The sequence below is a fragment of the Dipodomys spectabilis genome, unplaced genomic scaffold (assembly GCF_019054845.1).
Source record: "Dipodomys spectabilis isolate Male_0828 unplaced genomic scaffold, ASM1905484v1 ptg000285l, whole genome shotgun sequence".
Taxonomy (NCBI): Eukaryota; Metazoa; Chordata; class Mammalia; order Rodentia; family Heteromyidae; genus Dipodomys; species Dipodomys spectabilis.
The window spans coordinates 995,346-1,067,434 of record NW_024870962.1 but is presented as its reverse complement, the minus strand read 5'-3'; positions in this window follow the sequence as shown (position 1 = coordinate 1,067,434).

The following is a 72,089-nucleotide window of genomic DNA, read 5'->3' as shown; positions in this document are numbered from 1 at the left end:
AAGGAGTACATAGAAATCATATTAGTGACAAAACCTGAGAAAATCTTGATCATTCATCTTATCTAATGGGAGGGAGTAGAGAGGTAAGAAGAAATCTAAGGTCCTTCCACAGGTCTGGCTAGCAACTGTATTAGTGATATTCTTAGTAATAAGGACCACAGGTGGAAATGATGGATTTAGGGGATAAAACTCTCTGATAGTTCTAAAGTTCATATTAAACAGATGCAAAGATAGGTCTGTTTAGACATCATCAAAATATCCACGACCATGGATATAAAAAAGGATAATAAAATTGGGGGTATTATTGAAAGGGAAGAGGAAAAGAAAAGTTCTCACACAAATGTTAGCAATGTGAGCACCAGTGTGGACAAGACTGGAACAAAGAGAAAAACAAGGAACCAAAAAAGTAATAAACACAGATTTTCCGAAGTAAAGGAAGGAAAGAATTTTCAGGAAGATATTGAAGGAAATATGCTATTTGGATTTGAATAGTAAAAGGATATACACAAGTTTAAAAATAATAGTGTTTTGTTGAAAGTCATATTGATAAAATTCTGAGCCATAAAATTCTGGATCCATGAATTCAACAGATCCTGTTGATATTAAATGCTGGGAACAAATGCTTTTATCCTGACCTTAGCAAAATTATACAGATATAACTCTCATGAACTTTACTTAGAGGTATTCTGTGAACATTTTTGAAGACTTTGTTCAGCCAGCAGATTAGAGATTGAACTACAGCACAGACAAGCCTAATTTGTCCTACAGTTCCAATTAGTGACCCATGTATCCACAACAGTTTGAGATTTTATTGAAATATCTTTAGATATATTTGGATATTTTATCATCCTATTCGTTATAAATGTAGGAAAAGTAAAACCAAGTATTCGGTTGAACATACAGCTTTGCTGATGTGATTGAAGACTCCTGGAATTGATTCCTCTTTAGAATATAAAATGCCTCAAAATCCGTTGACACATCATAACTGCCATATACTCTGAACCTGCCACAAATTCTTGTATGTAGGAATTACTCTTATAAACTTCAAGCTTTTATTGAATGGAAGAGTTCAGACATTACCCTCACCACTAAGATTAAATACCTATAGAGATAAGACATTTTGCTTTAATGCCTTTCTTTCATTTTCTTATACCCATTTGCAAGTAGGGAAGGATTCTGATGTAACAACAATACAATGGTGACTTGTTTTAACACAACGTCTAAGATCTAGTGTTAATTTGGATACTTACTAATTAGCTCCAGATTTTATGGATATTTATATTTCTCCTGGGTAAACTAATGAGCTCCAAGAAAATGTCCCTAAGAAGCCTTTCAATTCTAATTCACTCTTTGTCTCAAAATGCTTTAAATTCTACATCCTCTAATGTGGGCTTAGGGTTATATTGTGGAACTTTTCTCCTCAGAGAGTGAGTACTACCCTATTACTTAACATGGACAAAGTACCAAACAAAAAGTGGTAGTTGAACAATGTTCTTAGCAGCTTTTACAGATGAAATGGAAATAGAGCAACTATGAACTCAAGAGGAATGTGCAAAAAGACAGAGGCACAAATTAGAATGTGCCACGGAAATGCTGAAGTGTAATTTGAAATTATGTGTTCAAGTGTGAGGGTGTGTTCAAAGTGTAGCTTCAGACAATGTAATTGGATATCTTCGGGGGAAGCTGCTTTAAACTATTCTGGGATAATTGTACAAGTAGAAGCCCCTTAGTCTGACTCTAATCAGCTACAACATAATCAACTTAGGGATTATCTTCCAAGTGCAAAGTGAGAAAAACAGGGCTCATCAGAGTTAGTGTTCAGGTTGAAGTACGTTTTCATTTATTTTGGAGCATTAAACTAGGAAAAAGCCAAGTAAACATTTTGCAAGTACCTTAATTAAGTGGGACTGGGGCTTGGGGTTTATCCCAGCAGAAGGGTGCCCTTCTGGCATGCGCAAGGCCCTGGGTTCAGTCCTCAGCCCTGGAAAAAAAAAAACCTAAATTAAGTGGGATGTATTATATTGGTCTTTTTTTAACTTGGAAGTTATACATTATGTCCTTTTATACTTGGGACAATGATCTGTGGTCAGTTGTTTCTTCTCTTCCGCTTCTTTTGCCCTTCCACTTGCATAATTTTTTATTTAAAGAGACATACTTGCGCTTGCATTTCTAATTCCTTCAAAATTATCTGAACTGCTTCATACTTCTGGCAACCTCCTGTATCTTTCTCAAGGGAATATTTTGTCACTACCATTCTTATCCTATATGATATTGGATACCTTCCTGCGTAATTCAGTGCAAGTTATACATTAGGCTGATCCACACATCTCAACAATTGTACCACCATGAAATCCTATCTTATATAGAAATCATGATTTTAGAATGTCTGGGGAAGTGGCATCTGTCATTTTTGAATGGCCCTACGTGATACTTACATGCAGTCATGCTTCAAACCAATGTGCCACTCAGTAGATGAACGAATTGACAAAATGTGGTATATATATATATATATATATATATATATATATATATATATATGTATACCCAGTGGAATTATATGCTGCCAATTCATAAGGAATGGAAAGACTTGGGAAAATCCTACTAAGTAAAATACACAAGACACAAAGAAATAGATTCCATGGTTTCCCTCATTTGTAATAAGTAGGAATATCTAGGATTGTCCTAGCAGATGAGCACAATGGTTCAATAGCTATGTGTAAGATGATGCTGAGCAAAATGAACTCCTACATATGGAAACAGAGGTTTTTCTTTGTGGTTGTTGTTTTTAATGTACTATGTGATTTCTTTTTTCTTTTGTGTTTTCTCCTACGGCTTGTTCCCTGCTGTATTTGTTTTCAGTATCATGTGTCATTGTATATATATATATATATCTTAATTTGGCAAGGGAAGAGGAACAATAAAATGGCGAGACAAAGGTCAAAGGGCAAACCAATGCAATAGCAATACTCACAAAACAAAATGTTGGAAATTTACATTACAACTTGTGAGGGTGAAGGAAAACAGTAAGGAAAATGAGGGACTGGGTAAAAAGTTCATGTTATATATTCACTACCTTACAATTACTTCAATCCCTTCTATATATCCCCTTGAAAATAAAATTTAATTAAAATATAAGCTACATAAAATATAATTTTACTGTATAGGTATAGTCAATATTATTCAATTACCCCTTTCTTTATCAGAGGTTCATTAACTTGAATGTTATCAAACTATACAATATTTTCAGAATATATTTCCCATTATTTTGAAAAAACATTATCTTAGTAATGTCTCATACTAAAACAGAAAACGGTTCTCTTCTATGGAAAGTACTAACTTTTAAAACTGAATAATTGCTAAGAGGACAAAATATATGTGTTCTTCAAAATTCCTATGACTACTAAATACTCATTTTCAAATTCTGAACATGCCATACCAGAGACATTTAAAATAGTGTCTGTTTGCCTTTTATTTAATTCTGCAATAGATGCAGTTTCCAATGGGATGTTACATATTTAAAAGTCAACAAAAAATGGCCACATTCTGTTAGAAGATAAACCTATGAACTATCTATAATAATTAATTCCTGAAGAGTATACATTTGTTCATCAGACTAAGCTATTATTTCTATGACAATCAATCCCAAGTTTTTATGCCATAAAGTCATCCTAGCACAACAGTTTCCAATTTGTAAAGTGCACCTTAAAATTTCCTAAATTCACATCATGACTTGCTTATCACTATTGTGAAACAATACTACACTTCTGCTGTGATGCCCTCCCAATTGTGCGAAGAACACTACAATAAACTTTGCTGCATCATTTTGCCCCAAGTTTCATTCTTGAGATCAGAACACTTTCAAATATTATTTATTGTTATATTTATTTTATTATATATTATTATTATTATTTTATCTATCATAGATATTCAGGAGATCCAAATATCTGAATATTAAGATCTGAAGATTATGGTTCAAAGCCCACCGAGGCAGGAAGTTTCCTTAGCTTCTTATCTCCAATAAACTGTTCAGGAAAAGCCAGACATCACTAATGAAGTACAGTGTTAAGACCTGCAGGATTCATAGGGCTGTTACATGTGACATTATTATGTAAAGCACCACTAACAGTCATCTCTGACATCCATAACATTCTGCTTCCACTTACAAGTAAATCAGAGTGGCTCGAAGAAGAATAAAAATATGATTTTTCCCTGTCTGGCTTCCACCATAATGTGGGACCATGACTCTAAATATCTAATAAACCATTTGCCTTGGCTAATTTCTTAAAATAGTTTTTTAAATAAATAGTAATTTTTAAAAAAATTTAAAAATAATTTTTAAATAAATAGTAATTTGTTGTTTGCTTTTGGCAGGCATGAAATAAGACTGCATTAACATTTTGTGAGTTGAGAGGCTAAATTTTATCAGAATCTAAACATAATGAAAAATAAATGATTTTAAGATAAATAGCTGTTAGGTACATTTTTTTATTTTTTAATTTTAATTTTAATTTTTTGTGAACATACAGTACAGGGGGGTTACAATTACATGAGCAAGATAATGAGTACATTTCTTATCAAGCATTGCAGCCTCCTTCTTTGTTTACCCTTCACATCCCTTCCCTGCCTCCCCCCGCCCACCAACCCAATCTCTCCTCGCCCCCTTAGGTACATTTTTAACGTGACATACACACAGAGACATCTTTTTTCTAAGCAGTTCATGTAATTCAAATAACTATGTTTCAGAAATAGATGACACAAAAAGTTAGAAAAAGAGAACCAGTATTGTGTAGTATAGTCTTTAAAAATAGCTGACAAATAAATATTAACCATAATTCCGAAATAATACCAGTCAAATGCTCTTGAAAATAGAAGATTTTAAACAGAATGTATAAAAAGTGCCAGTGCCAGCCCTGCTTCAGGAGCTGCTCTCTGGGATTGAGGGCTTCTAGTACATGAGGATGTTTTAACCAAGATTAATTGCTTTCAGGAACTAAATATTTTTTAGTTATAATTCATAGAAGAAATCTGTTGTTCAAATTTAATGAAAGGATAACAGTTTATATTAGAAAGAATGCTACACACTTATTGTGGTAGGCAGTGAAATACCTTCCCAAAATATCATCCCCAAATACCTAATTCCTCAAATGTAGATTTGCATTTTATACATATCTATCTATCTATCTATCTATCTATCTATCTATCTATCTATCTATCTATCTATCTATCTATCTATCTATCTATCTATCTATCTAAGTTTGTACAATAATCACCTTTCATTACCCAAGGAGCCCAAATTTGAATAATTATCAGATGGGGGAAGTATATTCAAATGGGTACTTAAAAGTCCCAGCTGTAGTGGGAAAGGGGCATGATTAGGGTAAGAACCTTCAGAAAGATGAAAAGTTGCTACATTAGAAGATAAAGGAAAAGACAACAACCCAGATTCTTAACTTTCTGGAAAGCATAACAGGAAGTAAATGCCATTTCCACTAGAATCATCTGAAAAGTATTTCAGCTCTGTCGGTGGCTCGATTTTAATCTAGTGAGACTTCTTTTAGATTTCTGTCCTTTAGAACTAAAATGATAAATACGGATTATACAAGCCACTTAACTTGTCGAAATTTGACAGATTTGATAGAGTAAACCAAGTCAACTACAGCCTTTTACTCATGCAACTACAGAGACAACACATGTCCTAGTTTCTGAGAATAAGATAAAGTTGCCAATGGCTTTGTATACATGTATGATGTACATACTACTAAAGGCCTTGCATTAATGAAGTCTTGAAATTCTAAATAATATCTAAATAAGGAGCTCCCTATCTTTATTTTCACATTTGAGGATCAATAAGTACTACAGTTATGTAGAAAGCTAAGGTAAGAATATGGAAATGAAATCTGTCTCCTAATATTATAAAGATAATTTATGTCATTTTGAGTTATAGTTTCTAAAGTAATAAAAAATGAAGTAAAACAGAAACAGAAACTCAGTTTTCTATCCTTCCTAACTTTCCAACAGAAATTAGAGAATCCATTAAAGATACAACAATTCCAGAATGGTATAGGATGTTATAAGATCACTAGATGGTGAAAAAGAAGATAACAAAAATGGGTCCCTTGGAACAATGGGAAACAAAATCTACACCTACAGATTGTGTTATAGCTAGAAAAGTTTCCACTATTCTGTCTTTGATATTTTAGGTTTGTTTACACAGCAACTTTCCTCTCATAGGAAATGACTCTTTATTAATACTTAAGGGTTGGCAGCTTATAACCCAGCAACAAATAATGCTTCTAAATGTAAAAAAGAATGATACTAAGAGTAACGAAGACTACTTGTGTTGCTATAGCTAATAAATAAGAATGATCTTTGGGAATAGTCAAACAATCTTGATCTTTTTCATACCTTTCCTCTTCTTCAACAAGAGAAATCCTAGTCAAGATATGTAAAACATTAATAAAGGTTTTTTATATTTTTTATTGTTCACACTAAAGCAAATACACTTTTCCTCCTTGCAAGCCTGATTTTGAAAGAGTCAGAACTTCATAATTATTTTATAGGCAAAAGTTTATTGCTTTGGCTTAGTTTTTTTCCTGCATTTGGGCATTGCTCTCTATTATTTTGGCAACTACACAAAAAAAACAAGATAAATCCATTATGCTTATGTTGAATTGTTCAAACTCAAGCTTTCTTCAAACAAAATTTTCTGTTCCCTTCTACACTGCTAATTGAAGTTTAAATGATAACAAAAACGTGATACTTTAATGTACATTTTCATTGAAACCAGTGAAAACAAGAGTGTCTGTTATTGCTTTTTAAAATGTTTTCAAGTATTTTCCTTGGCTATTTTCATTATTGCCTTTGTTCCATCCTCTAATTAGGAGCACAGAGTTTCACAAAAGGATTTTCCTAAGGAATAAGATGTTAGTCAAAAAATAGGTGTATAACAAAGATTTTCATCACTTACGAGATTGAATAGGTCAGAAGACATTTTGCCATTACTGGCATGGTTCTTAAACTAAGTGAAGTGCATGTAAATGTGACAGTTATTCCAAACAATGACTATGGCTTATACTTTTCTGCTTCAATAAAATGAGTAACTTTACTGTAAATGAAACCTCTGGCAAGGTTGGAGGGCATATAGATTTAGGGTAGAAGGGTTAATGTTAGAAAGCCAAGAGAGATTCCATAAACAGCACTGGCTATCACTTATCAGTTAATTATACTTATGACATATGAGTATATAAACATAAATATGAATTGAGTGAGAAATATGTGATTTACACAATTGATTCAATGACGACTAAGACCAGAAAACACTTCCCTACATTTATGTAAACTATTATATCTGGTGAAGATTTAAAGAGTTTTAGAATATATATTTTAACATTTATGTCAAAATATTTTTTTTTACCTGTTTATTTTTACTTTTGGCGGCTGTGGGGTTTGAGATCTGGGCCTGGACGTTTTCTCTCAACTGTTCAGCTCAAAGCTAGTGCTCTACCACTTGAGCCACTGCCAGTTTTTTGTTGGCTCATTGGAGATAAGAGTCTCAGGGACTTTCCTGCCTAGGCTGGTTTTGAACCATGATTCTCAGCTCTCCGAATACTTAGTAGCTAGGATTACAAGTATGAACCACTGGCACCTACTACATAATTATTTTTACACATTTATGAAGTATGGAGTGGAAATCCCATTCATTTATATCTTGTGTTTTCCTGCCCGCATCCAGTTTCTCTGTTTCTTGATCGCATTTAGTATGGACGTTATTGTATTATGTGAAGTAATTCTCATATATGTTTTATGATGTCATGTTAGTTCTAATGTTCATTCATTTGATGACTGATGATAATTTTCTTGTGCTTATTTTTCACAAGAGGTATTTTGATGTTTTCTAATTGATTTTTTTAACATTAAGTTTTGAGAGTTCTATGTACACTCTAGGTTTGAGGCATGCTTCAGATACAGGAATTGTAACTATTTTATCCCTGACTATGGGTACCTTTCATCATCATCATCATCATCATCACCATCATCATCATCATCACTATTAGTATTACTACTATTACTTTTTTACATGTATGTATGGTCCTGGGGTTTGAACTCAGGGTCCCTGAGATTTGTTGCATTTTGTTAACAATTTACCATTTGAGTCATGCCTCAGTTCTGGCTTTCTTGCTGATTAAGCAGAGATAAGATTCTCAGGAACTTTATTTTGTGGGCTGCCTTCAAACAGCAATACTCAAATCACAGCCTCCCAAGTAGCTAGGATGTGATACATGAGCCACCTGCTCCCAACTTCTATTCACTACTTGTATATGAGCTTTTACAGACTAAATTATTTTACACTTTTATTGAGTTCTACTATATCAAGTTTTCCTTTACTATAATTTTAATGCCATATTTAAGTATGCTTCATCTCCAAATTGTCAAGACATCTTCCTTTGCTTTATATTTACATCACTCTTTTTGTTTTATATGCCACCTTCAAAACCTGCTTTAAGAGAATATTTGAAGAAATTATTATATTTAAGTCAACATTCACTTTTTAATTCTCCCCAATACTGTCTAATCTATCACCACTATTAAAGAAAATGTCATTCTACAAGTGTTTGGTTTTACACTTTTATTAAATATTCCTTGATAATATGTATGTGGCTCTAATATGGTGCCCTACAGACCCATTGAGCTATATAATATTTCCTCTACAAATATGACAATTTTACACTAATAGTTTTAATATTGGACAGAGAAATATATTCCAGTTTATATTCCTTTGTCAATGAATCAAAGTGTGTTGGTCAGGTGTTTTAAGAAATTGTCAAAAACTTATAAATAAAATTGTGAAGCTGGGTGCTGATAGCTCTTGCTTATAATCCTTGCTGCATAGGAGGCTGATATCTGAGGATTGTGGTTCAAATGCAGCTGGAATGGGAATGTCTGTGAGACTCTTATCTCCAATTAACCATGAGAAATCTAGAAGTGGCAAAGTTGCTCAAGGAGTAGAGCACTCACTTTGAGGTGAAGAGCTGAGGGACAGTACCCAGGCCCAGATTTTAAGCCCCAAGAATGGCCAAAAAAAAGGGGGGAGGAAGGAGGAGACAATATGCATCCTCCAATCCATAAAAATTATATGTCTCTACTTATTTAGATTTTTGTCTTTATATTCAGCATGGTATAATTTTCAATGATGGTGGGTGAACAACACTGAAATAGGTTTTGACGATGTGTGGAGATAGCACAAAGACATTCACAGAAAACCATTGAAAAATAAAGGGATATGGGAATAGAGAAAGACAGAAACAAGTTAATCAGGCCTTTGATCAATATGTGAGTGTGCAAAATATTTCAATACGATTTCTTCATAAAATTAATATACACCAAGTAATTAATATCTTCCAAATGCATTGGTATTCAAGCATGACAGAAAGGATAAATACAGATTCTGTGGTGAAATGAAACAATAATAGATGAGAAAATACATGATTATAGTAATTGTGTAAACAAACTAAGAAATGTGGTCAACAGTCGGGGCTCATGGCTCATTAGAAGAAAAGGCCATTCGTGTCTAAAATAATACTAAAATGTTAGACTTGAACCTATATTTAAGACTGCTTATTGCTAAAGTCAATAAAGGACATGTTTGGCAAATAAAGTAAAATGATAGCTTACGGACAAATGAAAATAATAATATACATATATGTCTATATACATCTGCATATTCATTTATGTGTATACATATATATATATACATATATATAGTTATTTGTATATATACACATGTAAGTATGAATATATGCATACGTACACATATACACTTATTTAAAGAGACTTGAATCAGAAATATATTAAGAGCATACTAATGCCAATGAAAAACTTAACCATCCTGACTAAGTTATCTAAAAGTCCAAATACATATCTCTGTAATAATATATCATCAACCAAATAACATATGGAAAGATCATAACCTACCTAGACATTGCATACATATAGAGATTAGTGGAAATAGAAACAAGATAGCACTGCACAACCACTATGTAGAAATTGGAATCCTTATACATTGGTGTTTAGCACTTAAAATGATATAGTCAGTTTGTTAAACATACTGACAATCTTTAAGATATTACACATATAGTTGTTCTATTATCCAGCATTTTGAATCATAATTTTATATACAAAATAGATTTCAACACATGCCCAATGAGACACATGTACAAGAATATACATAGCAAAACCTTTTACAATAATATATAATAAAATATTGAAATGCCAATTGAGGATATTATACAATTATACACATGAGTACAAAACAATATGCTCTATAATTGAGAAAAATTTACATGAACTTACTTGGGAAACACTAATATTACATGGGAGAAATGGATAAAATAAACTTCATTTTCTAATTAAATTAGCTTTTTAAAATTGGCACATCTGCAGTGGTAGACTATGAAGTAATGGTTGGTCAATGGATGGTAGGTTGAAATGATGACAGGAAGTGACTACTAATAAATACTGGAGTATTTTGAGAGGGTTATGATGACAAAATGTTCTAGAACTGAAGGTGATGTTCATAGTCCAACTCTAACTTTCTATGAATCATTGTACTTTATCGAAGAATTACAGATTGCATTACAGATTGCATTTGCATTAACCTTAGGAAAAATTTTAGAATAGTAGTGGGTGAATCTGAGAGATAATTTAGAAATTAAAATCACAGAATTCTGTAATGCATAAGTTTATTATGTTGGTGAATGAGACTATCAATAAATATCATCTGTGGCATATCCTCTAAGTGACTATATATGATATTGCGAGTCAGTGAATATTCTACAAAATTATGTAATTTGAGGGATGAGATAGGATTGAGAAGGATGAGGGAAAATGATCATCAAGATGTATTATACTGGGCTGGAAATGTGGCTTAGTGGTAGACTTAGTGGTAGTGTGAAGCCCTCGGTTTGATTCCTCAGTACTACATAAACAAAAATTATGGAATTGGCACTGTGATACAAATTGTAGAGCGCTAGCCTGAGGAAAAGAAGTTCAAGGACATTGCCCATTGTCAAGACCCTAAGTTCAAGACCCAGGACTGGCCAAAAAAAAAGGAAGCATTGTATTAAGACAGGCACTAGTGGCTCATGCCTGTAATCCTAAATAATCAGGAGGGTGAGGATTGAGGTTTGAAGCCAGCCCAGGCAGGAAAGTCTGTGAGATTCTTATCTCCACTTAAATCTCAGAAAAATCTGAAAGTGCGACTGTTCCTCCAGTAATAGAGTTCTAGTGTTCATCCAAAAGAGCTCAGGGGCAGCGCCGAGGCCCAGAGTTCATACCTCAGGAGAGAAAAAAGGAAACTAAAATAACTCACTAAACACTATTCATAAACTGCATGGTCAAACAGCAACCCCCAATTACGTACTTAAAGTTAATTAAAAATATGCTTAGAATAAAATACAAGTCATCTTAGGGACCAAATATAGATAGAATTCAAAGGTTGTTTACAAGGGCAAAGTAAATTTTATATCACGAAGTTTGAGTTGGCATTTGTTCTTCAGTCTTAATAAATAATTTATAAAATTGACAATACTGCCAATTATAGGTCAATTTCATTGAGGAACAGATTGAATTCTGCTGTCTTTTCATAGAAAATCATAGTGATGAGTTTTTTGCCTCTTGTTGAAGTACAACTGATATTTTAAAGTAGATTTTTCCCTACTATAATATTAATTTAATCAATCATTTCATTAGGGCGATGTTGGTCAGATTTTCTAGTAAATCTTATCCCTTGTACTAAATGAGAGCATGCTATGTCAGTCTCCTATTAATATGACAAAATACTTTATAAAATTAACCTAAAAGGAGGAAAGATTAATCTTGGCTTCTGATTTTATGCATTTCAGTTCATGTTTCTTATCCTCATTGCTTTGGGTTGGTGGTGGCACAGTACCCCATGTCAGGAACATGTGATGGATTATGTGTTTTCATGGAAGCGAGGAAGTAAAGAAGAGGAGGAAGAGCCGGGCGCTGGTGGCTCACACCTGTAATCCTAGCTACTCAGGAGGCTGAGATCTGAGGATCGCAGTTCAAAGCTAGCCCGGGCAGGAGAGACCGTGAGACTCCTATCTCCAATAAACCACCAGAAAACCGGAAGTGGCGCTGTAGCTCAAGTGGTAGAGTGCTCGCCTTGAGCTGAAGGGCTGAGGGACAGCACCCAGGCCCAGAGTTCAAGCCCCACGGCCGACCAAAAAAAAAAAAAAAGAAAAGGAGGAATAATAGTGGGGGAGGAAGAAAAAGGAGGAGGGGGAGAGGAAGAGGGAGAAGGAAAGGGAGAAGGAAACGGAGAAGGAGACAGAGAAGAAAAAGAAGGAAGAGGAGGAAAGGACTTTGATTTTATTGTCCTCTTTGATCACAAGTTCAGAGTGACCAAATCTCTACCACTGTGCCCACTTGAAAATGTTCACCACCTCTTTATGGCAACATAGTGAAAACTAATTATTAATCCCAATCCTTTATGATTTCAGATTTAATTTCTAGAGTGGTGGGTAGACATTTCTGTAAAATTGTATAACTTCTGTTCCTAAATATTTACTTGGATTAATCAGAGGAGATATTTGGCTCGGAGTTGGTTAGGTTATACATGAATGAAATATTTTGAGTGCAAATACATTTTATTTAACAGATAAGGAACCGTCAAGAGATTTCATTTTTTTATCTTCAAAAATGACTATTTCATCTAACTAATAATGACTTGAATTTTTCATAATTTTATGGCATTTTTATTCAAGTATTTTGTCATCTATAGTGAGGTTTATTCTTTCAAGTAGAAGGAAAATGAATACTATCACTTCTATAGAGAGTAGGTATAATATGATTTTCCTGCCATTCAACAATAAGTTATATTCAGATCTATAGGAATAATTGGATAAGTCATGGAATATCTTGCTTTAGTTATCTCATATTTAGATTGATTCAATTTCTAAAAGTCAGTGTTGACATAAAATACATGAAATTAACCTCTGAAATGACTTCTACTCAAACCTCAGAAATACATGACCAGTAACTAAGATTTCTGCATACTCAAAAATTATATGAATCGACATTTTATGTCAAAAAAGTGTAGGGTAAAAAAAATAGAAAATCATGTAGCCACAATAGATAAAAATTAATGTTAATGACAAATTGCTTCATTCAGCCTGACAGAGCCTATTGATTTTAGCTTACATGAGACATTTGATTAATGATCTTTTTGTCGCTTTTGAATAATAGAGTATTTCAATTTGTCCAAAGATTCTGTCATTTAAACCTTCGAGTGTATATTTTTTCATAAAAATGAAAAGTATTTTTCCACAGTGCAGGTTCAGATTTAATAACTAAGTAAATATCTAAATGTTAATTTGTTAAATTGACCTCTGGAATTCAAATAACAAGAAATTTATTTTATATTTAGATATATTATATCCATGCTGAATATGAGTGTCTCAAGCTTCTAATCCTGGGTACTCTGGAAGCTGCAGTTAAAAGCCAGCCTTGGCAAGAAATGTTGTGAGGCACATCTCAATCACACACACACACACACACACACACACACACACACACACACACACACACACACAGAGAGAGAGAGAGAGAGAGAGAGAGAGAGAGAGAGAGAGAGAGAGAGAAAGCCAGGAGTGGAGTTGTGGATCAAATGTTAGGACACTATACTTGAGTGAATAAAACTAAGGGATAGGCCGTGAGTTCAAATTACAAGAACAAAACACATGCACACACATACACAGAGAGACATGGAAAATATTATGTCTAAATTCTTATTTTAGTTTGAAGAAATAAACGATATCATGAAAAGTCATATTTGTTACATATGCTGCAACTTTTGTGAAGTGGTTTTTAGTAAAATTTGTTTTAAGATATAGCATAGGTTATTAAAATTAATATTAATCTACTTAATAGTTATAATTCCTCATAACACTTTGGAGTACAATATTTGGTATTTTTCTATAGTCTTAAGAAGTATTCTGAGTAAAAGAAAGAAAGGAAGAATAGAAGAAAGAAAGAAAGAAAGAAAGAAAGAAAGAAAGAAAGAAAGAAAGAAAGAAAGAAAGAAAGAAAGAAAGAAAGAAAGAAAAAGAAAGACAGACAGACAGAAAGAAAGATAGAAAGAAAGAAAGAAAAGAAAGAAAGAAAAGAAAGAAAGAAAAAGAAAGAAAGAAAGAAAGAAGAAAGAAAGAGAGAGGTAGGGATGGAGGGAAGGAGGGAGAAAGGAAAGAAGAAAGGAGGGAAGGAAGGAAGGAAAAAACAAATGAATGAATGAAGGAACAAAAACAATTTAATTTATAAAATCTGCTATTTAGCCCAACATAAATTTCATGTAAGTTAACCCTTTAGTAAATGCAAGTTTGTAATTGTCATTTCTCTGCCTTTTCTCTATGCATGAATGAAACCAACAAATGAAGGATCAGAAATAACCACGTGAATGTTTGTATCTGTAGTAAATACGTACAAAGGCTTTTTCTCATTTTCTATACATCATCAAATAACTATTTACAAACAATTTACATTTAGTTATAAATATTCTAAAAATTGATGCAACCAAAGGATGTAAACGTATTATATAATGTGAACTCTAGTATTTATAATGCTAATAATATTACAATCTTCATTTTATATTAATCATAACAATTATGTATTTTATCAGAGAAATTAGCATACTCTAATTTTGGTGTCTGTGGGAGTCCTCATAGCAGACATTATTAAAATCAAAGGAGATCTGTATTTCTGAAAGCAATTAACTCAATGGAGATTGTTCAAATACATCAGAAGGGCCTTAGAAAGGTTACACCATGTTTACATGCTTAGCTTTGATGTAGTTCAGAGCCACAAAATAATCATACTTTGTTTTGCTATCACTATAAATATTCCCATTGTAAGAAGAATCATTCATATAATTTACTTGTTATAGGTTTGTCCTTAAGTTATTATTTTCTATGAAATAATATCCAAATGATAAACTACACTGAGTTAAAGCAAAAGTTGCAAAATATATTGGACGATGTAACTCCTCCCAAATACATATTTTGAAATTGTATTCACCTGTCTGGTGACATTAGAATTACCCTTTCAGAGATGACCCTGAAATAATGATCCTGATAAAAGAAGCCCAATATAACTACTCTGCCATGTGAACATCCAGCAAATAAAGTATAATGAACTAGAAAGTAGACCCCCACAAGACAAGGAATTGATTTGAATAACCATTTTTTATAATCAATGTTCAAGCTTCTAGATTATGAGTAATATACTCCTGATGTTTGTAAGCCACTTACTTTGAAGTATTCTCTTATAAAAGCCCAATGATTGACAAAAAGCAAAGTAGTTTTGATTTAAATTTCAATTTTCAGAAAAAACGATTCATAATGTTTCATTATTTGAACTTTATTCTCCAAACCTTCAGGCTAAAAATATTTTTAAATGGGAATTGAATTGATATGCAACTCTCTATTCAACTATCATAATTAATTTTTTGAATATTTTAGTATCTTTAAGAAGTTGTACAAAGGAGTTGCCATTCACTGAAACAGTTTATGGATGCAGTGCATCTTGGTCAATGTCACCCCTTTCAATATTCTCATCCACTCCTCCCAATCAACCCCAGTCTTTACGTATCTCAATATTATGTTATGTATGGAATTACTTGCCATTTAACAAAGCAATTTATGTGTACAATGCACCTGGAATTGTGTTACCATTTCAACATCTTCACTCCCATTTCACACTACTCCTTGCTTTGTATATTTCAATTCTGGGAAGTATGCAATTGTCTATGCCTGTATTCTATCCTTTTCCCCTTCAATTTCCTACCCCTCTCACATTGTCCCCATTGTCCTCTCTTGCAGTACACATTTATTGGTATTTATTTTGTGGGGCTTTGACTTAATCTTTTAAGAGAATAATAACAGTATTTCACTCTCCATGGACTCTGATACTTGAGATAATTCATTTGTACCTGTTTGTATACCATCCAGTATGTTTAACCCCCATGGTATAACCCCCGATTTCACTGCATTTGATGTTGGTGTAATTTGTGGAGGGGAAGGGCAAAAACAAATCGTTTAACTAGGGATACAGGTGGACCCATTGCAACAATGAGATGTACAAGTCGTTATGTTGAAAAACGAGCTTTACAACTTTGGTGGAGGGGGCGAGGATCAGGTGGGAAGAGATGGGAATTGTATGGGAAGGGATGGGAAAGGGAAACAAAGAGGAGGCAACAATCCTTGATAAGAAATGAACTTGTTCCTTGATAAGAAATGAACTTGTTATCTTTCCCATATAATTGTAACTCCTCTGTACGGTATTTTCACAAGAAAATTAATTAATTAAAAAAGAATTTTACATTTATAAGAACCTTCTATCTACCACAAATGAAGAAAATCATGCAACCTAGGTTTCTCTGAGTGCAGTTAATTTCACTTAATATTATTTCTAAGTATTTCATTTTCCTTAAGAATGGTGCAATATTATTCTTTCTGATGGATTAACGGAATTTGATTATTTATATATATATAAGTATATATAAGTATATATATATACATACATACTTATAAATAGGGATCAATAAAATTATATATATATATATATATGTCTTGTATGTATATGTATATATGTACATATGTATGTATGTATATGTGTGTGTGTGTGTGTGTATGTAGGTTGCCTGATTTCCCTTATTTGTTGTATTAGAATGTGCCTATAATTCTACAAGTAAACACACTTAGATGGTAAAAGAGAAAACATTAAACATGGACAAGATATATTATATGGGATTCAAAAAATTTATACAGTGAGATCAATGGAGGATGCCCTTTGGAGAAGATCACAAAGGCTCAATAGCTGTATGAGTATTATCATATAAAATAATATTCAGCAAAAGTATCTAGAAGAAATGATAATGAGAGTTTTATTATTTTGCTTTTTCCTCCTGTCTTCTGTTGCTCTTTTGATTTTTGTACCTTTGGTCTTATATGTAAGTTTGGAAAAGGCAAGGGGAAAGAGAAATGGTGGGGCAAAGGGTGAACAAAGGCAGCAGTGCTACTCAATAAACACTACATTGAAAATGAACTATACAACTTATACGGGAGGGAGGTTCAAATGGAAAATCTGGGAGAACATGAGGGAATAGGTGAGACTGTTCAAAAGAGTGTCCAATATCTGATCATATAATTGTAACCCTTCTGTACATCATCTTTTTTTATTGTGAAAATACTGTACAGAGGGGTTACAATTACATGGGCAAGATGAGTACATTTCTCATCTAGCATTGTAACCTCCTCCTTTGTTTCCCCATCCCATCCCTTTCCATCCTCCCCCCTCACTGAATCCACCTCCATCACTCCCCCCCCACCAAAGTTGTAAAGTTCGTTTTCGATATAACGACTTGTATGTCTCATTGTTGCAATGGGTCCACCTGTATCCATATTTAAACGATTTGTTTTTTCCCTTCCCTTCCATAAATTATATCAACATCAAATAGAGTGAAAGCAAGGGTTAAACCGTTGGGAGGGACATGCAAAGCAACTAAGAAATAATCTTATAAATATGTTGGAAACAATCACATGAAAGAAAAAACATTTGAATACATATCTTAGGGTTCACAGATTAAAAATGGACTTCATAAACAGGCTAGAGTAGGTATACAAATATTAGATAAAATAGGCTTTAAATAAAAAGTTGGATGAAAGTAAAAAGAGACAAAAAGCGACATTAAATATTGACAAAGAAAACTCTCCATCACGGGGATATAACAATTCTAAATATCAATGTCCTGAATCCTAGAGCTCCCAAGTTCATCAGAAAAATGCCACTTAACATAGAAATATTCATACATCCAAACACATATTTGGTTGCTTGAACACATCATTCTTACCTCTGGATAGGCCAGCCAGGTAAAAACTTAGCAAAAAAAATCTTCAGACCTAAGTAACTGCAATGACAAGGTATTCCTAATAGATATGTACAGAATATTTCACCTAGCAGCATCACAATATATATCTCTCTCAGCAGCCCATCAAATGCTCTCCAAAAATATATATCTTAAAACATAAGGAAAATCTATGAAAATTCAAAAATAAAAATGAAATTACTCCTTGTATCCTGTCAGATTATGATGGGACCAAATTAGATATTGACATCAAAAGGCATCATAGAAAATTCTGAAACTCACAGAGACTGAATAAAACATTGCTAAATCATCAGTGCGTCACTGAAGAAATATGGAGGGAAGTTCCAACGTTTATGGAATTCAGTGGAAGTGAACACACAAAATACTACCTCCTCTGGGACACAACAGCACAGGCAATATTCGGAGGAAAATGTATAGTTTTGAGTATGTACAGCAATAAATTAGAACAATCTTGAATCAGCACTAATGGTGCACCACTAGGTCCTTGAAAAACAGGAACAAGCCAAACCAAAAACCTGTAGACAGAAATAATACAAATTAGATTAAAGCAATAAATAAATCAGAGTTTCAAAAAAACATACAAGCAATCATAATTGACTTTTATCTACTAGTAACTCACAAATTCACTCAATGAATGTCAATGTAGCTATTTTCAGAGGTAGACTCAAACAGCTCAAACCAGTGAACAAAAAAGCTTCTAGAATTCTAAAAAGCAATATTCTATTTGACTTTAAAAAATTTCTCTGTTGTTATTATTAAGGTGATTTATAGAGGGATTACAATTGCATGAGTCAGGTAATGAGTACATTTCCTTTTATGAAATGGCTTTGGTTCCCTCACTTGTTCCTAGTCCCTCACTCCTGTCCCCATCCATGTGTTAAATAGTTTACTTTCATCAATGCTCAATGAACTCCACTGCTGCAATATTTTACCCTTTTCCCTAAGGCTCTGTGCCCACCTCTCATCTTCCTAAAGACGTACAATGAATATATCACACGTAAGGTAAAGACAGTTTCATCACGAACTATAAAGAACAACAAACACAAAACTAAATAGGAGACTTCTGTTTCCATGTCTCATAGTTTGTTTGAGTATGTATATCATGTTATATAAATATAATTGTTTTTTTATCATAAAGTCAATTCAGAGACTATGGTATGATAACTTATAATGTTGCTTTGTATTTAATAATGCTTTTTATTTTAACATTAAATTTGTAAGTAACACAATTCAAGTCCTAGTGAAATTTGAAGGTTCAGGTTTAAAGTTAAATTTTCAAAGTGTGTAATAATTCCATTTTGGCAACCAAAATGAAAAACAGGGATGTTTTATACACAAGAATGTCATTATTTCATGTGTAAAAAAAGTAAAATAAATGTAATATTAATCCAGTGGAAATAAGAAATCAAATACTTTTGCAATGAACCAATTCCATAGATTATGAGATCTATTGATAAAATTAATAAAACTAGTAAAGATGGTTTTTAGACAGAACTTCTTGTACATTTTATTGTTACAATGGGTCCGCCTGTATCTCTATTTAAACAATTTATTGTTATCCCTTTCCTTCCACAAATTATACCAACGGGGAGTTGTGAAGGAATCGGAAGGGGAAACAAAGGAAGAGGCAAAAATGTTTGATAAGAAATGTACTTATTACCTTGCCCATGTAATTGTAACCCCTTTATAGGGTATTTTCACAAGTAATAATAATAATAATAATAACATATATATATATATAATAAAACCCAGGACTAGGAAAACGTATTTTAAGAGAAAAAAAATTAATACAACTTGTTTTAAGTAGATTACTTAAGACATGAAGCAAGTGATAATTTTCTTTTCTAGGTGGTTGATATAGAAATCAAACCCAAAGATTCCAGAGTTCGGTGTGCTTAATACGTGTCAATTTACACATATGCTTGACTCATCTCAACATTATATGAAGATAACTGAGAACAGGACTAGAATAAAAAACATCACTGAAATGTTTATTTTATGACTGAATATTTCTTTTTTATATCTCTTTATTTTATTTGAAAAATCTGGTAATTTATTGAAGTTACATCAACAGTAATGAGAAATAAACAGCCCCTAACGCCTTAAAAGACACTCAATAAGACAAAAAGGAAACAACAAAGAAGAATATTGAACCTCATTTTGTACGTGGTCTTTGTATATTGTGGTGCTTTGTAATTGTATATTATGTGCCTATCCCATGAATCTGGGCTCAAATCACTAGGGCTACTGGAAGAAAATTTCAAAATCTAGAGCACCTAACACAGCTGTGCAGTTGTTTGTGGGTTTCACTACATTAGCAGCTAGGCATGAACTGTACAATGGAAATAATTTCTGTACTTTGCAGGCAAGAATGTGATGAAAAGCATACTGTTATCTTCTTAGATGAAATATGAAGACCACACTTTAAAAGCTTACTAAATGATCAGCGTTTTAAAGAACAGTGCCATTTTTAAGGCACTCTGGATAATTCAAGTCCTTCATTCCACCCACAAGCATTGCTGCCATTCACAAATCATTGCCAAAGTGAATTTGCAGTTCTTTTTGATATTTCAAATGGCTTAGGAGTAACATAAACAATAATTCAAGTTGTTGAGAAAATTTAATTTAGAATAATCAAACAAATCAGATTTAACCCCATAGCATAACCTTTAGGAAAAATGAACTAAGGAATATGGCATCTCCTTTGTAATTTAATATTAGACATTAGGGCCAAATGCCAGAAACAGAGTATGCAAGGAAAAAGAAGTTTTTGATAAGTAATATAAAAGATTAAACAGGGGAAAGTAATTTTACCTACATTTTCTATTATATGATAACATATTTTATTCTGCTAATCAGAGAGACTCAAAATTATTTTTAATTATGATATGAGAAATGCATTGTCATAAATGAATTAAATCAGGGAATAGATGGTACAGGAGCTGGGTGATTCTGTTAAATATTCTCATTATTTTGAATGATCTGGTATTTTTATATGTGTGGAATTATGGATGTATTTTATGTCTGGGCAGGAAAGTTTGATTATTAGATGATTGTCTGATACCGAATGTCAGGAACCTAACCTGAGTCAGAGTGGTAAATATGTGTGTGTGTGTGTGTGTGTGTGTGTGTGTGTGTGTGTGTGTGTGTGTGTGTGTGTGCCTTGAAGCAAGTATTTCAAAGGATGAATCTTATTTTCCTCAAGGTATATACTTAATTGTATTAGTTATACTACATTAATGACAGCAGTTTCATATGTTTATGTTTCTATAATTGCATGAACAAACTAAAAACTTACGTTCGGGGTATGAGTTTTGTGGAAGGTCAGCAGAAAGTATAAACATCTGGAATCTTGAGAAAGCTATCAACGGCAATCATTTCAGTGTAGATCAGTTTTAGACAACACTTGCAAGGATATGTAATCCTATATGAAAATGCAACATTTATTGATTTTCCAAAGCTACACTGTTCTATAAATTTGTAGAAAAACATGTTAAATTATGGATCTTCACTAGCTATAAAATGGACAAGGGTCTCATAACTAAAATATACCTGGAACTCAAAAAATTAAATCCCCCAACAACAAATTCTGAAAGAAACAATTGCCCAATGAATAAGTGGGCTAAAGACTTAAAGAGAAACTTCTCTGAAGAAGAAAGAAAGATAGCCAATAGACACATGAAGAAATGCTCCACCTCCCTAGCCATAAAAGAAATGCAAATGAAACAACATTGAGATACCACCTCACCCCAGTTAAAATGGCTATAAATAAGAACTCTAATAACAACAGAACCTGGAGGGGATGTGCAGAGAAGGGAACCCTATTGTGTTGTTGGTGGGCATGTAAACTTGTTCAACCACTGTGGAAAGTAGTATGGAGGTTCCTCAAAAGACTACACATAGGGGGAGTTCCGGGAAGATGGCGGAGGAGAAGCTGGAATCAGAACAAGCTCTTGCACAGAAAACAGTTTCAGAGTTCCAGTGAACAGTCCCAAGCCAGAGAATCACACCAAGTGTGCCATCACAGGACAGAGAGTTAGTCAAGAGAGGGGAAGCCAAGCAGACACATCTGAGCGCCTGCCAGCAGCTGCTGCTGTGGCGGCGGGGTCGCTGCAGCGACCACCGCCGCCGCGGGGGCACACCTGAGACACAGTCCGGGACGAAGGAGCCAGACGCAGCGGACGAGCGGATTCTACTCAACACCAGCAAGAACCGACAAGGAGCGGACAACTTCATCCTGCACTTTGCAGACCAGAGACGACCCAGATCCAAGACTCGACGTGAGTAGAACCCCGACTTCCTCACTCCTTCTCAAGGAGCAGAGGAGGGAAGGCCATCCCTCCCCCCCCAGCGCCGGTGATCTCCATCTTGGATACCGACAAAGCTCGGAGGAGCGGCTAGCTCCAGCTCAGGCCTTGGAATAAAACTAGTCATTTAGCAGGTCACAAGAACTTAACGGCAAAGTGACCTCACAGACTCAGTTCCATCCAGGGAAAAGTCACCCAGCTCAGGCGCCAGCCATTGGAGTGGCTCTCCTCACCGGGTAACCAGAGCCAGAGGCTGCCCCTCCCTCTAGCAGCCACCACAATCTATTGAAAAACAGAAACCCTGAGAATGGCTCCAGGCTGGGTGCTGTGAGTCTTTTTTCACAAAATAGCTCCAGGGAAAAGCTACTGTTTGTTGAAAGGCCTCAACTCTACCCAGAACCTAGCCTCATCACTGCATCCCCCTCTTTTGTGATTCTCAAAGCAGACCACCCTCCCAGTAAACTAACCTGGGAGGGGGATCACAAAATCTTGGGTAAAGCACAGCATTTTTCTGCCTGTTCCAACAAACTGACTTAAGGACAAACTGACCACAGGACCTCAAGCTGACCAGAGACTCCAACCAGACTCTGGTTACAGACAAAAGGGAGATACAGGACTCTTTCCACCCCTCCCCACCCCCCCAAAAAAAAATCAAAGAACTTTTTTTTTCTTCTTTTCTTTTTTTTCTTTTTTTTGTTTTGTTTTTTTTTCTTTTCGTTTTTTGTTACCATATATATATAAAAATTTTTTTTTGCTTTTCTAAAACTTTTATTAATCTTTAATTTTTGCCTCTTCTGAAAAAATAATTGTTTTCCATTAACTTTTTTTTTTTCTCCTCTTATAATTTTTATTTTAGGAATACGTGAATGTGTGTTTTCCTTTCTTTTCTTGTCTTCTTTCTCTTTTTCTTTCATTCTTAATTATCTTTTTGTTTTTTGTCTAGCTCTACTGAACTTCTGATCTTTTCTTCTCACTTTCCTATCCTTTCCATCTTTTCCTCTTTGTTCTTCTTTATGTGACTTAACTCTTTTCCTGCACATCCTCAGATAAACCCTTAGTCAACCAGTAGACCCTATCCCCCATTGTGTACACACTTAATCCACAAACTTATTACTCAATTCAAAACCTCTGAGACTTAAATTCATTAATAGCAGTACTACCTTTTTATACCTATATATTATTTTAAGCATTTTTTAAAAGTTTTTCACATCTCCTCTATGTCCTTCCCTTTCTCACAACATATTCATATTCCTCTATAAATAGATGGTCTTTTAATCTCTAAAATAACATTAATTTTTACGTTTCTATTTTTTTCTGGTCTCTTTTCATTCCCCTTTCCCTTTCTTCTTTTTCTCTCTCTCTCTACTTGCATCCTACCCAACCTATTTCCTGCATTGTGATTAGGACATAGTTAACTCTCCCTGTGCCTCCCCACACCAATCTATTCCTATTTTTTACCCACATCTCTCCCTAACCCTAATAATTTCTGGTTTTCCAAATTCTTCTCTGCGGTTCGAAGCCCTTTAACATATAGTTGTTTGATATCGAATAGATGTATCTGTTGAACTAGATTGTATCTGTAGACTATTGACTGTACAAATGCAAACTTTGGTTGATGGTTGCCTTAAGATAGTGTTCTAGCACAAAACTGGTGCTATCTTCATCTCAAATGGGCAGAGTAAGCCGGAAAAACACAAGAAAAATGGCAAATTCGGGTATCTCAATTCCCAATTTTGATAATTAGGGGTTAGAACAGATAATGAATAATCCAGAGGAGAGTTTCCAAACAGCTCTACAAACACTGCTGGCAAACATGATAAATGAAAAGTTTGACAACGTACAAAGGACTCTGTATGAGCGTGATAGGGAGAGAGAGGAGGCATCCCAGAAGTTTATACAGGAATATCATAAGCGTGAGGAAGCTACTCAAAAACTGATACAGGATTTGCGTGAACAACTTGAGAATACTCAAAGAGAAAGGGAGGAATGGCGTGAGCAGGCTGAGAACACTCAAAGAGATCTGCAGGAATCCCATGAACGGGAGGAAGCTAATCAAAGAGTAATACAGGAATTGAGAGACCAGGTAGAGAACACACAAAGATCACTAAAGGCATTCATGGAATCCATTAACAAAGAGCTGAAGGAAGTCAGGGAGACCACAAAGGGAATGCTGAATGGAACCCAACAGAAGGAATGGGAGTCCAACGAAACCATAACCAATCAACTAAGTGATTTGAGGACAAACACTGAACAACAAATTAAGGAAGTAAAGAAATTCATACAAGACCTAAAACAGAGCTTCAACAAAGAACTTGAAGCCATCAAAGCTGACCAACTAGAAGGAAAAGAGATAAAAAACAAAGTAGAGAGTCTTGACAGCAGGTTAGACCATGCAGAAGATCGAATCTCAGGGATTGAAGACAGCCTAGATATTATAGAGAAAGAACATACAACCATCCAAGACAAATCCAAGAAATATGATAGATCTATCCAACACTTGGAAGACACCATCAGAAGGCCTAATCTAAGGATAATGGGTGTAGAGGAGCACCTAGAAACAGAAGTTAATGGTCTAGGAAATTTGTTTAACAAGATCCTAGCAGAGAACTAAACAAACATGCAAAAAGATAGGCCTGTCCAGATACAAGAAGCCTTTAGAACCCCAAATAGACCAGACCAGAATAGGACATCCCACCGCCACATTATAATCCACACAGGATCAACACAGAACAAGGAAAAGATCCTTAAAGCTGTCAGAGAGAAAAGGGTAATCACTTATAAAGGGAAACCAATTAGAATCACCTCAGATTTCTCAGCAGAGACAATCAAAGCAAGAAGAGCCTGGAATGATGTATGCCATGCCCTAAAAACAAACAACTATCATCCAAGAATACTGTACCCAGCTAAACTCTCCTTCATAACTGAAGGCCAAATAAAAACCTTCCATAGCCAAGAAAAATTGAAACAATACATCTCCACCAAACCAGCCCTACAAAAGATTCTTAAAGATGTCCTACACATAGAAAACCAACAAGACCGCAATAAAGGCCAAGAAACTGCACCCAAACTGAGAATCCAAGAACCATAGGAAGAACCCAGTTTTCGCAGCCCCCAAGAAGGTAGATAACATGGCAGGAACTCCCAAATACCTCTCAGTCCTATCTCTTAATGTTAACGGACTGAACTCTCCAATTAAGCGACATAGACTGTCTAGTTGGATTAAAAAACAAGACCCTTCTATCTGCTGCCTGCAGGAGTCACATCTTGACTGTAAAAACAAACACATTTTCAATGTTAAAGGCTGGAACAAAATCTACCAAGCAAACGGACCGCATAAACAGGCGGGAGTTGCAATCCTAATATCAGATAAAATAGACTTCAAATTAAAATTCGTGAAAAGAGATAAAGAAGGTCGCTACATACTAATTAAAGTATCTCTCCTTCAGGAGGATATTACAATTCTAAATATCTATTGGCCAAACAATGGAGCACCCAAATTTATCAAAGAAACACTACTTTCCCTCAAATCCCATATAGATCCAAAGACATTAATTGTTGGGGATTTTAACACACCACTCTCCCCACTAGATAGATCAACTCGGCAAAAACTCAACAGAGAAACCGCAGATCTAAACAGCTGCATAGATCAACTAGACTTAACAGACATTTACCGAACATTTCACCCAGCAGCATCAGAATACTCGTTTTTCTCAGCAGCACATGGAACGTTTTCTAAAATAGACCACATTTTAGGCCACAAAACAAACTTGTCTAAATTCAGAAACATTGAAGTTATACCTTGCATTCTCTCTGACCACAAGGGAATAAAATTAGAACTCAACACCAAAAGCCACCAAAGAAAGTCCGGTATCACATGGAGGCTGAACAACACACTGCTGAATCATGAGTGGGTCATGGAAGAGATTAGAAAGGAAATTCAAATGTTCATGCTATTCAACAAAAATGAACACACAAAATACCGGCTCCTCTGGGACACAGCAAAGGCAATACTCAGAGGCAAGTTTATAGCTCTGAGCTTCTACATCAACAAACTGGAGAGATCTGAAACTAACAATTTAATGACACATCTAAACCTCCTTGAAAAAGAGCAGCAAGATAAACCCCAATCCAGTAGGCGGAAAGAAATAATCAAAATTAAATCAGAATTAAATGAATTAGAATCCAAAAAAACTATAGAGAGAATCAACAAAACAAAGAGTTGGTTCTTCGAAAAACTTAACAAAATTTACAGACCCTTAGCAAATCTTATCAGAAAAAGAAGAGAACACACCCAAATTAATAAACTCAGAGATGAGAATGGAAACATCACCACGGAAACAAGCAAGATTCAGAACATTATAAGGGAATACTTCTCAAAACTTTATGCTAATAAGTTTGAGAACTTGACAGAAATGGACCTCTTCCTAGCAAATATTGACATGCCAAAACTAAACCAAGATGAGTTAAACTATCTTAACAGGCCCATATCAAGCATTGAAATAGAAACAGCAATAAGAGACCTCCCAGATAAGAAAAGTCCAGGACCAGATGGTTTTACAGCAGAATTTTACAAGGCCTTCAAAGCAGAGCTCACACCAATTCTCCTCCAACTCTTCAATGAAATTGAAAGAGAAAGTTCACTACCGAACACATTCTATGAAGCCATCATAACCCTCATCCCAAAACCACGCAGGGACTCATCAAAGAAAGAGAACTATAGACCCATTTCTTTGATGAACATTGATGCAAAATTTCTCAACAAAATTTTGGCCAACCGACTTCAACAATTCATCCAAAAAATCATACACCACGATCAAACATGATTCATTTCAGGGATGCAAAGCTGGTTCAATATACGCAAATCAATTAATATTATTCATCACATCAACAGGAGCAAGAATAAGAACCACATGGTTATCTCAATAGACGCAGAAAAAGCATTCGACAAGATCCAACACCCCTTCCTGATGAAGGTTTTGGAAAAATTAGGAATCCGTGGAACATTCCTCAATACAATAAAGGCTGTATATGACAAACCTACAGCCAGCATTATACTCAATGGTGAAAAACTAAAGCCATTTCCTCTTAACTCAGGAACAAGACAAGGATGCCCACTCTCTCCACTTCTCTTCAATCTAGTATTAGAATGCCTAGCTACAGCAATAAGACAAGATGCAGACATAAAGGGGATCCAAATAGGGAAAGAAGAAATAAAACTCTCCCTCTTTGCAAATGACATGATCTTGTATTTAAAGAATCCCATAGACTCCACTCCCAAATTACTCAAGCTGATTCAAAACTTTGGCAAAGTAGCAGGTTATAAAATTAACCCCTCAAAATCAATGGCTTTTCTGTATGCCAACAATGCGAAAAGTGTGGCTGAAATTAGGAAAGCAACTCCATTTGTAATAGCTCCACAAAAAATAAAATACCTAGGAATTAACTTAACTAAAGAATTGAAGGACCTCTATGATGAAAACTTTAAAATCTTGAAAAAGGAAATCAACACAGAACTTAAAAAATGGCAAAACCTCCCATGCTCCTGGATTGGAAAGATTAACATCGTGAAAATGGCAATACTTCCCAAGGCTATCTACAAATTCAATGCAATACCTATCAAAATTCCACCCTCATTCTTCAAGGAAATAGAAGAGGCAATCCAAAAATTCATATGGAACAATAAAAGACCCCGAATAGCAAAAACGCTCCTCAACGGAAAGAACACTGCGGGAGGAATATCAATACCAAATTTCAAACTCTACTATAAAGCCATAGTAATCAAAACAGCTTGGTATTGGCATAAGAACAGACCTCAGGACCAATGGAATAGAATTGAAAACCCAGAAATGAATCTACAGACCTATAGCCATCTAATCTTCGATAAGGGAGCTAAAACAATAGAATGGAAGACAGACAGCCTCTTCAGTAAATGGTGCTGGCAAAACTGGTTAACTACATGTAGAAAACTAAAGCTAGATCCTTATATATCACCCTGCACCAGAATCAACTCCAAATGGATCAAAGACCTTGAACTCAAAGCAGACACTCTGAAAACATTACAGGATGGAATATTAGAAACCCTGGGTCTCCTTGGCTCAGGCCGAAATTTTCTGAATAGAGACCCGGAAACACAACAAATCAAAGAAAGGTTGGACAAATGGGATTGTATAAGGTTGCAGAGCTTCTGCAGGACAAATGACATAGCTAGCAAGATCAATAGAAAGCCCACGGACTGGGAGAAGATCTTTACTAGCCAAACAACGGACAAGGGTCTCATATCTAAAATATACTTGGAACTCAAAAAATTAAACCACCCAACAACAAATCCTCAAAGAAACAACTGCCCAATAAGTAAGTGGGCGAAAGACTTAAAGAGAAACTTCTCTGAAGAAGAAAGAAGGATGGCCAATAGACACATGAAGAAATGTTCAACATCCCTAGCCATAAAAGAAATGCAAATCAAAACAACATTGAGATATCACCTCACTCCAGTGAGAACAGCAAAAATCAAGAACTCTAACAACAACAGATGCTGGAGGGGATGTGGACAGAAAGGAACCTTACTTCATTGTTGGTGGGAATGTAAACTTGTTCAACCACTTTGGAAAGCAGTATGGAGGTTCCTCAAAAGACTTCACATAGAACTCCCCTATGACCCAGCAATCCCACTTTTGGGCATTTACCCAAATGATCACAAACAAGGCCACACTAAAGCTACCAGCACACCTATGTTTATTGCAGCATTATTTACCATAGCTAAGGTATGGAACCAACCCAGATGCCCCTCAGTAGATGAATGGATCAAGAAGATGTGGTATATATACACAATGGAATTCTATGCCTCCATCAGAAAGAATGACATTTCCCCATTTGTTAGGAAATGGAAAGGCTTGGAAAAAATTATATTAAGTGAAGTAAGCCAGGCCCAAAGAAACATAGGTCCCATGGTTTCCCTTATTTGCAATATCTAGTATAGGTATGAGTCAAGCGGAAAAAGTCAGAGAATGTGATGTTAGGAAAATGAGCCCTCAAATATGTATTTTAATGTTTTTTTTTCTTTCATGCATGTGTTTCTAACGCATTTATAAGATTATTTCTTTGTTGCTTTGTATGTCCCTCCCCCACAGTGTAACCCCCGCTTTCACTATATTTGATGTCAGTATAACATGTGGAGGAGACGGGGATTCAGGTGGACCTGTTGCAACAATGAGAAGTACAAAATGTCATGTCAAAACCAGCTTTACAATGTCGGTGGGGGGGAAGGAGGGGGGTATGATTGGGTGGGGGGGAGGGGGGAGGCTGGGAAGCGAGGTGAAGGGTAAACAAAGGAGGAGGCTGCAATGCTTGGTAAGAAATGTAGGCATTATCCTGCCCATGTAATTGTAACCCCTCTGTACAGTATGTTCTCAAATAAAATAAAATAAAATTAAAAAAAAAAAAAGACTACACATAGCGCTCCGCTATTTCCCAGCAATATCTCTTTTGTGCACTTACCCATATGATCACAAACATGACCATACTAAAGCTACCAGCACAACTATGTTTATTAAAGCATTATTTACCCTAGCTAAAATATGGAACCAACCCAGATACCACTCAGTAAATGAATGGATCAAGAAAATGTGATATATATACAAAATGGAATTCTATGCCTCCATCAGAAAGAATGACATTGCCCTATTTTTTTAGGAAATTGAAAGACTTGGAAAAAATTATATTAAGTGAAGTAAGCCAGACCCAAATAAATATAAGTCTCATGGTTTCCCTTATTTGCAATTATTAGTATATGTCTTGGACAAGCAGCAATGATCAGATAAATTGATGTTAGATGAAATGAACCCAAAGATAAGGACTCAAATGTTTTTTTTTTCTCTTGCTATTGTTTTTAGCATATTTATAAGATGATTTCTTTGTTGCTTTGTGTGTCTGTCCCCCATGACATAACCCTTGTTTTCCCTGTATTTGATGTTGTTATAATTTGTGGAGGGGAAGGGAAAAACATGTTGTATAAATAGGGATACAGGTGGTCCCATGCAACAATCAGATATACAACAAGTTATGTCGGAAAGTGAACTTTACAACTTTGGCGCCTGGGTTGCTTTGAGGTAGATGGGAAGGAATGGTAAGGGGAAACAAAGGACGGGGAAACAATGTGTGATAACAAATGTAATCATTACCTTGCTCATGTAATTGTAACCCTTCTGTATGTATTTTCACAATAAAAATAATGAAATAATAAAGTAAAAATCCATGTCATTTTGTTTTTGGTGGTCGTGGGGCTTGAACTCTGGGCCTGGTCGCAGATTTCAATGAGCTCTTCTGCTCATTGATACCACTGTACCACTTGAGCCACGGTGCCGTTTCTAGTTTTCAAGTGGGTTATTGGAGATAAAAGTCTCACAGACTTTTCTGTCCAGGCTGGCTTTGAACCACTATCCTCGATCTCAGACTCCTGACTAGTTAGGATTACATGCATGAGCCACCAAAGCCCAGATCCAAGTCAATGTATAAAAAGCAAGCTTATTGAAACGTCTGGCTTTTTCCAACAAACAATCTTACTTTTTAGCATTAGTTTATAACTATGAGTTATTTTTAGATGTAACTGTGAACTTTTTAATAGAATAAAATATAATTTTTAATATTACGCAGTATCTCAAAAAATCCACTGTAATTGACATTCCCCAAAGTCAATTATTACATATTATATTACTCACTATTATTACAGTCTATATTGCATATAGTGTGAAGGGAAAATAGTTTGGACTATTTCATATAAATTAGTAGATGCTATTTTAGCATTATAAATTCACATCTGTGATTTTAAAGGAAGGAAAGAAGGTTTTAGAGTTAAAATCAATTATAAATGTGTAGTGTGTCCCAATTAAAGCAACAATTCTGAGCTCATACAGACAAAATTATTTTCTTTCCACTAAAAACTTTGAAGTAATACTATTTGAAATAGTGAGGCAATAAGAGGAAGAATTCAAATCATGTCAAACAATGTCTGTTTTATTCTACTACCCCCTCCACTAACAAGACCTATCCAGTCCCAGATGTCACAAAACTTCAAGTGTCTCTCTTAGAAATCTATTTTGAAAAGTTCTAAAATCACTGATTCTTTTTGTACTTTCTGTTATATGAAACAAAATATAGACACAAAACAATTGAAATAAAATAAACACATATGTTGAAGTCACCAGAGCTAAAAAAACAACCAACAAAGTAGAAGTCCACCAGGAACAAAAACATGTTGTGCCCAGTTATTTTTAAGCACAAAAACCTCAAATACATATTACCCTTGACTAGAACCATAAAGGTTGTGTTCATTTGTAATTAAATTCATCTAGATGAACCTGATATAGCAAATCCCTTGAATGGATCAAATTGTTTAAAAGAAATGTGACTGTAAGTGGAGTAAGATCTGCACATATTTAAGAGAATAAAATAACAAAAATCATGACATCTTAAAAAATGCAGAAATGCAATGAATTAATCTAATAGTATCCATATTGAGACCTAAATCCTACTGATTTAACAAGAACAAAATATGCCAATAGTAGAATCTGAGCAGTGTACCGAGTGTACATAATTTTAAACTACTCCAAATTACACTTTGTAGAATACGGAATGTGGGTTATCTAAAGGAAAACATCAACCCATGATATAAATGACATTAAAAATCTCATGAAAAGGGCTGGGAAGGTGGCTCAGTGGTAGAGCGTTTGTCTTGCATGCATGAGGCCCTGGTTTTGATTCCTCAGCACCACATACGCAAAAATAAAGAAGCCGGAAGTGGCGCTGTGGCCCAAGTGGTAGAGCACTAGCCTTGAGCTGAAGATCTGAGAGACAGCACCCAGGCCCAGAGTTCAGGCCCCACGACCGGACCCCAAAAAAAATCTCATGAAAAGAGAGTAGTAGTTTCTGGAAAATAATAGTTTAATAAATAGTGGTAAAAAATTTTTTTATACTACTGACAAAATTGCATACATATTTAGTTAAATCCAAAAAAGACCCAAGATACTCAAGCTCATTTGAAACTTTGGCAAAGTAGCAGGATACAACTGTAACATTATTATGGATGTTGACTCTGGCATGGAATTAATTTCCTCTTTGATCTGACAAATGAATATATGAAAAAAGAGAACTTCAACTAAATATCAAGACCTAACTTAACATATAACCATAAAAGTCATCATGCAAGCCGTATTGCAACTGGGATAAAAGAAAGATCAGTCATACTGATTCTGTATTTATTGTAAATGTTGACTTTTTCATAAATTATTTCCTTTAGCTTACATTTTTAAAACAGTGCGTTAAGTGTATATCTTGGTAACTAATTTTGGATTCCTCCTTCAATATAGTTCTGAGTATAATGTCTAACAGCAATTCCTAACCCATGAAATGATGTTGATTACAAAACAAATGGTAATAACCATTGTTTATAATACACAAAATCTCATAAGGATGACACCAGTAAGCATTGGTTAACATTTTGGTATCATGTTCTCATGACTGATGAGGCCTATCTGCATGAGCATAATTGTACCTAGATTCCTCAGCCTAAATTTAACAACTGTTAAAAAATGTTTATATCTTTATCTGTCACCCATCAGACATTAAACCTGAATATAAAGCCTAAGGAAAATGATAAGGTAAGAATTTAGCTTTTCTAGATATAAACAATATGCAGCGTAGAGTAACTGGTTTAAAGTCAACCTATTTCTCCAAAACATTCTAAGCATTTCCTTAAAATGTGTATTATTCTCAAGAAGGGAATGGGTAATGTGAGAAGAGGACTAATCAAGCATTGTCTTCAAATACACATAATTTGGATTTACCTCTTTATTTTGCTATAAGCATTTTTGATAAAAAAAAAAACAGTTTGAATAATTGATTTCCAGATCAAGTATAATATATCCTAGTTGAATATACCAAAGTACATTCAGAAAATGGTATATAGCAATTAAGTAAGAAAGTCCGGGCAGAAAAAATGGCATCTCTATACTATGTGATGCCCAATTCTTTGGTATTTCATTCTGCCTCCATTTAATGAATGTGATTGTTGAAATGCTTTATAAAGTATTAATTAAAATCAATCAGTGTCCTAGAATACAATTGTGTATAATTTTATCTTAGAATCATGCAAGAACTGCCCATTCAATCATGACATACATCACATTCCATTGGCATTCATATGGATAGAAATGAGTTTCTTAGGATCTCCTGCCATTTGGAAGTGGCAGGACTAGAATTCCAACTGTGGGCTCCAGCTCCCACCACTTAAACCTGAGGATAGGGAACTCATGGGTGTGTCCAGGAACATCAGTAAAACCAATGATGAGGCAGGCACCAGTGGCTCTTCCTTGATATTTACAAGACTGATAGGAGGATCATGGTCAAGTCACTCTAAGCCAGAAAGTCCTTGAGACCCCTGTCCAACTTCAATCCCAACAAAGCCAGAAGTAAAGCCATGTGGCTCCAGTGGTAGAGGGCTAGCTCTGAGCAAAAGCAGCTCAAGGACTGTGCCAGATCCTGAGTTCAATGTCTGAGACTGGCAACAAACGGACATACACAACAATCTGTGCAGCCATCTGGCTCAAGCAGGTCATCCTCTTGTCCCTAACTGAACTGGACAGAGTTCCCTGGGAAAGGGGCTGGGGGAGCCACTGTCATCTTAACTCTGCCCATTCTGCCTGCATCACAGGATTCTGGCCACACCCCCATTATTTCATGATTCTTTCTGACCAGTGGGATACAAGAAATGTGGCTACGCCCACATTCCATGTTGCCTGGTAGATGGATGAGGCTCTGTTAACACACTGAGGCTGAGATCTACAGGGGGGAAATCATACCTCAGAAGCGGTGGGCCAGCTGTAGGCACCTGGTCCACCTGGCAGCTCAGTGACAGACTGAGCTGGAGCTACAGCCCCCTGCCACACGTGCTGCCACCACAGCATTCATGGGGATGGGAAGCAGGACATGTGGGCGTCCAAGAAGTAAATCTGCTTCGTCCACAACCTGCCTGATGAGGTGGACTTCCAGAATCCAGCAGGTGAGCTCCACCATCGATGCAGCCAGCTGTCAGCCCACATCCAAACTATTGAGAAATCCCTCGTGGTGTGTAAAGAGGAGATGTTGGCTCTGAATGAGCTGTTTTGGGAGAAAGCCAAGTGTGTATGCTGGCTGTCCCAGGAGAAGTTGAAGAAGAGGAGAGTGCTGCAGGAGCTGCTGTTGATCCTCACAGAGGAAGGCATGGACAGCAGGCTCCAGATGCCAGCACAGGCTGAGCCCCCCCCCCCACCAATGCTGCTTCAGATGCATCAGGGCCTGTGGTGTGTGAAATGAGGGAGGAGCAGAAAGGTTTTGAAGAATTGCAACTTGAAGACAGCGTGGAAACTGCCAGAGGATAGGTCGGCGTTCTCATCACCATAGAGGACTCCCCCAAGGAGCACGTCCTGCTGTAGATGCCCCAGATACAGATCTGCCCACAGCTCAGGCGAGGAGCACTCCCTCCCTTTCTTCTGTAGACTGATGCAGATAATGACTCTCCGTGTGACATATTGACTCTCAAAAGCCTTGGAAGCCACCAGAAGTAGGTGGTCAGGTGCCTTCTCTCAGGCCTCCATCTGCTGGGTGATGGGAAGGTTAAACTGGGGGTTGGGTAGGGCAGAGGCTGCCGGGAGGTGGCCCAAGCTCAAGGGATATAATGGCCCATTGGTGGCCAGGGAAGAGACCCATGTTATGCTTGTAACAATAAATTGTTTTCAAAGGGGAAAAAAGCCTCCAACAAAGATTTGTTCTTCCAGTCCTGGGGCTTGAACTAAGGGCCTGGCCACTCTCCCTGAGCTCTTTTTGATCAAGGCTGGTGCTCGACCAGTTGAGCCCCACTTCCCCTTCCAGCTTTTTCTGTGTGGAATCAATTTTTCATAAATTATTTCCTTTAGCTTACATTTTTAAAACAGTGCGTTAAGTGTATATCTTGGTAACTAATTTTGGATTCCTCCTTCAATATAGTTCTGAGTGTAATGTCTCACATCAATTCCTAACCCTTCAGTCATGCTAGGCGACCACTCTACCACTGACGCAACTTCTCAGCTAGGATGATGCACCCCTCCCAAACCCAAATGGCCATTCCTCAGATAAATAGAAAGTAGGGGCTAGGATGAATATGAAGCACTTCTGGTTCACACCAAAATACTTCCCCACCCCCTAATCCCACACCCTTAGTTGAAGTTTCTCTTCTACCATTGAGGGATGAGGGAGGGACAGGGGAGTCCTGAGAGAGGAGTATCAAGAGCAGTGGCCCCACATCCTCCCCCACACAAGGATTCCTCTAGATTCCAATCTTACCTGACTCAATGTGGAGTCTACACTGTCTTCCCACCACTGTAAGGCTCAGGATGAAATAAAGGTCAACCCTGGGCTCAGCCCACACCCAGGGTGGAAGCTCCTAATCCCAGACCTACTTCCACCTCTGACTTCCCCGAGTTAGGCCAGACCCACCACTCACCACTATGTTGGTGGTGATGACCTCATGGATGGATTCAAGGAAGAAAGTCTATGACAAAGAGCAGAAGCAGCAGGGTGAGAATGGAAGAAGGAGGTGGGGTGATTGCTCTGGGATCTTCCTCCTTGGAGCCCTTCCTTCCATCCAGAGCCATGCTGACCCAAAGCATGGACAAGGCCAGGGGGTGAGACAAGATGGACCAGCACAGGACTAAGGAGGCACTGCTTTGTAGTGGAGCACTTGAAAATTCCAATTATATTTGGCCAATGCCAATCCCAAACCCCACATGCAAAGCCTCTCCTTGTTGTTGGACATGAACACTCTCCCTGAGCTCTTATTCTCGAGGCTGGCACTCTACCACTTGAGCCAAAGGACCACTTTTGTTTTCTGACGGTTCATCGAGGATAAGAGTCTCACACACTTTCTGCCCAGGCTGGTTTGACACCGTGATCCTCCAAATCTCAGCTTCCTGAGTAGCTAGGATGCCAGGCATGAGCCACCAGTGCCCAGTATGTGATGACTTTTGAAGGCATCTTGACGATTTTGTAAAGGAGCCCCAAAGGGCCTGGATAGACCATGACCCAATCAAGGAGCTAGGATCAGAGAAGGATGACCGTCTACCTATTCTGTTCCCCAAAATTAAATATGCCAGGTAGTGGTGTATGCATCAGACACCTAGACCAGCAGCCACCAGGCTTAGTGGGGAAAAAGTAGAGAATATCCAAAGATTGCATTATAGAAATCTCTGATTTTGCATGCATGTGGTGTGTGTGTGTGTGTGTGTGTGTGTGTGTGTGTGTGTGTGTGTGTGTGTGTGTGTGTGTGTGAACTCAGGGTCTAGAGTTTTCTTGCTCAAGGCTACTGCTCTGCCACTTGAGCTACAGCCCCACTTGCTTTTTGATTGTTAATTGTAGGTAAGTGTCTCAAGGATTTTCCTGTCCAGGGTGACTTGGAAGCATGATGGAGACCCCAGGGAAGCAAGAGTAAACACAACTCTCAGGTACAATCCCTATGATGGGCCACTCCTGCCCCCTGGTGGCCCGATGCGGGATATGCAGCCCCGTGCCATTGTCCTCTAGAGTTCAATTTTGAGAAGTGACCAGGGCTAAGCTGACTTTTGTTCACCCTGATTGCTGATACCAGAGCAGGTCTTTTCCACCCTAGGCCAAGAGAGCTCCATGAGGCCCAGCTTCCCAGGAGCACCAGGAAGAGAGAGGTCAGCTCCAGGCTGAGCTAAGAGCCTTTGCACACAGACACCCCAACTTGGCCTTCCTTATCACCATAAGACCTGTCAAAGAACAACCCAAAAAAACAAAATTGGAGCTGTGCCTCCAAGTGGTAGAGCTCTAGCCTTGAACCAAAGAGCTCAGGGATAGGGCCCCCAAACTTTGAGTTCAAGACCCCCAGCTGACCCTCCCCCATAAAACACAGGTTGGCTAAATGTGAACTAGTAGGATTTGTCAAGTGTTTCTGAAGAATGGGGATACAGAAGAAAGCACCCTAATTCTAATGAATACTGAACCTTTGACATACAGCTATGTGCTGAGTCCTCAAAAAGGTGCTGTTTGCTGAGTCATCCCATAGGTTGCTATGTGCTGAGTCCCTGAAGAGTGGGCCGTGCTGAGTTTTTCAAAGGGTGCTGTGTGCTGGGTCCATTACACAATATACTGTATGTTGAGTCCTTCAAAAGGTGTGGTGTGCTAATTCATCCAAAAGGGTCCTAATATGTGCTGTGCCCTTGAGAAGGGATGAGGTGTGTTTTTTGAGTGCTGTGTGCTGAGTCCTTTTCACAGGGTGCTCTGTATTGTCCTTCAAACGGTGCTGTGTGCTGAGTGCTTCCACAGTGTGGTATGTGCTGAGTCCTGCCATAGTGTGGTATGTGCGGAAACCTTCAAAATTCTTCTATGTGCTTTCTTCGAAGGGTGCTATGCAATGAGTGGTTTACAAAGGGTGCTTTTTACTCAGCCTTTCAAAGGGCTGTGTGGAGTCTTTACACAGAAGGTTCTATGTAATGAGCCCCTGGGAAAGTGTGTTATGTGCTGAGTTTTTCAAAGCATGCAATGTGCTGAGTCCTTTACGCTGCAAGATATGGACTCCCTCCTTCAAAGGGTGTTGTGTGCTGAGTACTCTACACAGGGTACTATATGCTGAGTCCTTCAAAGGGAGCTGTGTGCTGAGTCCTTTACACAGGGTGCTTTGCGCTGTTTTTGGAAGTGTGCTGTGTGTCATCCCAAAGAGTGCTATATTCTGAGTCCTTGAGAGGTAGTTATCCCCAACATCACATACACACACACACACACACACACACACACACACACACACACACACACATACACAAGGGTCACCATGCACCTTCTTAGTGTGTGGGAGTGAAGGGGGATGGAGAAGAATCTTCTCCAGGGGTGGAGCTGAGGGGAGATTCGATCCCTGGGACAGGTACTGGGGTTGGGGGAGAGTGCTGAGCTGAGGTGATGCTGCAATTGCCATGGCCTGGAAGCCTTAGAGCCCAGTCAGGGTTGTGATTGCAGCTAGGGGTGGGGGGCATGGCCTAGGGGAGGAGTGGGCATGGCCAAGTGGAGGAGGGAGAGGGGCCCTGGGATACACTGTGGTGGCAGCGATGGGGGGGAGCAGTCAGGCCTGTGTGGTGGCCCAGGAGTGGAGTGGGGGCAGAGAGAGAGAAAGCAGAGAGAAGAGCAAGCACAAGCATGAGAGGAAGCTGTTCCAGAGGCTGGTGGTCGCTGCCATCAAAGCGCAGTCCTGAACAGGAGCACAGAGCACCTGGAGCCAGCAAGGCAGGCACATCACTGCGGGCAGCCCCATGGGGGCACGGTGGCCTGCCCTGAATCTGAGGTCCTGGCACGGGAAGCACGGCGGTGGCTTCAGTGGTGGAGGCAACGGAAGCAGGCAGCTGAGACGGAGGTGGTGCTGGTGATGGCAGCTGAGGCAGGGGTGGCAGCAAGCACAGACGCTGGCAGATGCCCCCTCCACCTCCCAGCAGAGCAGCGTTTCAAACATGGCTCTGCCTGGTCTGATCCGAGGCCCCTTTCGCAGTTGCCCAGCAGAAATGGTGGGTCCCTGCCTGGCATGAGGCCCCGACCCAGTCCCTGCCCCTGGTACTTGCACACTGGGCCTGGGTGCACCCAGAGCCATCGCCTACAGCTTCTCCCAGCAGCACGCATGAGTGGCCGCTCCATGGGACCACACCTGGCGACTCCTGCACCAGGAGAACCCCCTGACCCCCTCCTTCCTCCTCCCCCACAGACCCGGACCCTCGCCTCCTGTCTCCTCTCTCCATCCTGCCCGCACCTCCCCTGCACCCCACAGTCCACCCTGGCTCTGCCACAAATGCGCCCCAGGAGAGGGGGTGGGTGTTGCCCCAAGGATCCCACCCCCATTCCTAGGGGCCAGTGTCCCAGGAAAAGGGCAGATACAGGAAAAGGTCAGATACAGTGAGGAAGGGGCACCACAGAACCCCTGGCCTAGAGCAGTGAAAGCCACATCTGCACCCTTCCTCTCCCAGGTGGGAACCTAGTGACTTTAGTCAGATGTGGGGAGGAGCACTTCCACACCTGCCTTCTTGGCTCTTTTCCTTCTTGCTGGGGGTGGGGGGTGTTGGATGCAGGAGATAGGCCCCCCTTGCTGTTTGAGCCCTTGTCTTCTGTGCTAGGTCACCCTTTCACCTGAGGAGGTCCCAGAAGAACCCACTAGGGAGGTGAGGGCACTGGGGGTCAGAAGGTGATTATCTGGGAGGAACACACCCCCTCTGACACACATACACCTGTCCTGTTGCCCCCCTCCCCCAGCTGTCAACAGTACTCACAGGGTGATCACATTTCCCAGCTCTGCCTGCTTCTGCTGGTGTTCCTGGTCCTTCTGGTCTCCTAGTCCTCCTCAAGAATCCGCCAATTAGCCCAGAAGCATCTAGGCTGGAAGTAGGGAGTCCATCCATGTATGTAGCCTTTATGACCCCATCAAATTCCCCAACAACGCTCCCACCCCAAGTCAGACACTTCTCTGGAGGCACCAGGACTGCCTGTTGTGTTTTCTCTCCGGGCTCTGAGGAATCATGTCTCTGGATTCCTTGACCCAGTGTCCGAGCCTAGGGTTTTGGTGAATGGGGGTCAAGGCTGGTTGTTCCCAATGGAAAGGTCTGGCCCTGGGTAAAGGGAGAGGCAGGGTGGTTCTGCATTATAAGAGCAGTGTTCCCCTTGGGTGGGAGCCCCTGGTTCTGACAAGGGAACTGCCATGCTCGAGCTTGTACATTGCCCAGATGAGGAACCAACAAACTCAGGAGAGGCACTTCTCTGAGTCTGTCTGTGTGTGTGTGTATGTGTATGTGTATATGAGAGAGAGAGAGACAGAGACAGAGAGAGGGAGGGGGAGGGAGGGAGGGAGGGAGATATCGATCATCTTTCTCCTCGTACAGCCTGACTGTGCTCAGGTCAGTGATCAGTTGGCAAATTGCAGGTGCTGCATGGTGAGTCTTGTGTGACCCATTTGGATTTGTGTGTGTGTGTGTGTGTGTGTGTGTGTGTGTGTGTGTGTGTGTTGGGAGATTAGGAGATGAGAAAAATGAAAATATATTTAAGTCACCATATCTAAAAAGAGCAAAAGCAGTTTATTTGTGTGTATGTGTGTATTTGTTGTTCTTTTTTCATAATGCCCAGTATGAGCCCAGCCACAAGTTTTGTTTTCTTCTTCACCATTTCATGGCTCCTATGGGGAAGGTTTCAGTATATGTGCCTTTCCCCCTCTTTCCACCTCCCTCTTCCCCTTTCTTGCAGCCCACAGTAGCTGCTGGACCTGCATGGGACATCCTAGGAGGCCTGTGTGAACCACAGAACAGAGTGGACACCTGTCCTGTCTTCAGCCAGAAGGCTTGTGAGGCCAGTGTGACCACAGCCGCACTCTTCCAGCCAGACACTCTGCTCTCATGTGTATAGTTGGAGTTAATTCAAGGGTTGGGAATGTGTCTGCCAAACATAATTAAGGAACGAGATGGGTGGGAGTAGGGCAGGGGCTGTCAAGCTAGGAGTGTCTGGGAAGTGGTGAACGGTGTAACATGGCAGATGCTTCACCACAACCAAGGATGAGAGGAGAACCTTACCCAGGGCATTGACGGTGTCTGTGGGCATCTGGGCAGGGGGCTCTGGGCCCCCACTGAGGGTGTGGATTCCCTCCTCCTGGGGTAGTGCATCCGTGTGTAGTCCTCCCTGGAGTCCTGCAGTCTCTAATCTGTGTCCAACCTGGGCCGTTTCCAGCTGGACAGTGGTAGGCAAGTTTCCCCTCCTGGATCCTGCTCGGTATCACATCGTGGCAGTTAGCTTGGGCTCTCTGAATGCCAGTTCTGTAACCTGCTGTAGGCTGCTTGGAAGGAAAAGGGGACCACTGACTTTGGAACCGTTTAAGTTTGATTGGGACAAGTGAAATGCCACCTTTTCCAGGTTTTTTTTTTTTTTTTCTTGAAGCTGGCAATTTCCACTAATGCCTGGGTTCATGGGTTAAATTAGATGAACCAATTCAGTGGTCAAACAGTGACGTTAAAAGAGGCACAGGCAGAGTTCCCAAGCCAGATGGTCTCCTGCTATGAATGTCTTGCCTTGACTGCCTTTCTCTGGCAGCTGCTGATTCTTCTACAGCTCTCTCTAGCGTGACCACCACAGTTGAGGATGTCATGGGGAGCAGAGAGTGACCTTGCCATCCCCAGCCTGCCAGCTGTGAGCAGAGACGATTTTCAGCACCTGAAGTGGAACCCGGGATGCCTCGAGAATCCTTTCTCTGTAACATGCAACTTGGGGGCCAGATATAGTGGGCCATCCTGTCTGGTCCCACAGAGAGGAAAGGAGGCCACTTGAGCCAGGGGTTCTGCTCATGGCCACCTTGTTCACACCTGAGAGGGAATTGAGTGCCACAGAGTTGGTCAGCCACTGGACAGAGATCTTTGGGAAGGTAGGCATCCCAGTGGCCCCAGAATCCAGCGAGAACATCGTGGCTCACATCCTGGGAGCCAAAACAGTTAAGTGCGGTGGCACCAGGAGGGTGTGAAGAGGGAAGAGGGAGAACTGTGGGAGAGCTACATCAGGCTTTGCCTCGCCCCCCCCCCCCAGCCCCAGGATGCTTACATGAATCGGATGGGACTTTTCTGTAGTATGGTCATAGACAGATGCTCATTTAGTTATCCAACAAATAGTTACAGTGTGCGCCATGCTTGAAGGGGTGAGGGTTGTCATAGATGATGAAAGGTTCCAGTGCTGGTTCCACGGCACATAAAGAAACCTTGGTTTGAACTGGATGCTGGTGCTTCATGCCTGTCATGCTAGCTACTTAGGAGGCTGATATGGGAGGATCAAAGCTTAAGGCCCAGGCAGGAAAGACTGTAAGGCTCTTATCTCCAACTAACAACCAAAAAGAAAATGCCAGAAATGGATGTGTACCTCAAGCCTTAGACTGGTCACCTTGACTAAAAAGGCTCAGGGACAGCACCCAGGCTCCTAATTCAAGGCCAGGAGTGAGACAAAGAAAGGAAACAGAGAGAGAGGAGGGAAGGACGAAGGGAAAAAAAGAGGAAAGGAAGGAAGAAGGGAGTATGCGAGCTTTGGTTGGAGTCCTTGGATCAAGGGAGTCAACCACTCACAATCTCTGTGGGTAACATTTCAGAGCCTAAAGCCAGTATGTAGGACTAAGCCACTGACCCTTCAGCAACTTCATGACATCCAGGAGCTGTGTGGTCACCAACTGCAGGGGGAAGCAGCCTCAGGAAGGACCTAGGGCTCAGGGTGTGTCACCAGGTTTCAATTATCCCGGCCCTAGCAAGTCTATTTCCTGGTCAGATAATAAGAAATTGTCTAAGGGCTAGGGAGGTGTTGGGGTGAGGGAGTGTCAAGGGCGGGGCAAGGCATAATCAGGAAGATGAAGAGGTAGGACGATCCCAGGTCAGGTGTGTCAGGACATTGAAGCCATGACCTCTCCTAACAACATAGACCCAGCCACACTTCTATTAAGAGTCCTGGAACCTTGGGTTCACCATTGACTGCCTGGCTGTTGTCCACTGCAGTATGCCTGTGCAGTACATCCTTGGGGACTGGGACTTTCCATGGCTCAATCAGAAGATGACACCCCCGGTGTTCATTCCTCCACCAGAGACAGAGGTAAGTGGACCACTGTCACAGGACAGCCAGGGAATGAGGACAGGAGTTGGGACCCGAGTGACTTCGAGACTTGCTCTAGGGGGCACTAGGACCACGTGACTGCCATTCTCAGGGGCAGAGGTGGGTCTCTGCTGGCTCAACCTTTAGTCTACATGGCATTCTGGGATTCAGAGAGGGCTGACTGAAGGTGGGGCAGGCTTGGGTTGAGGCTGTTGGGAAAACAAGAGGCACTGGGCTCTGAGCAGGGTTGTTTCTTTGACGATACTCACAACCTAAGAACATTCCTGGGATGGACCAGCACTTTTCTCCTTCCAGAGAGAGAGGGACCTAGCACCCCTCCAGTTGGAGTCCCTTGGCCTAGAAATCCTTTCATATTCACATCCTGTGGTTGGATAACTAGAACTCACCTTGCTGCCCAGTGTCAAGGCAGGACAGTGAGAGATCCTGAGTCTTTGATAAGGTCAGAGGATCCTCAGTATGAGATTGTACTTGAATGTCCTAACTTGGTGCATGGTCAGTCCCATCTAAGACTGCCCTGATGTAGGACATAGAATCTAGAGAATCAGAGATGGATGGGGTCTGTTCTGGGAGTCCTGAGTATTATGTGTGAACTTTGAGCTCCCGTGTGCCAACCTGCTTCCCTTTCTTGGGTGGGTCTTTGCTAGAAAAAACTTGAAACTAATGACCGGATCTTATCCCTTGTCTTTGATGTTTAAAGCTAGCACTCTACCATTTGATCCAAAGCTTCACTTCCAGCTTTTTTGGGTGTTTAATTGTAGAAAAAGAGTTCTAATGGACTTTGCTGCCAAGCGTGGAATCCAACTGTAGTCCTCAGATCTGTCTCCTGAGGGGAGAGGATGAAAAGGATGGAAAATTATCTTTGGCCAGGTGCCAGTAGCTCATGGCTGTCATCCTAGGTACTCAGAAGCTGAGATCTGAGGATCACGGTTCAAAGCTATCATGGGGAGGAAAGACCCTGAGACTCATCTCCAATGGACCACCTGAAAACTGCAAGTGGTGCTGTGGCTCAAGTAGTAGAATGCTTGCCTTGAGTTGAAGAGCTCAGGGACAGCACCCAGGCCCAAAATTCAAGCCCCACAACTGAAAAAAAAAGAAAGCAAACCGTCTTTGCCTGCAAAGGATGGTGGAGGTGTGTGGGGGGTTTGGGGGAGGGTGCTGTGGTTGGGAGACCAGGTGCTGGCATCACTGTACAGACATTTTTAAGAACTCCCCAAGTTTACCCCAGTTTGAAGCCAGAGCTTCAAGAGGACTTGGCCTGTGGCAGTCAGGGAGTGGGCAAATGGGTGCAGGGGTGGGATTATTGTGTCTGTATTCTCTCCATTGAAGGATGGATTTGGATGCTGGGTGACAAAGTCTGAAGTTAAGGGTTGCAAGAAGTGTGTGGCCAGACGAGGATGGGTTTCCTCTGGGTATGTAAAGTTGGCTGAAGCCGGAAGCCGCTGGTGGCTCACAACTGTCATCCTAGCTACTCAGAAGGCTGAGATGTGAAGACCATGGTTCCAAGCCAGCTTGGGAAGAAAAGTCTGTGAGACTTGATGTCCAATGGACCACCAGAGAACAGGATTTGGCGCTGTGGCGCAAGTGGGATATTGCTCACCTTCAGCTGAAGAGCTGAGGGACAGCACCCTGGCCGGGAGTTCAAACCCCATGACCAACTACAAAATAAGGGGAGGCTAAGTTTTCCGCATAGCAGTGTGGACAGTAGGAACTGCCATGTTGGACTATGAGACATTCCAGATATGTGAGAGGCTTACTGGTTTTTCTATAGTGGGTCTAATGTCGGTAGTGCCACCTTCTTGAGGGTAGAATGTGATCCAAATGGAGATAGTCCATGGTTCTGTTCTCAGGGACTGCTGAAGCCTTGGGCTGTCCGTGTGTGTGTGTATGTGTGTGTGCGTGTGTGTGTGTCTGTGTCTGTGTCTTTGTCTGTGTCTATGTCTGTGTCTGTGTGTGTTTGGTGTTAGAAGACCTGGGCCTTGAACTCAGGGTCTAGGTGCTGTTCCTGAGCTTCTGTGCTCAAAGCTATTGCTCTGACACTTGAGCCATAGCTCCACCTCTGGCTTTTTGGTGGTTCACTGTAGATAAGAGCCTCACATTCGTTCCAGAATGGGCTGGCTTTGAACCCTGATCTTCAAACCTCAGCCTCCTGAGTAGCAAGGAAGACAAACATGAACCACCCCTGCAGGTTGTGTGTGTGTGTGTGTGTGTGTATGTGTGTGTGTGTGTGTGTGTGTGTGTGTGTGTGTGTGTGTGTGTGTGAGTGTAGAAGTGGGCTGTAACAAGGAGCACTGGACCCTTTGGTAACTTCAGCTTGCTTTCTTTGGGGGTACATGGGCTTTGTGGCTGAGGTCTGGGGACCTGGAAGGGTGAGATGCTTAATGGGGACTCAGTACTTAAATTATAAGACCAAGGGATCTGTGTGCCCTGGAGATGTCTACTTGTTCCACGGACTGGCTCTGATGGGACGGCGGAGGACACTTAGTAGGGGTAACTGGAACAGGTAGGGAGATGGCAAACAGACAACTCACACACAAGAGGAATGAATGCTGAGTGCGATTTATTGCAGAGGATGACAATCTTTTATAGAAAAAAGTCTCCATGAGAAAGGGCAAAAGGTTACACAATCTTGTTGCAAGGCTTTGGGTGGTCACCAGCTGGTTGCCTGATCTTGTTCTTGGATGATGATCTATGATGATAGGCACTTGTTCCTGGCTTTACCTTATCAACCCCATAAGAATAGCAAAGTAAATCGGTTTTGAGATGCTTATCACATATTAACCATTAACAAGAGCATGTGAGCAAGGTGTTAGACATAAAGGCATAAACTCTAGTATTTTATTTTTACTTCTGCTTAGTTTTGTACTTTATGCATTTCAAATCTTTTCTAAGCAATTGTGCTTCTTTGCTATTCTTTAGAAGGTCCCCAATTTGTTCCCAAAAATAATGATATTCAGTATACTTAGCTAAATCTGGCCATACATCAAATTCAGGCTCATAGTGTCATCTCTGTAACCCTTTCACATAATTGTTTACTCTTCTCCATAGAGGCCTTAACTGTCTCATAAGATCTTCCTTGTTCTTTTTGATAGTAAGCACCAAGGAGTCCTAGGTCTAGCAAGTCTCTCAGTAAATGGAAGAGAGTAATAGGAAATTCTTTCTCCTAAGTAATTTTCCCAATGGTTGCCATCCTTATCATACACACCTGTAAAAGGCTATGGATCTGGGGGAAGTCTTTGAGGCCCTCTTGATAAGGCAAGATCCCACCAGCATCCCCTAATAAGCCACTGCCATATTCCATCCACCAATCTTTTAGGAACCTTATTTAGTTTTTGGTCTAAATATCCCTCTACATCTTTTTTATCTACAGGATATCTACCGTAGATACTTCAGGATTAAAGGGAAGTCTCCAATAGCTATACGCTCTTTCTGCTCTAGCCGTGCCTACAGCTTCTTGTAAATCTCTTACAAACAATTCCTTCTGCTGAAGTGAAGTCATAAAACCCCCAATGCTTTTATTTTCACTTATGATTTGTTTAATAACCTCCATAAGAGGGGCTTTCAGCATAGCACTTAAATCTGGTGGATTAGTCATATTCTCAGGACACTCATCGGATGTTGGAGTCATCATCATTTCCAAGAAAGAGCCCTGAATAAGAGAATGTTGAGCATGAGTAAGTAGAACAAGCAGCAGGAACAGTAAAAGAATAATGGGCACTCCTATGCAGCGAAGAAAAGAGAAACAGGAACAGGAACACATCTTTCCAAGGGGCTTGCCAGACTTTCCAGGACGTAGGCCTCTTTGAAGCCCCACTCTCAGATCAGATAGCAGATGTTCCATGCTAAGCAGACTCCACTGGAATAGGCGTGGCATACTCCCTTGGGCATGGTTGGTGGCAGAAGGAGCTTGGGAGGACCTGGGGATGGGGCCCACAGGGGGTGGCTCCCCAGGGGGACAGAGAGCATGGCCAGCGCTTAGTAAGGATGACAGCCCTGTTAATATGGAGCGCACTTTCATGGTTCAGACTTTGGGTCTTATCATGATGTTTGATGGGCGAGGCCAACCGTATTTTAAATGTTGACCTGTGATCTTCAGATCTCAGCCTCCTGAATAACTAGGATTATTGGCATGAGCCTCTGGCACCAGGGCCTCTGATTCTTTTTGGTATATTACGGTTTGAATTCAAGGCTTTAGACTTGCCAGTCAGGTCTTCTAACATGTGAGCCAAGACTTTCTGTCTTGGGCATTTCCTAGATAGAGTCTCAATATATGCTCAGGCTGGTCTGGATCGGGATTCCTCACTGCTACCTTTCTGGCCAGACCCTGGTTGTAAGAAAATGAATTCACTCTATGCCTATATCGCTTTGCTGGGATGTCGTTTTGGGGAGTGGGGGGGGGGGTGTGAAGGGGAAAGACCCCAGAACTGACACCTCCTGGGGGACATTTCTTCTTGTGACAGAGCCAAGTCATTGCTGTGTATGACGAGGAAGCCGCCTTCAGACTGACCTGGAACAATGCTCAAAGGTATGTAGGCTGTTGAAGTATCAAACCCACCCATGTCTGCTTCCCACGCACAACAAGGGGGTGCAGTGCAGGTGGTCCAGCACTGGCCCTAGGGGATTATAAATGGATGGTGGTGGTCAGGTGCCAGTGGTTCCTGCACCTGACCGGGTTATTGGGGAGGCTGACGTCTGATGGACGTGACACAAAGCCAGTCCAGGCAGGAGAGTCTGTGAGATTCTTATCTCCCATAAACCAACAGCCACCCCCACACACACACACAGAAAGCCAGATTTGGTGCTGTGGCTCAAGTGTTAGAGCCTCAGCCTTGAGTAAAAGAAGCTCAGGAATGACATTCAGGCCCTGAATCCAAGCCCTAGGACTCACAAAAAAAATAATGAAATAAATGAATAATGGGCATCTGTTACCTTACTACCAAAAAGGATGGATTCAGTCTTCTCTCTGGTACTTGTATCCAAAGGTAATGGGCTTCTCTTGATGTTCTTCTAAACTTCTCCTCTCCATTATCTCTCCAGGCTTCAGTTGCAGGATAGAATTCATATCATTCCACTCAATGTGACCTTATGTGCCCTCCCCTACCCACCTTCCTTGGGGTGGGGAATCCTGGATGTATTCACCACTGGGAGGATGAGGCACCGGAGAAATAGGGTAGGTATCCCTGAAACTTACACACACACACACACACACACACATACACACACACACACACACACACACACACACACACACACACACACACACATACCCATACTCACCCAGGCCAATTCAGTGTCTTTTCCAAAGACACTTCATCTCCTTGGATTTACTGACCTAGGAGAGGAACTTGATTTCTTGTAACTAAGTATTTTAACTAGGGCTTGCTAGTTGACATGAGATAAACAGAAGCTCAAAAGAAAGGCTGTGGTGCCCATCACCTCTGGCTCAGGCTCACACCTGACATCCTGGCTACTTGGGAGGCAGACATCTGAGGATCAAAGATTGAAGCCAGCCATAAGCTGGAAAGCTGGTGAGACTCTTCTCTCCATGGAACCACCAAAAAGTCAGAAGTAGAACTGTGGCTTAAGTGGTAAAGCACCAGCCTTGAGTACAAAACCTCAGAGACGCAGCTCCCAGATCCTCAGTTCAAGCCCACACAAAGAAATGGACCCATCTTGTTGCCCCCAGACTGCTTGGGCCTCCACTGTCCTCTCAAAGAGTGTGATACAGCACTGGGCCCTGGTTAGTGTATCAGAGCTTTCAAAAATTGGGTGGTGGAAACCAGGCCTTCCCCTTCATGTGCTTTCAACCCACCCTAGCAGGAAGGGAGAGTGTGACAAGGCCAACAGCCTGCAGAGCAGCGAGGACCCCACTCTGCCAGGGTGATTGGAGCAGGATTCTTAGAAGCAGCACTTGAAAAGGGGTCTTGCTTAACTAGGAGTATCTGACAGGAAGCACACAGAGCAAAGATGCTATACATAAAGGACAACATAGAGGAGTATGTTCACTTCAAGCCAGAGCTGCTGCTGAGAAACTCGGTACAGATGTGCAGGACTGTCCTGAGACACGCCCGAGTGGTTACAGAAGAAGAGCTTTCCAGGGTTGGGATTGTGTCTTAGCAGTAGTGGGCTTGCCTAGCGCACAGGAAACCCTGGGTTCAATTCCTAGGTTCCATATACACAGAAAAAGCTGGAAGTGGCACCGTGGCTCAGGTGGAAGAGCACTGGCCTGGAGCAAAAGAAGCTTGGGTACAACACCTAAGCCCCGAGGTCAAGCCCCAGGACTGTCAACATAAAACAGCACTCCAAGGGTTCTTGGTGACAGGTGGATGGCTATGCCATGTAGCTCTTAGTAGATCCATCCATTTTATGTGTGGCGGTGGCCTTCTTTGACAGAGGGAAGCTGGACACTCCTTCTGCCCTGGCATCTCCTGGAACCAGGTATCAGCAAACCTCCCAACATCTTCCACCAAGACATGGAGCAGCTGGCCCCAGAAATCCTCAGATGCCGGTTGAGTGGGGCAGGGGGATACAGGCCAGAAATCCTAGTGGGTCTGATCTGCCCCAGATGACCATGCCTTCCAGAGGAGGCGGTTGGGAGGTTATAGAGGGGTAGTGATATGGAAGGGGCACTTTAATGCCTATGGCCCTACCCAGATTCTGAGCCTCCCTTTGCTGTCCCTAAGGGATCTAGAGGAGTGACTAGGTTGGAGTGTCTAGAGGAGGACTAGTTGGAAATTCTAAAGAATGAGACACCATAAACCATGCTCCGATGGCTCATACCTATCATCCTGGCTACTCGGAAGTATCTTGTTTCCCCAACACAGGCAGGAACATCCCAGGGGAGTCTCATCTCCAATCTCCAACCAGAAGTGGCACCATGGTTCAAATGGTAGAGTACTGGCCTTGAGCAAAAATCATCATCAGGGACAGTACCCAAGCCCTGAGTTTAAGCCCCTCAACCAAAACAAAAACAAAAACAAAAATCCAAAAAAGAAAGATACCCCTTGCCTGCAAGAGATGGTTAAGGAGTGGGGTTGCTGTGGTTGGGAGACCAGGTGCTGGCCTCAGGGTACAGACATTTCTAAGAACTCCCCAGTTTTGCCCAAGGTTGAAGTTACAGCATGGTGGGCTTTGCCTTACCAAGAACTCCAGAGGTCGTGGCCTTTCTTAGGCAGGGAGTGGGCGAATGGGAATAGGGGTGGGAGGGTAGTGTCAATTATATTCTCCCCATCAATGGAAGAATGGTTTTGTATGCTGGTGTCAAAGTCTGAAGGGAAGGGCTGCATGTGGTTTGTGGCCTGACAAGGTGGGTTTCCCCTGGGTGTGAGAAGGTGGCTGAAGCCAGGCATTGCCAGTGGCTCACAACTGTCATCCTAGTTACTCAGGAGGCTGAGCTCTGAGGATCCAGTTTCAAAGCCAGCTCGGGCAGGAAAATCTGTGAAACTTTTTCTCCAGTGAACTACCAGAAAACCGGAAGTGGCGCTGTGGCTCCAGTGGTAGAGCATGCACCTTCAACTGAAGAGCTGAGGGACTGCGCACAAGCCCAAAGTTCAAACCCCATAACCAACAACCAAAAATAAGGTAGCTTAGTTTTCTACATAGCGGTATGTAGAGTAGGAAATGGCATGCTGTGTCATGAGCCATTCCAGACATATGAGAAGCTCTGAGTTTTGTCTATAGTTGGTCTGAGGATGGTAGTGCCATCTTCTCAAGGGTTGGGGTATTCAGATGCTCAGGGACTGCTGAGGCCTTGGGCTACCCATGTGATGTGTGTGTGTGTGTGTGTGTGTGTGTGTGTGTGTGTGTGTGTGTGTGTATTTTTCCATCATTTTTCTCTGTCCCCTTCATTGGTGCCTGTTTGCCTCTTTCTGACCTCACATGGTTCCCCTCCTGCACAGTTGCTGTGCACAAGGCTGCCTTGCCTTTAGCCTCTTATCAGGGTCTACAATAAGTCTTAAATTGCCAGAGACCTGCATATTTCAGCTTTTCTTTGGGGCCCAAATCCAGTCGTCCATGTTTTGGGCCAACTCCAGGAGATTCTGGGTTAGCAGGGCAGGTGGCATAGGTTCTCCCCTGACACGGGGGGGGGGGGGGCGGGGGCTCAGTCATGTGATGTCCTATCGTTTTCCTCAGCTGTGCCTCTGGCTGCATGTCCCTTCCTGAAGGCTGGTAGTGGAGTGGGGGAAGGGTGGTTGCCTGTGGCTCTGGACAACTCAAGCATGAAAGCTGACTGAAGGCCGCCCAACCAAGGATCTTCCAGGGCTACATGGGAGGTGAGGCCCAAGGTGGCTTGGAAGTATCTGTCGGTGTCTAGGAAATGTCAATGTACCTTACCACAGGAAAGTCTATCTTCTGGCCCCAGCTGGGCCTCTCTAGGTCCTTCTAGACTATTCTGGATGCCCAGAACACAGAAGCACAGACTTTAGATTCCAGGGCTACAGAACTGGGGGATGAGAGACTGTTATGGCCAATACCTCAATGTTCTGGGGCATTAGCCTTGACCTGGCTATGCCCCCCTTGTGTATGTTCACTTCTTAATCCAGTGTTGGCCACACACCACCTTTTGTGGCAGTGCTGTGGACGTGGCAGGAGTGGAAGTGAGATCTAGGATAACCAAAATCTGGATATATGGCCTGTGGGGATGGGGATGGCAAAGGGTGTCTATTAAGAAAAACATCTCAGATCTGGAATTCAGGGCTTAGGCACTGTCCCTGAGCTAACACGCTACCACTTGAGCTACAGCTCACCTTTCATCTTTTTTAGTAGTTTAGTGGAGAGAAGAGTCTCATGGACTTTCCTGCCTGGGCTGGCTTCAAGCTTCCAATCTTAAGAGCTCAGCCTCTGAGTAGCTGGGGTTGCTGGTATGAGCCATTGGCAACTGCTAAGGATGTTACCGTGTGTAGGTGTGTGTACGTGCACATGTAAGTGTGTGTGTGTGTGTGTATGTGTGTGTTTGTGTTTTTCAGGGCTTGAACTCAGAGCCTAGGTGGTATCCTTTAGCTTCTTTGCACAAGGTTGGTGCTGTACCACTTGAACTAGTGTATCTCTGCTTCCCAGCTTTTTGGTGATTCTTTGGAGAGAAGAGTCTACCCAGGCTAGCTTTGAATCTTGATTGATTCTCAGGTGTCACTCTTGAGTAGCTAGGATTATAGACATGAGCCACTGGCATCCAGCTACAAAGATGTCTTCTCATACTCTCTTCTGTTCTAACACATTGTCTGCTTGCACTGGCCTAGATCCTCTGACCTCCACATCAGCTCCCAGCAGTCCCTGACTGTGTGGAGAACATAAAGCTCAAAATTGATCCTATTTCTTTGTCCTCTGGGAAGGGAATGTTTCCTCTGAAGCCTGGGTTAGGAGGGGTAGCTGCAGATGGGTACTCGGCTTGGAGAGAGGTACTCTGTTTTAGTCAAGAAGGAAAGTGTGGCCAGATGCTAATAGCTGATGATGTCCTACTCCTAGCTCCTCAGGAGGCTGAGATGTGAGGATTACCATTCAGAGCCAGTCCAGCTAGAAAAGTGTGTGAGACTCTCTTCTGCAAATAACCACCCAAAAGCTGGAAGAAAAGCTGTGGCTCAAGTAGTAGAGTGGTAGCCTTGAACGAAAAAACTGAGGGACAGAGCCCAGGCCTTGAGTTCAAGCCCTAGCACCAAGATGCATGGGTGTGCGTGCACACACGCACAGGTTCACACACACAGAGACACACAGACACACATACAAAGACACAGACACAGACACGGACACACACACACACACACACACACACACACACACACACACACACACGAGCTGAGCTAGAACTGGGGGCAGTCCTGAGGCATAGTCATAGTCATAGTAAACTCTCAAAGTAGATCAAGGGCTTTGTCCCTAAGACCTTCTTGGGCTGAGTGGGTCTGGGCCATGGCAGTAAGTTCCATTGAATCTGCCCCTCCATCTGTGCATGGGGCCTCAGGACCAAGGGAAGGACACTATGGATGCTCCTTTGTAGTCAGTCCAAGATTGCAGACCTTCATCTGTCCCAAAAGCAGTGGAGAGGAAAGCAGGGCTCTGAGCCCTGGGACTCCTGGGATAGAGACTGCTACAAGCATCAGCCAGCCAGCTGTGGATACCTGAGCCTACAAGTCTTTCATGAGCCCACCTCAACACCTGCCCAAGGTGTGACTGACAGAGTCACAAACTTGTGATACCCGCATGAGTAGGCATTACCTGCTGTAGCATCTTGCAGCTCCTGGCCCTCCTGGCCCAGAACCGTGGTCTGAAATGTCGGTTTACTGTTCAGATGCACACTGCACCCATGACTGATGCCATTCTGATGGACCCGGCTGATGACCTCCATGCCCCAAGGCGGGACCCTTCTCGATACTGTGGCCTGTTCCATACACAAAGGCCGCCAAAGAGACTGCTCTGAAGACACCTAGACATTGGGAGACCCGACCCTCAGAGTCCATTGGAAAGCACTCTGCCTAGAGCCACAGAGAGAGCTCCAAACAGGTGTTTGTCAAGGGGCTCAAACTCTGGGCCTGGGCACTGTAGCTCAGCTCTTCAGCTTACCACTTGATCCACAGCACCTCCTCCAGATTTCTGGTGGTTCCTTGAAGATCAGAGTCTCCTGGACTTTCTTGCCAGGGCTGGCTTTGAACCACAATCCTCTGATCTCAGCTTCCTGAGGATGTAGGAGGACATGCATGAACCACATGCGCTTAGCTGATCTGGCCTTTCACCACAGTGGGCTAGGAGCTTCTTAAAGCTTTTCTTTATTTTTTTTCTGTGCCAGTACTGGGGCTTGAACTCAGAGTTTGAGCCCTGGTTTCTTAACTTTTTCTAAAGGCTGGCACTTTACCACTTGAGCCACATTTCCATTTCTGTCTTTTGGTAGTTCATTGACAAGAAAAGAGTCTCACTAACTTTCTTCCCCTGAGTTGGATTTGACCCATGATATCTGATCTCAGCCTCCTGAATAGCTAGGATTTACAGGGGTTGAGCCACTGGTTGATAGAAACTTTTCTAAAGAAAGAGTTCTTCCCTGCATTTGCCCTGACTCCTCCATCCAAAGGAGGCCTCTGAGGGTCATGAGCTGTGAAAAATAGGCTTCCAGTCACTGGAAATGGCTGGGGTCCGTGGTGAAAAGCCAAGCTAATCTTCCCCCAGGGCCCCATTCTGGGTCCCCACCCTCTGCCCTACCTGTGACTCAAGTACAATCCTTCACCCAGACTTGAATGTCCTGCCAGACTTGTCTGAAGCCAAAGAACCTTTATTCTACCCACACCACCTCCTCTACACCATACCTCAGGACTTTTGCCCATGATGGACCTTCTGCCTGAAGCTCTCTGTCCTGTTCCACATCTTAGAACTCCTGTGGAATTTTGGCACTGGTTATATCACCTCCTGGAGCAACTCTTTCCTTCCTTTATCCCTCTTTTTTTTTTAAATATCGAATTGCTAGAGATGGAACTTGTGAAGGCTGACTGGCAAATGTTCTGTCTTGGTGTGTGTGTTTGTGCCAGTCTGGGGGTTTGAATTCATGACCTTGACAGTATCCCAGAACTTTTGTGCTCAAGGCTAGCACTCCAGTACTTGAACCACAGCTCTACTTCTGGCTTTTTGGGTGTTTAAGAAGAGAAAAGTGTCTCATTATAGTCTTTCCTGCTTGTAATTTTGATCCTCAGATCTCAGCTTCTTAAGTAGCTAAGATTACAGGGGTGAGCCACCAGCACCTGACCTTTACCTCTTACTTCTAACCTTGCCCTCCTCTGAGTCCCAGAAGAATATGTCTCACCAGGGTCCCTTTTTTTCCAGTCTTGGGGCTTAAACTCAAGGTCTGAGCATGTTCCTGAGCTTCTTTTGCTCAAGGCTAGCACTCTATCACTTAAGTCGCAGTGCCACTTTTGGCTTTTTCTTTTACTGTGGTACTGAGGAATCGAACCCAGGACTTCGTGGAATCTAGGTAAGCACTCTACCACTAAGCCACATTCACAGCCCAAGGCTCACTTCTAAGAGGAGCTATGAGGGTGGGATTTATTGGCTAACCCCTTTCAGCGCAGAAATCACTGGCTATTTCCTATCTTTCCCAGAATTTGGGACCAGCCTGAGACTTGGCAATCAGAAATGATGAATGAGTGATAGGCACCAGACCCCACATCCTACAGAGGGATCTAGAATATGGAGCCAGAAACTTGGACAACTCCTACAGCCTAGGAAGAGTGGTCTTCCTGGAGGCAGTGTCTGGCTTCTAGGTGTCCTGATGGGATACCTCACCCACAACATAATGCACCTGTTGCACACACCAGCACAGGCAAAGCCTTTGGGGCTTCACTACTTAAATGGCAGAGAAGGATGCTTTGTTCAAGCTGCCGGCTCAGACTTATTATTTTCTCAGCGCTTGTCCCAGCTTGCCCAGGTTTGGGGGCTGGGCATGGGTAACCTGCTAATGCCCATCATCCATACACCATCCATCAATACAAAGAGACATAGAATTACTGCCTTCTTTCTTTCTTTTTTTTTTTTTTTTTGACAGGTCTGGGATTGAACTATGAGCCTAGACCATGTCCCTGAGCTCCTTTTGCTCAAGGGTAGTGCTCTGCCCTTGAGACACAGCCCCAACCATGTGTGTATTTTTTTCCTGTGGTCTCTTAGAAATAAGAGTGACAGGAACTTTCTGCCCCAGCTGAATTCAAACTGGCATTCTCTACATCTCAGCCTCCTGAGGAGCTAGGATTATAGCTGCTGATTAGAAGCCACTGACACCTGGCTTTCTTTTCTTTTGTTCTTTTTTTAATCATGACAATATGAAGTCTTCACAGTGCCATTCCAATGGTTTGCATTCGAAGGGAACTACCCAGGCCTGGAGTTCGAATGCTAGGACTGCCCCCCACAAATGGAGGGAGAATCTGACAAACTCATATTATTCATGTGAATGCTAATCAAATGTTATAAAAGTAATAATTTGTAGTTAATTCTTGATTCTATTTTAGAATGACACACACAAATTACTGGATTTATATCTTTCATTCTAGCACCTAATGGAAGGATATTGACTAATTTTTAATTACAGATTTTGTAAGTATTCAACCATAATACTTCATTGAATGGAGGCATAATGTAATCCCTAATAATTGGTTTTATATATATATATATATATATAATATCTTCACATTCCCTCTTTGTATATATATGCATATATACATACACACTCACATATATATATATATATATATATATATATATTCACATCTATCTATCTATCTATTTATCTATCTATCTTTCTGTCTATCTATATATTGGGCACTATTGTGGTTTGATCACAGGTCCTCAGAACATCCTGGCAGCTCAATTTGCCACAGGCTGGTCTGCTAAGACTGAGACCCCATTTATGGATTGGGCATTGTGAGTTGAAATCCCAGTATGGCCAAAAACTTATTCGTCGAGTAAGAAGCTAATTTTGACACATTTTTTTCTTCTCTGTGACAGTCCTTGATCTCAGTGTGATATATAATCCATATGTAAATATATCCTAGGTGATATGAGGTAATAAAACATTATATGTGTAATAATACTAAATTAATAAGTGTAATAAACGTCATATTCTGTAAACCCATGCAATATAAATAGATCTCATATATAAATATTAGTTTTTCCAGTGCTGGGGCTTCAATTCAGGCTCTGGGAATTGGTCTGAATTTCTTGTTTTCAATGACGGTGATCTTCCCCTTCACCCACAGTGTCACAGATTTACCCAGACCCTGAGTTCAAATCGAAGGCCTGCCAGAAAAATGGTGCAAATTCCAAGCCAGGGCATTATTATTATTATTATGTTGGTCAAAGCATGGGGCTTGAACTCAGGTCTTGGCATCTCTGCCACAACCAACCCTGAGATCCTAGGACCAGAGTTTAAATCTTGGGGCTGGCAAAAAAAAATCAAATGAGAAGGATAAAACTGAGATGAGAAGGGCAAACAAAGAGGAGGCAACAGTGCTTGATAAGAAATGTACTAGTTATCTTGCCCATGTAATTGTAACTCCTCTGTATGGTATTCTCACAATAAAAAAAAAAAAAAACTGAGAAGTTCAAGAAGTAGTTTTACTTTTTTTTCCCTTTGCGTTGTGGCCATCCTGCGTCTAAATGACAAGGCCCAGAAAGTGTACATGACCTTGCATTGCTGATGTTTGGTGGGCTATTAGGGAAGCCATAGCCACAAGAAGCAACTTAGGACTGGAGGTCGAATCCTGGTACTGCCACTAATGAATGGCGGGAGATTCTATGGCGCATTCCGATATACATCCGTACAAATGAAATGTTATAAAAGTAACAAATAAATTACTAGTGTATGATTATATTATAAAACTATATACAACAATTATACTACATTAATTTTCAATTAATGCTGTCTCGCTTAAGTAGTCGAGTACTAGCTTTGAGCATAAAAGCATAGGGACTGTGTCTAGACCTTTACTCAAGACCCTAGTAGTGGCACCAAAAAAAAAGATAGCATGTTCTGACTGCAGTGATTTAAGGATAAGCTGCAAATACCTCATCACAGAGCAAGCTTGGAGTCTGGTGTTGACAGATGACCTCTAACCTGACGTAGCCAGAGGTAAACCACTGCAACTCATCTTCACTGAAACAGATGCTGCTGGCTCACTCACCCCTGTCATCCAAGATACTCAAGGGCTGAGATCTGACACTAGTGGGTTTAGAACTCAGCCCTGGCATTAAGTCTGTGAAACTCTGACCTGTGGCTCAAAGTGGCAGAGCTCTAGGCTTGAGCTAAACATCTTAGGATAGTACCCCCAATCTTTGATTGCAATCCACGTGGATGACTCCCTCCAAAAAAACCACCCTTCTAAATCATTACATGTGAACTTCTTGAGGTTTGTTATGTGTTTCTCAAAGAATGGTGATACTGATGAAAGCACCCTAATTCTAATGACAGCATTTGGGATACAGCTATGTGATGAGTTCTTCATGAGTTGTTATGTGCCTAGTCCTAAACGGGGTTCATTCTTTCATCTGGTCCTTGTAAGAGCTTCACAAGTAAGATGATTGTGCAGATGGGAAAGTTGAGGCTCAGATATGCCCACATGTCAGGGCCAAAATGATGTATGTACTGAAATCTAGTGAGTTGCCTCCTGCAGACAATTATTTTGGTTTAGTTTTTCCCATCATGTACCTTGAACTCAGAGCTTAGGCGCTGATTTTCATTTTGGGCTCATGGCTAGCACTCTACCACGTGGATCCAACGACCCCTTGCAGTAAAGTGTCAGAGCTTAGGTGTCCTTAGCTGAGGTCTGTCATCCAGCCTACTCAGGAAGCTGAAATCTGATGATCTGGGTTCCAAACTATCCCATGAGGCTATTATGTCCTATTCACCATTTAAAAACTTGAAGTGGAAGCCGGGTACCGGTTACTCACTCCTGTCATCCTAGATACTCAGGAGGCTGAGAGCTGAGGATCACAGTCCAAAGACAGCCTAAGCGGGAAATTCCTTGAGATGGTTATCTCCAATAAACCACCAGAAATCTGAAGGGGCTCTTTAGCACAAGTGATAGAGCTCTAGATTGAGCTGAAGAACTCAGAGAAGCACCCAGGCCCAGACTTCAACTACTCCAACTTATAAGAAAAAAGAAACCTGAAGTGGAGTGCTGGGAATATATCTTAGGGGTAGAGTGCTTTGCATGGATGAAACCCTGGGCTTGAATCCTCAGTACCAGATCACTAGAAAAAAAAGGTAAAGGCCTCTGTGGCTCAAGTGGTAGAGTGCTGTCCTTGTACAGGAGAAACTCAGGTAGAGTGGTCAGGTCCTGAATCCTTCAGGACTGGTGTATGCACACACACACACACACACACACACACACACACACACACAGACCAGCAGTGAAGCTGTGACACCAAATGGGAAAGCACTGAGCTTCTGCTCTGAACTCATGGTCAGCACCTTCGCCCTGTGTTCAACCCCAAAACCTAGCCACCGAGGGGCCAACTATGAGAGGTCACAGGTTTCAAATACTGATGAGCTTCCACCAGCCCTAGATGACAGGAAGCATTGTGATTTTGCACAAGTGCTTAGATTTAGCAAGCTTCTGGAAACCTAGGGAGGCAACACTGCCAATAATGAATCATTTCATTAGATTCAAGACCCTCGTTGTCTGCCAGAAGGACGCTTTAATTAATTGTAGCAGTTTGTCTCAACACTGTAACATAGTGCAACAAAGACAGGATGAGTGCAGGGAACATGGCCTGCCACAGGAGTTGGCACAAATGAAGACTTCCTGTCAAAACAGAGCACTGGAGGGAGAGATAGCTTGGGGTAAAAAGAGGCCTTTTTCTCCTGGCCTTTAGATCCCACCCACACTAATCCTCACTAATTGCCCCGGATGAAATGTTTGTTACAGAGCTGTACAGGAGTAAGGCTTTTTGTTTGCCTGTTCCAACAATGAAGTAGACTTCCTCCAGTAGCCTGGGGTATGGAAAAACCCTCAGGTTACACTGGGAACAGTGAGGGGAGCTCTGGAACATGCACTGTCTTGAAAGCTGTGCTATGAAATCATTCTTTTCAAAGTAAATTTCCTAGCTGGGTTCCTTTCTTCATAGTGACTCTGGATGTTCACTGATAGAAATATTTGCATATGTACACAGATACGTGGAGTTACTGGCTCTTTTTTTTTTGCAGCAGCAGTTCCTGAGTTTTGACATTGTCCCTGAGATCCTTTTGCTCAAGGAGGCATTTTATTGTGCCTTAAAACATGATACATCATTAAATGGAGGCATAATTCAATACCTATTAATTATAAGTAATATATTACATATAATTTAGTAATATATTGCATGTAATATGTTACATGCAATATATTACATGTAATATGTAGACATCTCGCATTCTATAAATATTTTTATATATTTAAATATACAATCGAATAAACTTATTAATCTCTCTCTCTCCCACAGCCCCCTCTCTCTCTCTGTCTCTCTCTCTCTCTCTCTCTCTCTCTCTCTCTCTCTCTCTAGTGTATAATTCCATATTTGCAGCAATTTACACACCTATCTATTTATATATTGGCGACTCCTTGGGCTAGAAGTCAGGTCCTGGGATCTGCCTGGCAGTAAATTTTTTTGAGGCTGCTGTGCTTACTGACCACTTGATGAATTGGGCATTCCTGGCCCTGAGTTCAAATCTCAGCAGTGCCAAAGTCAATAGGTGGAGTAAGAAGCCAATGTTGAACTGTTTTCCTTTCTGTGAAAATCTTGTGTCCTAGGTACAATATGTAATATCTATGCAAATACATACATATATATGATATATATTATAAATGTATATAAATATTATTGCCAGTCCTGGGCCTGGAATTCATGCCTTGGGAAATGTTCCTGAATTTATTTCTTCAAGGCAGGTGAGCTCCATGTCACCCAGATCACAATAGAGTTACCCAGCCTCTGAGTTCAAATCCCAGGTATGGCAGATAAAATGGCCCAAATTCCAAGTCAAGGTCGTAACATTTGGGGGGGGGGCAGGCATGGGTCTTTTTTTCGGGGGGGGGGGGTCCGGTTGTGGGGCCTGAACTCTGGGCCTGGGCGCTGTCCCTCAGCTCTTCAGCTCAAGGCTAGCACTCTACCACTTGAGCCACAGTGCCACTTCCGGCTTTTTTCATTTTGCTTATGTGGTGCTAAGGAATCGAACCCAGGGCCTCAGGCATGCAAGGCAAGCTCTCTACCTCTGAGCCATCTTCCCAGCCCAGGCATGGGTCTTGAAATTAGGTTGTCCTAACTCTGCCTCAGCCTTGATTACCCTAAGCTGAGGTGCAGCTTTTACACCAACAGATGACCCAGGGATCCTAGGACCTGAGTTAAACTCTCATCACTGGCAAAAAAACCCATCAAACCAACAAAAATGGAGGATGAATGAACCAGGAAGTTTTACACAAGAGTATTACCTTTGTTTCCTTTGCACTGTAACCATCCTGGGTGACAGTGACTAGGCTTGAAAATTTTACGTGTCCTTGCATAGCCAAAGGCTGGGGGACTGTCAAAGCCTGAGCCCAATCCAAGCACAGAGGCCCTTAGTTCAATCCTGAGACTGCCACCTACACATGGCTGAAGATCCTAGGAAACTCGTTCCTATCTATAGGAACATTAATAGAATGTTGAGATGTACTAATTGAATCACTAATTAGCTAGTCATTCTAGTATAAGAGTGTACACAATAAATATAGATCATTGATTAATTTAATTAATACTTTATTAAGTCTTCTACCATGATTAGTTAATGGAGGCATAATTTTATACCAAATAATTGGTAGCAATAGAATATATGTATCTATATAAATATAATATAGACATCACACTTTGTATGGAGTTATACACTAGAATCTACATAAATGTCTCTTTGTATACATTTATTGATAGATGCATATACATATGTAAATACACACACACACTTCAGTCTACACATATATCTGTTTATATATTGGCCACTCCTAGGATGTGAACTTGGGTCCTCAAATTTGCCCGACAACTTCACTTGCATCAGACTGGTGTGGTAACATTGACCCATTCATGAAGTGAGCCTTCTAGGCCCTGAGTTCAAATCACAGAATTGCCAAAAACTTAATCCTGGTGGAAGAAGCCATTTGTCCCACATGTTTTCCTTACCGATGAAAGTCCTGGGCCTCAAGTATGATGTACAATATATATGCAAATCTATGTCCTATGTGATAGGATGTAAAAAATACTATATGTCTAATCATACTCACTAAAATACATAACAAATAATTAAAAACAAAATAAAATGATTAACTACACTAACTGCAATATGCAGTAAACATTTGTTTTTGGGTCTGGTCATGGGGCCTGAACTCTGGGCGTGGGTGCTGTCCCTCAGCTCTTCAACTCAAGGCTAGCACTCTACCACTTGAGCCACAGGGCCACTTCTGGCTATTTTCTTTTTGCTTATGGGGTGCTGAGGAATTGAACCCAGGGCCTCAGGCATTCAAGGCAAGCGCTCTACCACTGAGCCACCTTCCCAGCCCCTGCAGTGAACAATTGTAAGTAAATATAAGTCGTGTATTTAAAATGTATACGGATATTATTTTTTTGAGTGCTAGGGTTGAATTCAGGCCCTAGGAACAGGCCTGACTTTCTTGTCTTCCAACACAGTGAGCTTGCCCTTCCCACATAGTGCTGTAGATTTACCCAGATCCGGAGTTCAAATCCCAAGCCTGCCAGAAAAAATGGCGTGTAGTCCAAGCCGAGAAGCCTCATAAATTTTTAAATATTTGTAGTGTACATATGTATGTATGTATGTATGTGTGTGTGTATGTATGTATGTATATATGTATTTTTATTTTGCCACAGGGCTTGAACCCAGGTCGTGGTAACTCTGCCTCAGCTTCGATCACTCTAGCCTGGGGTGCAGCCACTGGATCCACAGCCAAACCTGGGTTCCTAGGCCCCAAAGGCTGACAGGAAAAAAGTAAATAAATCAATACAGAATAAAACCGTTCAACTTGCAGATGGCTAATGATTTTACATTTGCTTTCTTTGCAAGGTGACCATCCTGGATCTGAATGACTCAGCTGAACGATGTTCTTAACGTGGCTTGCTGAAAGCTGGCGGGCTACCAGGGAAGCCATAGGCCAATATGGCAACTAGGCCCTGAGTTCGAAGCCCAGTTCTGACCCCTAACAATGGCAGGATATTCTATGAGTCTCATTCATATTCATAGGAATACCAATGGAAGGTTTTGAATGTCAAGGTTGAATTAGTTCTTCCTGAATGATACTACTATAAAATTAGAGTGATTTTAGGAGGCTGATGGATTTTAATTAATATTTTTGACACATTAAAAGAATACAATTAATTACATGGACACAATAATTTCAGGACGTGGTTGATTTAATTAATAATTTATTAAGGATGAAAACAATAATATTAATTACATGGAGTCATCATGGATACCCATGAATTGGTAGGGATGTAACATATATAACTGAATAATGTATAAACATCTCTGGCACTATAAATATCTATATTTATTTTACTACCATCTACATGTCAATTGGTTCTTATTTTGTTAACACCTGGGGCTCGATCTCAGGTGCTGGGATCTGCTTGTCAGCTCCATATGCCCCAGGCTGGCATGCTTACACTCACCCACTTATGAGTTGCACCTTATAGGCTGTAAGTTCAGATGCCAGCATTCACAAAAATTGAATCGTGGATTAAGAAGCCCATAGTGACACGTTTTCCTTTTCGGTGAAAGGCCTGGGTGTCAGGTGTGAAGTTTCATACACAGGCAACTCTATGCCCTATGTAATAAATGTAATAAATATTCCATGTGTAATAACAGTCAATAAAATAAACGGTAGATAAATGAATAATACAAAAAGTAAAATGAATACACTAAACGCGATATGGAGTCAACATATGGGCCTTGATCTCAGGGCCTGGGAACTGCCTGGCAGATGAATTGGCTAAAGGCTGCTGTGCTGACAGTCACCCATTCATGAATTGAACCTTGTAGGCCCTGAGTTTAGATCCCAGCACTGCCAAAAACGTAATCGTGGAGTGAGAAGCTGAGCATGACACATGTTTTCTTTTTCTTTGAAAGTGCTCGGTGTCAGGTAGGGTGTATAATTTGCATGCAAATCTATATGCTATGTAAGAGGATATCATAAATATAATAAATGTCATAGGTAGAAAAGTTATCACTACAATAAATGATAAACAAATTGAATTAGTAATGAATCATTGTAAGATAAAATTAGATATAATAACTAGGACTGCATTAAGGTTAATATTTTATTAAGCACTAACAGAATAAAAATTGCATGAAGACATAATTAAATACATAATAATTGGTAGTAACACATGATGCATACATAATTTAATTATATATAGACATCTGTCTCATTCTATAAAATATGTAATTATATGTACGGATGTATATACATATTTGATAAATAATAACAAGGTATTGAATAATTATTAATTAATGCTTTATTAATGGTTCAACTGGGACACATCATTAAATGGAGACATAATTTAATACCTAGTGATTGGTAGTAATATTATCTATAATTTAATAATATACAGACATCTCTCTTTTTGTGTATATAATATTTATATACAGCAATCTCTATCTATTTATATCTTGTTCACTCCTGGGGCTCAGTGGTTGAGTGCTCGCCTAGTAAGCACGAAGCCCTGGTTTTGATTCCTCAGTGCCACATAAACAGAAAACATGGAAATTCTGCTGTCTTTCAATCAATTGAGCGCCAGCCTTGAGCACAAATGCTTAGGGACAGTGTCAAAGCCCTTACTCAAGCCCCAGGACTGCTGCCAAAAAAGTCAGAATGTCCTACCTGCAACTGTAGAAGGACAGGACTTCAAATACCTCATCACAAAGCAAGCTAGGAGTCTGATGCTGACAGCTGCCACCTAACCTGACTTAGCCAGATGTAAACCCCTGCAACCCAGCTGCAAGGAACCAGACGCTGCTTGCTTACCCCTATCATCCTGGCTGCTTAGGGGCTTTAAAATCCAGTCCTAGCAGGAAGTCTGAGAGACACTTTAAAATGTGGCTTGAAGTGGTACAGCTATAGTCTTGAGCAAATGTTATTAGAACAGTATCCCCATGCTTTGAGTTCAAGCACCCTGGGTAATGCCCCCCCCTCAAAAAAAATCCCATTAAACCATTAGATGTGAACTTGTTTTGTTTGTGAAATATTCCTCAAAGAATGGTGATACTGATGAAAGCACCCTAATCCTAATGACAGCTTATGGAATAGAGCTATGTGCTGAGTCCTTCATAGGGTGCTATCATCTGAGACCTGCAAAGAGTAACATGTGGTGTGTCCTTCATAGGGTGCATTCTTTCACCTGGTACTCAAAGACCTCCACAACTCAGATGATTATGCAGACAAGAATATTGAGGCTCAGATATGTCCCCATGGCAGAGACAAAATTATGTATTACTGAAGACTAGTGAGTTGTCTCCTGTGGACAAGTGTTGTGTTTTGATTTTTCTCAGTCATAAACCTTGAACTCGGGGCCTAGGCACTGACACTTACCTCTTGGGCTCATGGCTAACACTCCACCACGTGGAGCCACTAACCCCCTTGCAGCAGAGTGCCACGGCCTAGCAGTTGATAGCTGAAGTCTGTCACCTTGCCTTATAAGAAGCTTAGATCTGTGGATCTGGGTTCCCATCTATCCCAGACACAAAAGGTCCCATGAGACTATTATCTCCATTTCACCACTAAGACACCTGAAGTGGAAGCTGGGTGCTTGTGACTCATGCCTGTCATCCTAGCTACTCAGGAGGATGAGATCTGAGGATCATGGTTCAAAGGTAACCTGGGCAGGAAAGACCTTGAGACACATAGCTCCAATGAACCACCAGAAAACCTGAAGTAGCTCTGTGGCTCAAGTGGTAGAGCACAAAACTTGAACTGAAGAGCTCAGAGACAGCACCTACAATAAAACAACAACAATAAAAAAACAGAAACAAACAAAGAAACCTGAATTAGTGGGCTGGGAAGGTAGCTTAGAGGTAGAGTACTTTGCATATATGAAACCCTGAGCTTGATTTCTAAGGACCACTTCACTAGAAAAAAACTGAAGTGGCTCTGTGGCTCAAGTGGGAGAGGGCTATCCTTGTATAAGAGAAACTAGGTACAGTGCTCAGGTCCTGAGTTCATGCTCCAGGACTGATATATGCACACATGTGCATGTGCATGCGTGCACGCGCACATACACACACACACACACACACACACACACACATACACAGACCAGAAGTGAATCTGTACGTGCATGTGTGTGTGCTAGAGAAAAACAGAAACAAGAAGATGCTTCTAGTGTGTTCTAGATACTTAAGGTTGGAGACACAAAGCACTCATAATTATTAGGTCATTTTATAGACCAAAGGAGCAATGCAGAGAGTATGAGGATCGCTCCAGCTTGCGGTCCTCTCATCCTGACACAGTAAATTCACTACAGCTCAATGCAGTGACAAATCTGGCATGTCCTGTGGACATTTGCTCCCAAATCCTGTGGCACTCATTTCTCACTTTTGGCTTTAAACCTGTGACTAGAGGAGAAGATGAGGAGAGAAAATCCTCAGAGAAAGCAGCTGTAAAGAACATTGGGGTAGTTTACTTATAAATTCAAACCATTGGAATGACACTGTTAAGAAGTCATATTGTCCCGATTAAAAAATGAAGAAGAGAAAGGCAGGTGCCAGTGGTTGCTGACTGTAATCCCAGCTCATGAGGAGGCTGAGATGTAGATAATCTTAGTTTGAATCCAGCCAGCATAGGAAAGTCCCTGGCATTGTTATTTCTGAGAGATCACAGAGAAACCCAGAATTAAGGCTGGAACTCAAGGTTAATGCAATACCCTTGAGTAAAAGGAGCTCAGGGAGTATGCCTAGGCTCACAGTTCAACCCCAGGACCTGCACCAATGATGGACCTATGATGCCTCTCCCAGGATTCTAGAAGCTTGGGAAATCCAAGCATATGTCTGGTATCACAATGCTTCCTGTCATATGAGTCTGGTGAAGCTCATCAGTTTTTGAAATGTTTCACTTCTCTTAGTTGGGCCCTGGGTGGCTAGGTTTTGGGGTTGAACGCAAGGCCTAGGTGCTGACCATGAGCTCAGAGCAGAAGCGTGCGTGCACACACACACACACACACACACACACACACACACACACACACACACACACACACACACATACACACATACACACAGATCAGAAATGAAGCTGTGGCACAAAATGGTAAAGCTCTGGGCTTCTGCTCTGAGCTCTTGGTCTCAAGATGTAGACTAAGGATTTGTGTAGAGCACCTCCTTGGCGAATCCTTGAGGAAAGCCACTTGAAGCCTCCTCAGGAGATTGCTGTTCAAAGCCAGCCCAAGCAGGAAAGTCTTTGAGACTCTTATCTCCAAAAACCAACAGAAAACCAGAAGTGGAGCACTGGCCCAGAGGGTAACTCCAGCTTTGAGACAGAAAGCCCAGCGGGAAAAATAGGCCAGACCAGGCAAGAAAGTTTGGAAGGTGCTTATGTCCAATTAATGACCAGATGGCTTGAAGTGGAGCTGTGGGGGTGGTAGAGCCTCACTCTTGAGCAAAACAGCTGAGGAACTCATCGGGCTTTGAGTTTAAGCACTGAGATGGCCACAAAATAAATTAAAAAAGAGAATACCAAGTTATGTATCAGTGCCCTACCTACTTATGTGTGTATATTACCATCCTGAGTGCAAACAGACCATATTCAATGCTTCTGTGTTATTTACTGATTTATTTTTAGATATACTCGTTGCACATACTGCATCATTCTCTTCATTTCAAGCACATGGCTTTTCTCTTCCAGGGTTCCAGACCTGTGTCTTTATATGATGCACACTTAAGCTCTCAGCAGCCTTTATTTACATTTTATTATGAGGCCAAGGCAGGGACAGGCACAAATAATGCAGGGGAAGAAAAGGCTAGGGTTCATAGAATTAACCAATATTCAGAAAATTTAACTTGGGGATGTAAAATTGGAGCATACTTATGTAAAAACTACCATGAAGGAAAAGATGAGGGGGCTAGGAATGTGGATTAGTGAGTGAGTGCTTGCTTAGCATGCAAGAAGCCCTTGGTTCGATTCCTCAGTAGCACACAGAAAATAAGCCAGAATTGGTGCTTTGTCTCAAGTAGAAGAGAGCTAGAGACAGTGCCCAGACCTTGAATTCATCCCAAGAACTAGTAAGAGATCACTAGGTACTTAGGTAGGTAGGAAGGTAGGTAGGTATGTAGGTGGATAGATAGATCTTGGACGTCAGGAGGAAAGAAGGGAATACTTCCCAGTGTGAGGCCTTCTGCAGGGTGCCAGGCCACCACATTGTCTTCACACAACCACAGGGCAGGAAGACTGTCTCTGTCCCACTTCTCAGGCAGACGAAGGTCCCAGAGCCAAGAGGGCAGAGCCAGGTTCTAACTCAGGTGCTTGGAGACAGAAGAGAAAGGGCCCTGCTTCTCCTTGGACTGGGAATTTGCATTAATGATGTGCAGAATGAAGGAAGGAGAATGGACTGGCAGAGGTAGAAGAACGGTCTTTCAAATATGACAGATGGAGAGTCAAAACCCCACTCCTTAAGACAGAGAGCAGGGTTTTTCTTCTCTGTTCATCCACTCTCCCCCACTAAACTGGCTCTCTATTGTTAACCTAAAGATAGCCTGAGGCTCCCTTCACTTGAGGGAGAAGGTTAATCAGTCATTGTTTGAAGAGACTGAGAAAAGCCTGACCCTGATGTAACTCTAACAAATGTTTCAAGGATCCCCCCATTGCTAGCTGTGCCTGGAATGCATGAAGTGCTTTTGCAGCTGACTTCCCTGTTGATTATGTACATTCTGCCTCCTAATCCTGCAGGCCTAGGTCTCTTCACCTAGCATGTCTTTTGAAACTGTTTATTGTCTTTCAAATACAGTGTTACACTGGAGTTCTTCCTGCTAACACGGCTAGGGCTTGGATCCTGAAAACTTCATTTGAACCCAGGATGGATCAAAAATGTTTCTTTTCTGCTTCTATAGCTCAAGAATTCTAAGAACATTTAGAGTGCAAGTAACTTCTCATCACCAAGAGAAACACAGGAAGCTCTTGAACATCTGACATTTCAGAATTGGAAGTCAGAGTGTCCTAGACTTTCCTGCTCTGGCTGGCTTCACCCCGTGATCCTCAGATCTCAGCCTCCTGAGCTAGGTAACGGGTGTGAGCCACTGCTGTTCTGCTGAGTTCAGAAGTGTAATGACATCGACAATACAAGTCAACTGCTCATCACAAAGTGCTTGGGGAGCATATTAAGTCTTTCAACATTGGACCTTTCAGAACCCCGTAGGACACAGGTTATAATGCTAGAGTCTGAGAGGCTGGGCATATGGATCTGCTACACTTGAACCTTGAGCTCTACCTTCAATTCTGGTCTACATCAGCGTTCTACATCAATGTTCTCCTAATTAGCAAATAGGAAAAGTACTTTGATTAACCCTTACTTTTTTCCAGTTGTGTGAATTGAATCATGTCTAGACACTTTTCCTGAGCAAGGCAAACACTGCACCACTTGATCCACAGCGCCACGTGGGCTTTTGTTGGTTCATTGGAGATAACACTCTAACAGGTTTTCCTTGTCTAGGCTGACTTTGAACAGTGGTCTTCAGATCTCAGCCTCCAGAGGAGCTAGGGTTCCAACTGTGAGGCACTGGCATCTGGTCTATTGTTTTTGACAGTCTTGGGGCTTTTTTTTCTCAAGGCTAGCGCTCTACCACTTGAGCCACTCCACATCTTCTGGCTTTCTGAGTATGTGGCACTGAGGATTCAAACCCTGGCATTCATGCAAGCTGAGTGAGCTCTTTACCACTAAGCCACATTTCTTGCCCCACCATTACAATTTTATCCCTCAACTTGCCTATCCTCAAGAAAATATTTCTGACTATAAATCATCTAAAGAGATCACTATAGTAAGGTGTCCAAAGGTAAAACACAGCTCACACTTGAGTGAGACTCTAAACGTGAAGACTGTGACAAATGTCTCCATTTAATTATGTATCATGTTTCAACACTTAATATAATATTAATGAAAAATGAGTTATAATGTCCTAAATTATTGTGTATAATTTTATAATGTATGTTCAAAATGTAATAAATATTATGTGTATAATAAAACAATAAATTAATGACTCAAATAAAAATAAAATACAAAATCAATAGTAATCATAATATGTAGTAAACATACATATGTAAGTATATATCATATATTACACATGTATAGAAATAGTTTTTCCATTGCAGGGCCTTCACTCGGGCCCTGGGAACTCTAGCCTGAATTTCTTTTCCTCAAGGACAGTGAGATTCGCCTTCACCCATGGTGCAAAAGAGTTACCTGGACAGTGAGATCAAATCCCAGCAATGGCAGAAATACTGGCCCCAGTTCCAAGACTGAGACTTAATTTTTTTTAATGGAAGCAGGTATGTTTATTCAGTTTCATACTGAACATTAAACAAAAATACAGTGGAGACTTTTGTACAGCTATTCAGATATCCTTCCTTTACCCCTAAAGTGCTTCTCTGAGAACTACATTGTTTCTTTTTTGTACATTTTTATTGTAAATAGGTTGTACAGAGGGGTTACAGTTACATGAGCAAGGTAATGAGTACATTTCCTATTGAGCACTGTTGCCTCCTCCTCTGTATTCTTCCTACCATATCTTCTCTCCCATCTCCACAACTACTCCCCCTGCCCTGGTCAGTGACTTATTTTTTTTTATTTTTGGCTTGGCACAGGGTTTGAATTTAAGTAGTGACAATGCTGCACCTTCCCACACATTGCTACAGATTTACCAAGACCCTGAGTTCAAATCCCAAGCTAGGAAAGAAAACTGGCAGAAATTCCAAAAAAGAGAGCTTTATTTTTTAATTTAATTAATTAATTAATTAATTTTTATTTGTTTTTTTATTTGTTTTTTTTTTTTTTTGGCCAACCATGGGGCTTGAACTCACGTCATGGCAACTCTGCCTTAGCTTCGATCACCCTAGGCTGGGGTGCAGCATCTGGACCCATATTAGATCAGGGGATCCTAGGACCAGAGGGCTTGCAAGAAGAAAAAAAAAAGTTGGAAAGCACAAAAAGTGGTGAGCTGCAGAGGGCTGGAGGGTTTTGCGATTTTTTCTTTGCAAGGTGACTATCCTGGGTCTTAATTACCTGGTTGCAAACTGGAGCTGACCTGCCATTGCTGAAAGCTGGCGGGCTATCAGGGAAACCATAGTCCAACCTGTTAACATAGGTTTCTGGTTCAAACCCATCCTGACACCTTCCAATGGCAGGAGATCGCAAGGGACTAATTCCTATGCATACGAATAACAATTGAAAGAGTAGTTCATGCAACAGTTGAGTCTAAAATTGGATGCTGCCCACCCATGTATGGAAATATAGATCCTTGGTTTAATTATGAATTTATGACTATATTGTCCCCCACCAGGGCTTGATCTCAGGTCCAGGGAATGGCCTAGCTCTTAGTGGCTATAGGCTGGTGTGCTCACCATGACCCTTTCACCAATTGGGTCTGCTAGGCCTTGAATTCAAATCTTTGCAAAGCCAAAAGTTCATTCTGATGTGAGAATCCAATCGATCTACCTGTTTTCATCTCCTGTGAAAGTCCTGGGTCTCAGAGAGGATGGAGAATGCTATATAGGCAACTCTATAGCCATAGGAACAGGTTGTTATCCATGTCATCACAGTTATACCTGTCACCATACTCAGTAAAATACACAATACGAAGTACACCGAATGCAAGATGCTGTCCAAACATATATGTTAATATAGATCCTATGTTTAAATAATTAATTTATGGCTGTCGTGGGGCACCCTGAGGATCAATGTCAGATCCTGGGAATGGCCTAGCTCCTTAGTTGCTCACAGGCTGGTTTGTTCACCTTCACCTATTCACCAATTGGTCCTGCTAGGCCATGAGACAGATCCCAGTACTACCAATAAGTGGGTCATGAAGTAAGAAACTGAGTGTGAAAATTATTTTCCTTTTCTCTCAGAGTCCTGGGTGTTAGGCATGATGGAGAACATGTCTACAAATCTAGATGCTATGTGATAGTATATCATCAATGTAATAAATGGAGTGGGTGTCATCATAGTAAATAAAATCAATGGTAAATAAATGAATAAAAAAATACAAGGAACAACCACACCAAACATGTATGGACTGAACATCTATAGGTAAGTATACATCCTATCTTTACAATGTATATAGATAGTATGCTTTCCAAAGCTGGGGTTTGAATTCGGGCCTAATGAACAGACCTGACTTTCTTATCTTCAAGTATGGTAAGATTCCCTTCATCCACAGTGCTGCAGATGTACCCAGACCCTGAGTTCAAACCCAAAACCAGGCAGAATAAACAGCGCGAATTGCAAGCCAGGGAGCTCATTTATTTTTTATTTTATTTTATTTTATGCTCAGCACGGCACTTGAACTCATGTCGTGGCAACTCTGCCTCAGCTTTGATCACTCAAGGCTGGGATGGAGCCACTGGACCCACAGCTCCTCCTGGGATCCTAAAGCCCCAGGCCTTGCAGGGAAAAAATGCACAGAAAAATGTTGTGAG